The 72,089-nt window shown below is 41.3% G+C and overlaps 1 protein-coding gene across 3 annotated transcripts; it reads right to left on the bottom strand.

Annotated features, from left to right (window-relative positions):
• Positions 1–16,342: 16,342 nt before the first annotated feature.
• MSL3 (MSL complex subunit 3) lies at positions 16,343–41,453 on the bottom strand. Of its 3 annotated transcripts, XM_074146350.1 has the most exons (14): positions 41,319–41,417; positions 39,114–39,196; positions 38,433–38,528; positions 37,766–37,854; positions 37,602–37,617; positions 36,710–36,794; positions 35,771–35,893; positions 35,140–35,300; positions 33,055–33,213; positions 32,323–32,585; positions 31,829–31,938; positions 31,549–31,648; positions 30,984–31,068; positions 16,343–20,890 (listed from the first exon to the last, which is right to left on the bottom strand). In XM_074146350.1, exons 1-14 carry the CDS (start codon positions 41,415–41,417, stop codon positions 20,791–20,793), a joined length of 1,569 nt encoding a protein of 522 aa, XP_074002451.1. In that variant the 3' UTR covers positions 16,343–20,790. The 3 variants fall into 3 exon arrangements, with proteins under 3 accessions (XP_074002451.1, XP_074002440.1, XP_074002458.1); XM_074146339.1 differs by lacking the exon at positions 37,602–37,617 and having other exon boundaries at positions 36,710–36,801; positions 37,754–37,854; positions 41,319–41,453; XM_074146357.1 differs by lacking the exons at positions 30,984–31,068; positions 37,602–37,617 and having other exon boundaries at positions 18,798–20,890; positions 36,710–36,801; positions 37,754–37,854; positions 41,319–41,453.
• Between the last annotated feature and the right edge of the window lie 30,636 nt (positions 41,454–72,089).

Genomic DNA, 72,089 nt, shown 5'->3' on the forward strand with positions numbered 1-72,089 from the left:
GTAGCAATCCAAAGGTAGCCATTCTGCCCAGATTGCGATACACCAGGCAAGCATCACATCCAAAAATTTGTCTCCCCTGATAGCCAGAACACATTCCAAGGATCTTTCAGAAGGATGGAGCATGAAAGCTGTGTGACTAATCTCAATAGCATCTACTGCTGGGGAAGTCATTGGTCCAGAATAATCCACGGTAAACCTTGGCACACGGATGAAGTCACCACAAGGTGCCAACCTCCGCAGCAGTTCTGCTCCACAGCATCCCTCCAAACGGGGGCTTGCAAATTTTGAGGAACATGCTGTTCTTCCCTCCATAAGTCTGCACGCGCCCAGCCTATTTGTGTACTTTTGAAGTGCATATATTTCCTTCTGAAGGCTGTGATTATTAAATGCTGGTGTTTGCTACTATTTTCCTCTCCTGAGGATGGGTTAGAAACAGAAATTAAATTGCTATATTAAGACAGAATCAGGAGAAGGAAGTTACAACAGGTTCCCCAAAAGACAGATGATTCATATATTTCATAAAAATTGTACTATAAGTGTTAGCTATCATTCTCAGATAACATTATTGTTGTAGGCATTGTTGCACGTAAGTACTTCATTTATCTAAATTGAAGCTTTACACTTCTGCTCACTCTGCAGGTCTCAGCCCTGCTATGATGGAGCTACTGTAGCAGTGCATTATAGTGTCAAACCAATTCACGTTTTATATTTTTAACTAAACAAGGTCAAAATAACAAAATGCAGCCAAGGAAGGAACAACTGCTATCATCTGCAGCTACACTTACATAGCAGCTTACTTCCTCTACTTTTTTTGAGCATGGTTCCTGCAGAAGCAGAGAGTGATATTATGGAAGGAGATTGTGATTTTAAGAATGTTTGTTTTCAGATGTCCATGCTGGTATCCTTCACACGGGACTGATGTTCATAAAAAAAAGGTATTCAGCACTTCTGACAAATGGGGCAGAGTTCAGGTCTCTCATTTAGATAGTCTCAAACAAAAGCAAGAAGAACCTCTTCTTGCTTTTGAAAATTTTGTAAATTAATTAAGAAAAAAATTGTTGCATCCTAAAGCAAAATATTTTACTCCATGAAGCGCCATTTTCCTGTTTCCATTAAAATCAAAACACGAAAGGCACTTTTATTGTTTCTAGAAATTAAGAGTTATTAAATAATAGCAATATGAAAGAGATAATATGCTATACTGACAACTTGTAAAGGCTGGAATAAAATATTTGTCTTTTACTAATGCAATTATTTATCACACATCATTAATTTTTTCCTCTACGACTTTTCTGGCCCTAAACGTTCGATGACTTCCCAATTACAGCACATGTTTACACTTGCTCTTCAGGTTTTTGGGGTTATCCTCTCATTGCGATGAGCACACCCTGTCACCCACCTTCCTTGTGAATAGGGTTGATTCTGTCCCACTCTAACGGGTCACTGCCCACAGTAAGAGTGGTGGGAACACTGTCAGCATTTGTGGGAACTTCCTTACCTTCTCAAACCTCTTGTCCCCTTGGTCTGCTCATATAATACTCCTGAAGGTGGTACTTACTTTTTGATAGATGCACATAGTAATGTCAACCTGCTTCAGCCCCAGGGTTGAGTCTGTATCACTACTGAGAGTAAACAAGTAGGAACATGGGGGTCAATCACCTCACAGTTCTGATACCACGCAGGCAAGCTAAAACTAGATCCAGGAATATGTAAACCGAATATATTTTTAGTAAACAACCCTGGGCCCAAAACTACTTGGCAACTGTAAGAAGTCACCTATTTGGTTATTCTCTGAGTAGGAAAGAATCTGCTGGGAGACTGACATGATGCAAGTCATAAAATGTTCATTGTCACAAACCTGAGCTGAATCTGCTGGCAGCCTTTCATATTTAATATTTCCAGCTGTAATTAATGAACCATTTTCCATTGTTCTTGCTTGGGGAAGGCAGTCACTGTAACCAGCATAACCTGCCTGTCCTCCAGAAATGAGCTTGCATTTGATGTTTTGTTTTTTTTTTCCCCCATGGGGGTTTGGAGAATTACATCTCTCTTCCAGCCCTGCTGTATTTCGGTAGTGTAAGACTGAATTTCCTCAACTCCTCCCAAGATCTAAAGGCAAAACTAAGATTCTACAACTGCCAGTATAAGAATTGGCTGGAAATTTTCTACTTTTACATTATCACTTTCAAAATCTACAAGAACAACTGCCGGAGCATTCATATTGCCAAAAGCTCCATTTTCTCCCCCCTGCTGCATTGTCCAACTTCAATTCAAAGCAGTGCTGGTGATCCAGATATAAGAAGATCTGTGAGCAGGGTGCATTAGACCACTGGAGCTGCACTGCCATAATGGAAAAGCAGGAGGTGGCCAGAACCACGTATGCCAACCACAGGCTGGCTGAAGTGAAATAGGTTTGGGCTTTGGTTGGTTGGTTTGGGTTTTTTGCTTAGGATGAAAACAGAAAATTTTTATCAGTCCCTCTAAGTCATAAAACAAACAAACAAAAATAATCCCAAATAAATGCAGAATTGACCAAAATAAAACCTTAATTTCTTGGTTAGTTAAGAATTTAATGGTAGAGCATGGACTCCGGAAACGTGGAAAATAATCAAGCAGAGACTACAAATCAAAACGAAGAGATCCACCCTCACCCCCTAAAAATCAGAAGTAGTATCTTAATTTAGTGGTGAAGTAGCTTTTTAGCTTTTATTTAACAGTTGTGTGTTCTCTGAGGTAGAGGAAATGTAGAAATATAAAGTGGAATGACAACAAGATGCAAAAGGCATAGGGAGTTATGTAAATAAGTCTGAAACAAAGAGCTTCACTTGCCTTCAGACATGTCAGAGTGCATACATTAACTTAATTTCACTTACAAATAAAACTGTCTTTCTTGCAGCTAAATTAAACTGAAGCCAATGCTTCATTTCACTTTCCTTTAAGGCAAGGATGCCAAGACAATATTCCAAGCAGCAAATGTATAAGCCCAGAGATCTCAAGACAGGAGTATTGCTTAGGATTCTCTCTCTCCACAGCACCTTACGAAAAAAGCCACATTTGTGTAGCACTGAGCACTTTTGCAATAGGAGGAAGGGCACTCCCAGACTCTACTTGTAAAGAAAGGGCAAAGTGGGCACCGAATAGCTGCTTTCTCTTTCTCTACGAGTTGTAGTTTTCATTTGTTCTGAGACTTTTCACTGAAGAGGCCAATCAGTTCCCATTTTTCAAATAAACTTTTTCTTGCCTTGAATATCTTGTGCTGAGACTTTCTGAGTTTATCTTTTTGTTCTGTATTTATTATTACTGGAAAGTAGAACTCTGTCATTGCCATTACCACAAAATTGTTCCCACAGCATTCTTTGGAATAAAAAATTATTGGAAAGTTGTTACTTCAGCAATGTGACCCTTTCTGACGCTCCTCTACATTCAGCAGTATTTCAAAAAGCAAACATTTGAAGCCCAAGCCTGCCAGTGCCAGTCTGTTGGTTCTTCTGGCCAGTCTTTTGAAACTCACTCTAATAAGGCAATATTTATGATACTTGATTGCAACTGCAGAGTTCCCCCTGGAGTGTCATTGAAGGAAACACAGACAGTGATTCCTGCCACATTAAAAAAATTACTGACAAAGTTGGACCACTTATCCTTTGCAATCTTTGAACTTGTCTTACATCAAACCAACCAACCAAACTGCAAAAAATCCAGCCCACAAAATTGTGTTTATGTCATTATTTTAGGAACATCTCTGTGGTGGCATTCCAGACAGCTCTACCTTACTTAGCTGAGTTGCTCAATGTATTTGTGATACTGAACAACCATTATAAGCCCCAAATATAGCACTTGATACAAAAACAAAGCTTGGAAAGACTTGAGCTTAGTAAAAAATACCTTTACATTTCCAGAGGTAAAACTACCTCTCTTTCACTTATCTGATACTTCTTGGAGACTTCGTCTTTAGAGTTCAGAACCAGAAATATCAAACTACCATAGCTCAGGATGTTTCAGCAGGACTGGAGTTCATCTAGCAGATAAAACAAAGAGTTTGTCTGAAATTTCTAGACCAAGTGTTTTTGCGAACCTGAGCTTTCAGACACTGACGCAGCATGAAACCTTTTGAAGATTTTCTCTCAATCCCAGCCATCACCCACAGAAAGGGCAAAGCCATCACCGTTTGATGGCATTTTTGCGGTGGGATGAATTATCGTTCCTCAGCCCAGCTGACTCCACGCTTGCTCTCAGTTCTCAGCGGGCATGAGGTAAGAAATGGTAGGTTGTGTTTCAGTGAATGAGGCTTAACAAGAGAAAGTGGAAGACCAATAATTTATGGAGCAGAAAATGGTGGTAATTAACAAGCATGGTAATTATCACCATCTAGCTATTTTGACAGGACATCTGGGACTGCGCTTAATCCAAAAGAGTAAAGCTAAAAGTACACTGTAAAGCCTTCAAGCTGCTGGAACTCCACAATGTAGCTGAAGGAGGACAAACCACATTCTCATCTTACATTTTCTTCTGCAAATGTTTCCATTCTACACACTTTGTAAGAAGTTCTGGCAAGATATTCAGAGTAGGAGATGATTTTTCTGAAAAAAAAAAAAAAGAAAGAAAAAAGAAAAAAGGACCATATGCTTCTACGTCAGGGTGCTTACGGTTGTAACTCTAAAAATATAGACAGCGATTTCATAATATCCAGAAAGCCCTATAACAACATGATCCAGTAGTTACAGTAGTTATGGTAAGATAATAGTGTTGGCATGAATGCATCATTTAAAAACAATGCAATACATCTCTGAAGACTACAGACGAACTCAGATTTACTATAGGTTCACTGCTCACTACCCCCAACTGTGATTTTACAAGCAGCAGCCAATGTATTGAGAAAACATTTTAGAAAGCATGAAATACATTTCAAGTTCCAGTAAAATAATTAGATCCTTCTAAGGTTTGCTTAATTATGCAACACAGTTAACCCCCAAGTCAATTATTTAAAACTTAGGTTAAATATATGAGAAAAGCCTGTCATTTCGTTTGAAATAAGGTATTTTTTCCACAGTAAGCATTTGAATTAATTTTTTTCATATTGGAAAACTCCTATATGTTATGAAATCATGTTGCCCTGCCAAGTTAAGATGCTTTAATTAAATTTAAAGCAGACAGACTTGCTACAATCACCAGAGAAAAACAAAATATGAAAAATGAAGCTGCAATAAAGAAATCTTTCTTGAGTCATTCTATCAAACTGGTGATTTTGGAGTCTATTAACAGCTGTAGGCCCCAAAAGCATGTGAAGTCATTCAGGCTGACAGATCCAGGGGTCCTTTATCACTAGAGGTGAAACTATAATTTCAACAACAGATCTGCCATTATACTGAGAAACTGTACTGCCTACAGCTAGCCAGTGGTCAAACTCCTTCTGTAACATATTATAGAATCGCTATAGAATTATAGTTATTATAGAATTCAGTACATTTCAAAACATAAACCAAAACATTTATGAGAGGTTTTCAGAAATAAGATTCATCGTGCAGCAGCTCGTGCTATGCAGAAGCAAACCGCACGGAGTGCGTACGCAGTCTGTGTTTGTGGCCTGCTAAAACACTGCGATTAACTGGAAGTCTTACAGCAGACATTTTCAGAGAACATACAAAAGGCTGATATTCGTAACGTCTGCCCCAAAAATGCAGGGTGCTGGCTGATGAGAAGGTTTGTCAGGCCATATCCCTCCTACCAGCCCCGCTCCTGTGTGGCTCTCTTGCAGCCCACAGCCCTTCTGTCCCCACCATGGGGAAGGTGGTGAGCATGGCTGTCCTGCAAGCAGCGCAGCGTGGTCCACACAGCACCCAGGAGACATGGATCAAGTCAGGGGTTTTAAGAAGTGGGGGAAAGTATTTGTGCTGGAAAATGGGAGAACTTTCCATCCAACCCTACAGATGTCCCATGGCTATGAAGAGAACATGAAAGAGCAAAATGCAAGCATAGAGAGGTTTGCTGTCCTCACCTCCCTTCTGCTACTGTGTTACCTGAGTAACTTGCTGAGGTCCATGAAGATGATCAGAGGGCTGGAGCATCTCTCCTGTGAAGACAGGCTGAGAGAACTGCTGCTCCAACAGCTGTCTGTAAGTGTGCACAGAAACAAAACATTAAGTACTCAGTAAATATTAGTAAGAAAATCTGTTTATCTAAAGCATTAGCTGAGGGAGTGGGGAGTACAAATCAAAATTTGGGGGTTAAGGTGCTAAATTACTCATTCCCATTAGGGGATGCCAATCCTTTATGATTTTAGGCCAATAATGAATAGAACAGGAATTGTGAACTTGAGCCAGAGGCTCTCCAGACTGAGCCACCAGGTTTGCTTTCCCTACCACAAGCTGCTCTCACTGCCTTGCAGACAACAGTGATTTACATGCAAAGACGTATTCAGTCTTGCAACAAGATTGCTTTCACTATTTGTCAGTTACAACAAAAATAAACCCTTCCTAATTAACTATTCAACCTCATATGGCAGCTACAGTGGCTGCCCACAACCTTAGACATTACCTTGCAAAAACCTCACTCTTACCCAGTGAGGTCTTGGTAAGATGACAATGATGTTAGACCACACACAGCTTCATTTTGCATCCTGCTTTCCTCTGTATTCCCACTAATATATTTTCCAAGTTTCTGACACATACACATGCCTTTGCAGATACATTGGTTTATTGCTCGATTTTTCAGGGATCCATGAAAACAGAAGCACACAAAACTTTGCCAAGATGTCTAAAAAAAAAAAAAAAAAAAAAAAAGATTTCACATTATTCAGTCTGTACAGGAACAAAATTTTATAGAAAAGCAAATAAAAACCCCCAAAACTTCTGAATCACTGCCTCAGTTTTTCCACCACTTTTTTTGATTCAGTCAGTGTTGTCTGCAGAGACTCCAGCGTTTTGCTGAAGCCTTGTCTCTTCCTGTTCCTGCAGCCAAGGTACATCCGTCTTTCTCTGATAATCAAAGAAAGGTTGCTGGTAAAAAAAAAAAAAAAAAAAAAAAAGCTTTTTCCTTTTCTAAGTACTGGTGCTCTTCTTCAGGCAATGTCCTTCACTAGACAGAAATCACTTTGGTCATCTGTTTCTTGGCTACCCACTCATCCAGCAGAGAATTATTTGCTTGTCCTTTACCCAGGAATAACAAACTTGTACAGTTTTGTAGCCCTCTGCTAAATACAACAGCTTTTCCAACCTGCCCTAGGTGTGCCAAATCCAAACAAGGAAGTTATGTCATAGATATGGAAGCAACACCACACACAGGTAGATAAGGATACATTTAGCCATGTACCGACCTACCACATCCCCGATAGATGCAAAAGTCAACAAGTTTCTCAGGCGCACTGATTTTGTTAAAGCTTTTGGTAAAGGGAGAGTCTCTCACCACTCGCAAAACAAAACGCCAGCCAAACCTTATTCTTTTAAAACACAGGCACTGACAATACTGGGAACAACAGATTCAAAACATTTTGCTTGCTTTCCAACAGATTGAAAACAAAATCCTGAAGCCTCTCTGCGGCGAAACAAAATGGTTATGGATACCTCTCCCTGAGGCACAGAGCACGGGAGGCCAAAGACTGCTGTTAAAAAACAATTTCAACTATTTGCCCCCGGTTACAAAATGCGAGGGGTGGTTACATCAGGTTGTCCCTGTCTCCTGATGAAATCAGTGTCCATGGGCTTCTGCAAACACATTTGCATTTTTAGCCTTCTCTTAATCCACAAAAGAACCTTACATGTATCAAGGTTGCATCTTGTCCTTGAATGCTCCTTTTTCTCTAAACTCTCCAGTTTATTTGGCAGTTTATCTGTTGTCTCTGCTTTCTTTGCAGCCTCTTGATACCATCTGTGAATTTGATTGATGTGTAAGTTTTCTTCTGTTATTGTTTCAGGTCATTTAGAAAAGTGAGTATTAGGCTGAACACTAATCCCCAGAGAACTCCACTTTGCTATTTTACCACTCCTAATTGCTTCGGTTTCTGATTGTTCAGCCAGTTTCATATTAAAACCACAATTATCTCTGTGTTTTTTTTAAAGAAATTGTTTAAATTGGATTCCCTTTGTGGAATGCCTCAAATTTTTGCAGATAGTTTTTTTTCTTTTATCTACAAAGAAACAAAGAAAGGAACCAAGTTTGTTGGACTTCTCTTCTACCCATGTGGCCTGCACCATATCTAGTTATACTCATATAGGCCTTCTTACACAAGGATTACTTTTTTACTTACTGTACTGTAAAGGCAGTATACATATCGTGCACTTCTATATATAACATAATTCCATACATACTGCACGGAAGCTGGGATATATAGGACTTGTCCACAGCATAACAGTATTTTGCTTTTGACTCACTATGACAGTTGCTTATGTTTGAAGATACATATGCTCAGGATTTTTACTATCAGAGCAGGACCTGAAATTCCTATTCCTTATCTCCTCTTCTTCCTCCAGGTAAGATGCAAAGAAAACTAGCTCAATATTTGTGTTTCCTTATAAAGGCTTCTTTGATATAAAAGTTCAAAAATTAGAGGTAACTTCTTGTTCTTCCAGGAAAAATATACCGTTTAATGTTTCCAGACAAATATTATAGCATTAATTAATTATAATTAATAAAGAAGTCTAATGCTGGTCACATACATCTGTCTCCTCTAGAATAATACTCTCTTAAAATAGCAGTTTCCACCTTGAAGCAGAGAGCACAGAAAACGCTTGATCTCCACATAACTGGACCCATCTGCTGTTCATATCATCTTGTGCCTTGGCCAGTGTCACCACGAGATGACACTGCAGAAACTGCTCCACTCCCAACCAGTCGATGACCACTGCTAACGGTATTCAGGGCTGGACAGTATGTACATCCCCCTCTCCTCACAGGGAGCCGTACTTAAAATTTTCAGGTTATTTATCAGAGGCAAATGTGCTGACTTGACTTTCCTCTAGCACATTTCAGCAAAGCACAATAAATGTTACAAGATGACTGGAAAAATACCTAACATAACCCTGCATTCAAGGAAATGGTGTTGTCAAACTAGGGGAGAGAAAAGTTTTTTTAAAAATATTTTGACTGATTTGCCTCTTAGGCTTTCATGTCTGCCACTCATAGCTCCATAAGACTTGTCAAATGCATTTTTCTAAGAGGAAGATATGAATTTTTTTCCTGGTTTGCTCTGAGATAAAATCAAGAAGGAGGGAGGGGTCCACAGGAGTCTTCTGTAACCTTTCCATACACTGAATATTTTTCCCTCTGCACTTGGACAGCATAATCAAGAAGTCCTCATTTAGGGTTTGAATCTTTAATCATGGTTTTCCTAATAAAATCCTTTCTGTTTTGATGGACCTCACGTTAGTTCTCCTCGAGTGAACCCCAAACTGATTACTTGACAAGGAGCATTATCTAATTAATTATTTAGAGAAACAACTACCAAATTACACACAGAGATTGAGCAGCATATGGTGAATCAGTTTTAATCCTCTACTCCAGAGCCTAAACCCCAGGTGAGGGACTAGTGTCTTCTTCTGAATATTAATCCAGTTGAGCATGTACTGTCCCAGAAAATGAACTTCTTGTCCTTACGAATTTTTCATCATTTTACCCACAGTGACAGAGAAGCCTACAGCCATCACAGTTTAGAAACCACGTGTTACATGTCCACAAAATCCACTTGTTCACCATATTTCTGAGCGCTTCCTCAGCATTTCTGGACATTATCAGCTCCATAACACTCTCTCCCATCACCACCCCAGCAATGGCACCCTCAGCACTTGTTGCCATGGCACTCACCAAGTGCGCTACTCCTGATGAGGGAGTCTCCCTCGTACCTCCTCAATGCAGGAAACCCCATTTCTTACCATTTTCTTCCATCTGCTCCCAGTACACACGTGCCCTGGATGGACTTAAGGAGACAGAATTGGGGTTTTGAGATTTGTTAGCTCTAATGACTACTCACAAGTCTGTTTGGAAGAGTAACTGAGCACATTAACAGCTAAATTCACTCCAGACACTCTATAGCTTCATCTGATCTCAAATTTAAGTGTTGCTGTATTTTATTTTTTTTTAAACATAGCCATAGGCTAAAATGGCTTCAACATTGTTTAGACAGCAAAAAAAAAAAAAAAGGAGCATTATCAAGAAAATCTAAATCCTGCTTCAAAATGCAGTGTTATGGTTTTCAGCCCAAATGTCCATGCAAATGACAAAAGCAGTGTCAAACAGACTAGAATTTGTGCAGACTCAAACTTAAGCAGAGAAATAAAATATTTAGAAAAATGTATTTTCAGAAATAATCACTTTCATGATGCCCTTGCAGCCATGTTCATCAGAGCTTCACGCATGGCCTGAAAACCAACTTACTGCTAATCCTAAGCAAAGCCACACAATACCCTGTGCTGCATCCAGCCTCTTAAATCCACATGGTGCCCCACAGATCAGCTATCCTCAAACCCTTTCACAGCACTGTTATGGACCACACTCCTACCTCATACACCAGCTCTTCTCCTAAATCCAAACACAGCCTCACGATAAGTCACCTCTGCTAGCCACCACCCTGTAGGCACTTCCCTCCAAACCAGGCAGAGATAGGCACAAGCAGCCTTAGCTGCAGCTACCTAACCCCAAGGTGTCATGGCCTACTTAAATCCCCATAGGTGGCTTCAATCCACGGGTTGGCTTTCTCACTGATGCAATAGGTTAGGTGAGAAGAACGGCAAAACCAAATCAAATCCAATTTGCATCCTCTACTGGTTTTGCCCCACAGGGTCCTGATCAGAAAAGCAGTGTGGGTATTTAAAAACTGTGATTGGTACAGCACTGGAGAATAACACAGTCCTACAACAATAAGGATGCTTGAGCTGGTGTTTATTTCTCCATAGGCAGCATTAGCTTTCTTGGTGCTTTAGCAAGAACTGCTGTGGGGTGTATCATATGGGATCTCTGCCCCAGGATCTGAGAGAGCACAGGTTTCACTGGCTGCACTTGCCAGTATGACACCAGCAACCACAGCCTAAATGTTGCAGGGGAGGCAGGCAAAATCAGTGTCAGTCCTACCTACTCCATGCTTTTTGTTTGCCTGCTTTCAACTGCACATTGTGTACACATTAACCAGTTATTTGCCAGCTCTTTCCCTCCACATTTAACAGTTACTCTTCACATGTTCTCATTTTCTGTGTTGTTTTTTTTTCCCAAGCTTCTTTCCTCTTGTGTCATGGGCTTCTGAATGCTCTTGTAATAATAACTAGGTATAGCAACAGCTAACCTCTGATGGGCTTGGAGCAAGAGTGATTTATATTTACAAAAATCCCTTAAATAAAGGGGAGCAAAACCATTAAATAAAAGCTTTAGAACTCTTCAAATCAGTTTGAATTTATACAGACAGTACAGGGAACCATAGAATGGTTAGAGTTGGAAGGGACCTTAAAGATCATTGAGTTCCAACCCCCCTGCCATGGGCAGGGACACCTCCCACTAGACCAGGTTGCTCAAAGCTCCATCCAGCCTGGCCTTAAACACTTCCAGGGATGGGGCATCCACAACTTCCCTGGGCAACCTGTTCCAGTGTCTCACCACCCTCACAGTAAAGAATTTCTTCCTAATATCTGATCTAAATCTCCCCTCCTCCAATTTAAAACCATTACCTCTTGTCTTGTCACTACACTTCCTGACAAAGAGTCCCTCTCCGGCTCTCCTGTAGGCTCCCTTCAGATATTGGAAGGCTGCTATGAGGTCTCCCCGGAGCCTTCTCTTCTCCAGGCTGAACAACCCCAGCTCTCTCAGCCTGTCTTCATAGGGCAGGTGCTCCAGCCCTCTGATCATCTTTGTGGCCCTCCGCTGGACTCGTTCCAACAGGTCCATGTCCTTCCTGTGTTGAGGACTCCAAAGCCGGACACAGTATTCCAGGTGGGATCTCACGAGCGCAGAGTAGAGGGGTAGAATCACCTCCTGCGACCTGCTGGCCACACTTCTCTTGATGCAGCCCAGGATGCGGTTGGCTTTCTGGGTACTGCTGGCTCATGTTGAGCTTCTTATCCACGAGCACTCCCAAGTCCTTCTCCTCAGGTCTGCTCTCCAGCCATTCTCTGCCCAACCTGTATTTGTGCCACGCCCCAGGTGCAGGACCCTGCACTTGGCCTGGTTGAACTTCATGTGGTTTGCACGAGCCCACCTCTCAAGCCTGTCCAGGTCCCTCTGGATGGTATGCCTTCCCTCCAGCGTGTCGACCAAGCCACCGAGCTTGGTGTCGGCGGCAAACTTGCTGATGGTGCACTTTGTCCCACTGTCCATGTCTCCGACAAAGATGTTGAACAGCACTGGTCCCAGGACCAACCCCTGAGGAACACCACTCGTCACTGGCCACCACTTGGACATTGAGCCGTTGACCACAACACTTTGAGTGTGGCCATCCAGCCAGTTCCTTAGCAACCGAGTGGTCCATCCATTGAACCCATGACTTAAGGAAGGATCACCTTACCTAAATGTATGCACAAGCATCTGTGTCAAGCTCTCGACTCTAGGTTCTCTCTCTAAGCAGCAATGGCATTGTTGCAGCAGCCACTTCAGGGCAAGATCCTGGAAGTATTTCTTCTGTCCAAGGACTACAAAGGAAATTCAGATGTGGGTATCTCAGCTGCCATCCTCTATATTTTTTGGGCTGAATCCTACCCTACCTGCTTGAGCAGTAATAGAAAGAACAAGTTTGGGTTTTCTTTTTTTCTTTACCAGAAGAAACCACAAGTTCAGATTTGTAGTGTGACTTCGACCCACTCAGAAAGCTCACAGTCTGGGCCCAGTATTCCTCAGATAAATTCCTTCAGTATCTCCACGCAGGCTGGTGGCAAGTGTGCCCTCTCTTGTCAAAGCTACAAGGTGTGCAAAAAAGGAATCCAAGAGCTGTATGGGGAAATCAGAACAAGCAAGTGGAAATATTACTCTCCAGCTCAATGAGGAAGAAAATTCTTCCTTCCAGGTCTGTGGCTCTCGCTGCCCTTTCTGTGCAGTGAGACGGTGTTACGAGCAGTGCAGAAGGTGGCCTCGTGCAGCAAGGTCTGTAGAGTGCATGGCGAAACCTCTCAGGTTGAGTAGTTATCAAACCCAGATCTCCCACCTCCTAATCAATCTTTAAAGTAGTGTATCAAAGGGACTTGCCACTGCATGCCCAGTCTGCTGCTCCTCCCAGCTTTCGTTGCAGTGCCTACTCTTGCTGTAACATGGGTTGCACTGCCATTGGCAAGATGCATGCATCCTCCAGCAGATGCAAGTGCAAAGATTGATGCTCAATTTGTACACCCCAAATGGCCCTGCAAACCTGACGTGGGTGCTAAAAGCTCAGTTCAGCTTTTTGATATCTAAATAACTTCACTGGAAAAACTTAGGCCACTACAGCCATACAGATTGCTGTACTGCATTTGGGAAGAGAAAGGATTTGTGGATTGCTCCCTTCGGCTTGTGCAGATTTTGACCTCAGCTTAGATTTTTCTTTAGACACCTACTGTCTTTGACAGAGCTGGGCCTAAGGCACCAGTGACAACTTGTTGTCTCTCTCGTCGCAATCAGTGAGAGACAAATAATTCAACAAGTGGGTCTAACAACATAAACAACATATTAGTCTTGAACATACAGTATAGAAACAGTGGAGTTCTCGTCTTGCTTCCTGTTTTCTTCCGATGCATGATTTCATCAACTTCATCATCATGCACGGGGCAATTCTGTTACTATGGTAAACAATTTCTCTCTCTCACTTTATTAATAGCCATTCCAAACAAGCGGAAAAAAAAAAAAAATCTACAAATTTAGATTTATGCCTTTGGCAAAGGAAGGCTGTTTTGTAGATTAGCAGATATAACCGCCCTACCCGGAAAACCTTGCTATCGGAGGCTTGTGTTATGTTCGCACAGATGTTCACAAATAAATTCAGTCTCTGATTATTTTCAGATTAATAGCATCCTGCTCTATTAGAGCATTGCCAAATTATCATTTTATTGCCAGCCTTGCAAGGTTTTTTGCTTGCTTTCTTTTTCTTTTAAAGCTCCAACTCTAAGAGACATGTGATTAGCCAAAAAACTCAGTTTTCCTTTCTGAAGTCTCGAGCAAGCCTTGTCGCAAGCTTGACTCACGTTACCCTGGGGGACCAAAGAACAGGAGTTAATCTTCACATTTTCTTAATCACTCTCAAGACTTTTAAGGCTCTGACTCACGATTTCTAATGCCTACAGTTGGCAATACTGCATATATATTACATGTGTCACATCATCCATCTGCCAGTAAGCAAAATCTTTATGAAACGTCCAATTAGTTACTACTCACAGTTTCTAATAAATAATTACTTTTTTAAATGCACAAAATCTCTGATGCCAAAGAACTTACATCACTGCAGTAGTCACTCACAGCAACAGAAACTAAGTTCCTCATTAATCTGATTAAAAACAATTAGTAAAATCTACCTCCTACTCAGTCATGCATGTGAAACCTAAACAGAACTACTTTAGATTTCTTAACTCAGCAGCCTACAAAACAGAAGGTTGTAAGCCGTGAAAACTCTTACTAAATATCAACTATGGAAGCATTCGCTGTATGGCTGTCACAAAAATACAAGTGTAAGAGGCAACTTGTGAAGGTTTGTTCCATCTGAGGAGTCTCTCATAGCATGCTTACCAGCCCACCAGCGGAACACCATGAGCACCTTCTGTGTGGGCTGAAGGCTCCTTGTGAAGAGCTGCAGGTTACCTCCATCCTTCCACCGAGACTGACACCTTTGCCGGGTCACCCACATGGCAGCAGACTTGTCATACACCGTATTTCTAAGAAACTTCTGTAAAAAGAAGGGCAGAACGTCTTATGACATGGGATGGTAGCATTTCATATGTTTACATTAAAATTGATAGCAAAATTTGATGTTTTGATTGCTCATGCTGACATTTAATCGATTTTACACCTTAGAGAAAGGCCCTAATTTACAATACATGGCATCAAGTAACCAAGACAAGTCAGAGCACCACATTTAAAGTAGAAAACATAGAAATACATACAGTAGAATTCATTTCAGGCATATTTAAGACTGTACACGCTATTCAATTCACCTGTCTCTCTAATTTTGGTTTCACTTTTGAACCTACAAAAAAAATCCTAATTATATTTAGCACATATTTGATGATTATACTTCAAAATGAATCAGAAACACCTAAATACTTAAGAAAACCATGCAACTTACTGAGTCAGAAATATTCTCCTCCTCTCCATGAATCTCATAAGCATGTTTTTGTAATTTTCTAGACTACTAGAAAAACATAAGCCAGGAAAGAAGAAAGGGAGCAAAGCAAGCAAGTACTTAGGACATATCTTTGTTTCAAGGACTTTAAAGATTAATAATTTAATTATTAGATTAGTAATTATTAATAGCTTATGATTAAAGACTAGAAAAAGTTTAATAAATTGAATACCTACTCAACATTCACAAATATGAGAGGCACAACCAGCACACTACTGCTGTGATGGAAATGTTTGCTGTTCGTTTTGCCAGAAACTAAACACTTTTATCTCTACATTTCTCACTATATGAACACACTTTGTTTTCTGGCATCACACTGAAATATCCCCATGACCATATTGTATGATTCAACGCTTTAATACCCGAGTTGCTTTCCCCAGAACTAAATACAGTATCTGGTATTGGTAAGAGAAAAAGTCGTTCTCAATCAAAACCTTCCACCATTTCCAGCAACAAAACAGCAGAGAAATTACTCCATTCCTTAGCAAATGCTTTTAAAGGTCCATATTAGTGCCGGGATTTATCAATTTGGATGTCACAGGTTTGTTCATTCTCTTTATGATGATGTTATCCATTTCACATGGTGTGAGGGACCACTCTCAACTGACATACAGAGGGAGCAATATGCATTTTTTTTGCCCCCCACCCCTTTTTTTTTTTTTTTTTTGTGACAGATTTCTCCGTTCCATCCTTGAGCACATGTTTATACTTCACTAATTTTATTCAGCTTGCTATAATCCTTAGCCTTAATGCAAAAAAGTCATCTGCCATACGAATTCGAAGGGGAAAATACATAATGCATGCAACAGGGAAGATGCATTGAGTTAGATCTTAGTAAGCGACTACATCTGCCACTCAGTCATGGCTGACAGCATTTTCCCAAGGCAATATATATTCCAAACTTTGGTTTGGGAGTTGGGGGTCAGGGAAGGGAGGGCGGTGGGGGGTGGCATTTAAGTAAACACCACCCAAAATTGAGCCAAAAACCACTGCATCGGTACCTCTGCCTGTAGAGGTATAGTACCTGTATTCACTACTTTCATACAGAAAAATGATGCAGCTATACAAAAAGCTGAAAATCCCTCCAAATTCTTTATTTCATAAGCAAGTGAAAGAATTGACTATGTCAACACATCGATATTGTACTGATTATGGTCAAACACATTACAGAAGTAACACACCACCTAGAACTGTTATTCCAGGGAACCTTATTACACTGGGATGTAAATACATACATCTTGTATGTATGTAAATGTAACTTGACTTGTTAAATTAATAAAATTAAATCAAATCAATTAAATGCAATCACCTCATATCACAAAGCAGATTCTACAGTACAGAGGACAAAAATGTATTTCTTAATGCATTTGGCCCAAGTATGATTACGTTGCCACTATTTGGCATTTTCTCCTTAAATTTGAAGAGTAGAGTTTGTGTTCTCTGAAGTGCTAACATGCTTTCCAGCTCTGTTAGTAGGTCAAGAAGTTAAAAGCCATCAAACGTGCACCAGAAGTTCAGATGTGGCTGTGTGTCCAACGGCTGTCAGCACTGTCCTTTTGTAGAGCGAACTGCCACAACAGAGGCTTGACTTGAGACTCAAGTAAGGAGAATACATGTTGCTTCCTTCTCCCCTGCCCTGAAAAGCTAACGTTTCCCCCCCAGGATACACATTTTTGGGAGACGCACTTAGGACTCCAGAGGGGAAAATATACAATCTTCAAGAAATGAAGGATTTAATATATACATATATATTTTAACTACAATAACAACCTTCCCAATGTATTTCCCAAATGCCTTGATAACAATTTTTACGATGCGAACATGAAAAGCGGTAACAGCTTTTTATTTCCAATCAGCTTTTTATTTCCTCTTTGACTGCAGACATTCCTCTTGGCATAATCCACAGCAAGGTCATCCTGCACTACCGTTTGACAAGTTCCCACTAGACATTTCCGACACAACGGCTGACCACACACCAAATGCCAAGTGAAACCCTAACATCTGCATAAGCTTGCTTTCAGAGAGGGACACGGAACATACTTTAAATTAGTTCTTGGTCACATCTGCCTCCGTCATCTCAGCGGAAGAGGACACGACATGAAAGCCTGAGCTTTTAAACAGGAGCTTGAAATACAGCTGGAAAAACATAGCAACAGAGCAGCAAAATGAAAAGCAACACAGCAGCTCTAGGTAGTGCACATGAAAGGACAGCCTGATTTTTTTCTGAAGCATGATAGGTACAAAGTAGAGCCTACAATGAGGAATAAAACTGAACATTACATTTCTATTCTGTTAATATATTCTTCTTTGGTGATCTTTAGAAGGTATATAAAGCACTTTACATACGGCGTCATACTTCTGTGGCGCAGTGTCAAGTTACTTGGGTACCTTCACACTGATGAAGTCAGAGCAGGCACTGAAATTAGCAGTATTTGTGCAGACTGAGCACCCCGGGAACTTACAGGGCAGCACACTCTGCACGCCACATCAGCAGCAATACCTGCTTCTAACCCCAGGCTGTGACTGCTCTCCTCTGCCTTCTCCCAAGACTGGTCATATTCAAAACCCTACACCACGCTTCACGTTGGAGCGGCCCACTCTTGAAGGCAAGTGCAAGGACTTGCCTTCAGCAGAGAGATCTTCCAGTTTAAGTATGCGCTACAATTACACAGATATAATTTCCCTAAATAGACAAACCAAACCCTGTTAATTCGGAACCAGAGAACATGTGAGTTACGCAAACAGCTACGCCACTGTCAGCTCTTACTGCCCATTAACCTGCTTTCTCAGCTCAGCTCCTCCTCTGCAGGAGACTGTCTCTGAAGTCTGCTGGCAGACTGGCTCCTGTGAGCGCTCCCTAGCCCGCTTCAGTCGGTTTCTCACATTTCTTCAGCGAACCTAAGCCATTTTGACTGAATCGGGTTAGAAAACATTGATACGAGTAGCTCTACTAACAGCGACCAACAAATAACAAATAGCTAAGCGCAGAAACCTCTTTCATCCATTTGGATGGATATGAATCCTATCAAAAATCTGATCACTTGAGAACATTCAAAGAGCTACAGCTTCACACCAGCAGTGTAACTATATTATTAAGATTCCCCTAGCCATGTAAACCCTTAAATATTCCATTCAAAGTGGATTTTGGGGGGGAATCACACTGGTAAGCCTCTACAGATTTTAAGACTAGTAAGAACTACCCTCTTACCCAATCTGGTTCAAGTTCTTGCAATTCTCTTGGCACTGCTTCAGCTTAAAAAAAAAAAAAATAAAAATCAGGCATAAAAATAAGAAAGCAGTAGAAGAGTAGTGACAGTAGGGAAGGGCGATGTCAAAGATGCACACTACTGTAACTGAATATACAAACCTGAACTTCTTAAATTTGAAGAGATACTGTCTGACGAAGTCAAGGCAATTAAAATCGTCAAGAAGCACAAAAGGGTGCTACTTTTGAGAAAAGTTTTTTGGTTTTTGTAAGAGCAAGATAGAGTTTGTAATATACCCAATAGCAGCTTCACAAGAATTTTATGAGAAAAAGTTTATTCATGTAGACTACACTAACTGGACCTTCAGAATTTCCACCCACCCCCCTCACATCTTTTGAGAGTCATCACAACCTATCAATAAGGCAATACCAACAGTATTAATAACCCCTGCAGGCAGAAATTGTTATTTTAATAGTTAAACACAGTCACACAATAAGGCTTAAGCTCTCTTCATAACTTGCCCTGTACTCACAGATACCAACAGTGGAACAAAAACAGATTTGCCATATTATATACATGCTAACGTTCCTGCAATAGAAAGGATTAAGGGTGGAGTTTCAGGCAGCATTCCAAGATTAATCTCGTTAGACAGACAATCAGCAAAATACTCATGACTAACTCTAGAATGAAACATGTTTGCAAAGTGGATTTTGAGCTTCCTAAGAGATTCAAAACTTCTGTAATTTGAGAAAGACTAAAGCCTACAAATGTTTTAGTTTTTTGGTTTGGGGTTTGGTTTTGGTACTACAGAAATGCATTTAAAAAGAGTAGTACTTCTAAATGGCAAATCTTTAGACATAACAATTACCAAATCCACATGCATCCATTCCTAACATTTGTTTAGCAACCATTAAGTTTAACAGACTATAGAAGCTTTTCTAAAAAGCAGAAATTAAATTGCCAAAACCAAGGTAATCTTTATCTTTTCCAGTTCAAAAGCTTTAACACACCAGTACACTCTGGAAAGTGAGTGACAACGAATGCCAACCGTAGATTTCAGATTTCCTTTGGCCTCTTAGACTAAGCTTGCCATTTACATTTGAAAGATGATTCCTTGTAACTACTAGTTTCCGCAAATCTTGGAAGAATATGTTGACTTTTGCATTACAGCTAAGTCTGTCTTGACATAGCAGAAGATTCTAAAGGCCAGGAGTTCTAAGTCATGGATGAGGTTTTGATGACAATCAAGACAAGAACTGTATTTCAATTACTGAATGTATTGTCTGATTTCTAAGAACTCGGTTCTCAGTGAATTCCTATTTCCAGAGCTAAAATGTTTAAAACTGCCTAAAGAGACCTCAAAGACTGTGGAAAAAAACCCGATGATACAGAAAGGGTTCCTGTCCCTGTGTTGTCAATTCTTCCACCTCTCATTATACGCACAAGTAACAATCTTAAAAATTCTAATCAAGGACAAACAAGACATTTTAGACAGTCAAAATCACACATTTACACAGCAGCCACTGTGAACTTTATTAAGAAAATAAGTGTTTGCCAGTTAAACTGCCATCACTTTATTGACTTCTCCGCTTAGTTGTAGAAAAATCAGTTCTTTCATAACGGCTCTGGAGATAATTTATTGCCAGGTAAATGTTGAATCATTGGCAATGTATGCTGTCCTTGGAACTCTGGCAGTCTTACCATGAAAACAGCACACCTTTGCAAAACGCAAAGTAAGCAACACACCTTTCATTCAAGCCACTTGAGACAGATGTCACACTAGCCAAACAGCAAAACCACCTTTACATTAAACAATCTTTTCTGTCATGACAGTTCCACAAAATGAACTGCAATTTGTGAGGGAAAAAAATCCGTAAGATACCAGTTACTCATTCTCTTCATGTAACTGTGTAGTCAAGTCTTATTTCTCAGGCTGGAGAGGTTGAGCTAAAATTAAATACAGCATGATGATCTATCTTCATGAAAATGTCCTGTTGCTAATGCATCTGCTTTTGCCTCCTCTCCTCTTTAATAGTCCTATGCAGTCCTATGCATTAGAAGTCAGAACAAGGCTTCTTCGTTCATCTGGAGTCAGAGTTATAGTTAGTCCTCTAAGCAACTCACAACGCAGTCTATACACATCTCTGAAAAGAAGTTCTCCATTTCTAAGTAATCCAACCATCACCGAAGACATTTCCCTATTTTTTCAACTCCAGAAGTTGTTTTAATTTCTTTTTCATCTTCATCTTGTAGCCATGTGGCAAAATAGCATTGTCATGTGCTACGTATAGTAGAATTTAATCTTTATTAAAAGCTTCAGTAGATTGCTCGAGGATTTTTGGTACTGTAGTAGGCTTCACATGCAGCTACATAAGCAGATTCTGGAAAGAAATCATCATGGTATTCTGCTAAAAACCTGAGAAGAAAGCATACACAAAAAAACAGAACATGAAACATTTAAGAGAAAAACTATTTTCAAATTCATTTTTAAGCTCAGCAGATCCACAGCCTGGAAATTAAGAAATATTACCCTTTGAAATTTGGCATACAAAAGGCTTGCCCTATTTTTACAAGTTTTACATAGTGAGAAATAGCCTTCCCCTATCATTCTGAAATCCAAATAGCATTAAAAAAATTTACTCAAGCTCAATAAAAAAAAATCCAAAAGTTGAAGCTACACTCAGAAAAGAATGCAAACTATCATAGAAGGAAAAAAAAAAAGTGAAGAGATCTTTATGCGACTTCTGTCAGTCACCTGCTCAGCATTCCATTTCCATTTATGTCAAAACCAGGATTTTCAGTTATTACAATGTCAGTATCTTACACAAATGTCGAGTAACCATTAAGACAAACTGTATCTTTTAAGGTAAGTAAAGCTATGATTCGTTCTTTTATGTGCCTGTGCACTTAAGAGTCTCTGCTCCTTGTGAGTATCTGATTTAATATGGTTCTCAAAAGCAAATACATATCTTTTGTGAATCCAGTACCCTAATTTCAGATTTCTCCAAGCTGCTCCTCAGATATTATTCAAACAGCAAAGAACCCAGTATTTTATCATGTCTTCCTGCTCTGCCAACATACAACTCTTTCTTTGGTTTAGGACTGAAAATAAAAATAAATGGTGCTGCTACTAATACCAGTGATAAACAGCTAAAATTACTATAAGCTCTCTGCTCTTTCGTTTGTATACGAAGATATCGGGTATGCAAACGGAGGCAAAAGTGCAAAATGGTTCTTAAACCCTTCAGTACACGATCAAGCTGTACTTCAGAAAAAAACATAGACATTCAAAAATACCTTGATATTAAAGATCAGCATCAATAAACATGGTAAAATGTTTATTTCAGTTAGAGCAGGAAGCAACAGAAACAACAGGAAACAATGTCATTTGCAGAATTCGGTTTCTCTTAGGAACCACTGGCTAGGGAGATGACCTCACTATTGGAAGCTAGAAATACCACTTTTGTGTAACCAATACTCTGGGCAAATTAAAAAAAAAAAAAAAAAAAAAAAAAAAACACAAAAACCAAAAAACGTACAGATCAATGCAATTAAAACCACAGTGCTTCTCCAACCTCACTAATAGCTACGCTGCCTTTACTAGGCATGTCCTTTGATCTTAAGGAAGCCAAAGCATCAAAGGATACTGACAAGATTCTCTACATAAGGCAATCTGAATTTAATCAGGAATAGATTAATTGCTGAGAGCTCATATAGAAAGGTTACAGCACAAAAATGCAGGTAAATGAAGGTTGATTTTTCCCCACACACAATCCTTGTACTTAAACATGGGCATCAAACAAGTGCTGAACTGGAGGAATAACTGGTTAAATCCTACTGATTCTAGGAAAAGTAGTGATAAATACAAGTGTTTTTAGAAGAAAACAATCCTTCAATGTGTCACCATTTATTTAGAAGGCACTTTGTCTTGCTTATTTCATAGGAGTTCTGTAATTAACAGTATGGAGGGACCTCGGGTGGTTTCTGATGTAAAAGTTTCAGGTTTAAGACATGCGAGTGAAGAGGCTGGACAACCAATACACTTTCAGCGGATCACATGGCCGCTTGTTTTTGTTTTTAAACATTACCTAAGGAATTGTTCAGCAAAGGCTCCATTACATGACCGGTAACAGTGTCTAACCAAGCACATAATTTCTGGCAATATTCAGCTGGGGCAGGTACTGCCAAAAGGGAGAAAGATCTCTCATATTTAAACCAAGGATCCAACTGGCTCTGCCACAAACTGACACAACATAAGCTATCATAATAAATGTGCAAGAGCTAAGTAAATTTTAAGTTCCAGAGAGTCTTCATTCACACAATCCTAAGTGCATTAAATACTTCAGCATACTTTATAAGTATTTGTACTCTGCTACTTTCTCATTGGGCCCAACAGCAGCTTCCAATTTTATTAAACAGCACAGAGAAAAAAAAAAAAAATTACATAATTAATGTTGAGAGATAATTAAAAAAACAAACTACTGTGAAAACTATTTTGCTAAATCAAAAAAATTGGGTTTAATACAACAGCATGTTACAGCTGCATTATATCGATTTCCTAGTCACAGAAATAAAGGCATTTAAATAAATGAAATAAAAACACCAGTGAAATATTTTGCCCTGAAAGAACAAAATGCAATGAACTACTACACAGTGAATCCAAATTAGCTAAACTTTGGCAAAAGAATGAGCCAGAAAAAAATATTTTAATTCTTTTCTTGAACAAAAAAAAAAAAAAAAAAACCACACACACACACAAAACCACACACCAGCAGGGCAAGTCTAAATTCAAGCCACTAATATTTGATTAATATGCTGTTTGAACGACAGGACTTAGTGATTTACTAGCGCTTGTCATTAAAACCGTTCACCACCTACACTTTTCTAGGCTTACCAGGCCATAAATTGCTCTAATACTTTATGAAATCCTTTTTTAACATGAGGGAGAGCTACCCCGTAGAAAATAATCCAAAGACACACAAAAACAATTCACATAACCAGATCCTCCTAATCTTCACTGAAACATGTCATTTGTTTGCACTACACACACCCCTTACTCTAGGCAAACCACTACAAAAGAGTACTGAAACTTAGAACTTAGAAGTTCCTAAAATACCTGAGGAGTCCACTGCTATGACTTATGACTATAGTTAGCTACAAATCACTTTCTAGGATATGTGGGGTTGGTATGAAGTGAGTGGGATGAGGCCTAAAACTTACCAGACTTGAGTAACGTTTAACATACTTCGATTGCACAAGATTAAGATGAGCCACAAGTAAAATTTAATATATAATTCTTCATTAACATACGTTAATGACTTCAACAGATAAACTGTGAGTACAAATTACAGGGGCCGATCAAGTTCTCAGTGTCACTGACTAACATTCTGTTAAACACAGCACTAAGTGCCAGATCATATGAGGCAGTATGTTTTAAAAGAACATCAAAAAACCAAAAGGAACCTGTAGAGGACATCGGGTAGCTGACAGTTCCAAGAATTTTAAGGACAAGTAATGGGAAACAGCTTCATTTTCTCTTACAAATTTCCTCACTTTTGCTTAACATCATCAGTCGTAAATGCCAGTTTGGTGCAACCTGAAGTGACAGCTGGTAAAGACGAGAAATTTTAGCTGAAATGCTTGTGGCACAACTAAAACCCAAAGAAAAAAAAGAAAGCTGGCAGAATGCGTACAGTCAAATGTACATGTCTCTGTTCTTAATGTAACAGTTGTGAAAAGCAACATGCTCCAGAGCTAGCAGATACAAATTACTTTCTGCAGAGAAGTGGGAGGAAACAGGCAAAATAACACAAGGTCAGCTTCTGTCCCAATCCCTCATATATCTGTTTACAAAGAGCAGTTGCCTTTCTGAAGCTGCTTTCTATTCAAGCTACATCATAGTGCAGAAAGCTGGCACAGAAATATTAGGAGTCTCATAAGACTCTTAGCTACTGGATATTTCACTAATGCTTTGCTCTTGGAAAAGCTAAAATAGCACAAAGATCAATTTCACTGGCACCTGCAAGTGATGAGCCAAGATTTAAAAACAGAGGGAGCCGTACTTAGCAAGTAGAGCCAATGTTCTGCTATAGATCAGAAAGCACTTTGCTATTTAGCTATTCAGAAATTGTTCCATTACTTTTAACTTGCAAATCTGATAAAGTCAGCGCACTCTTGCCTTTTTAATTTTTATAATTTTTATGGAGTTCATATGCATACACCTACACAGTGAAACTGCTCACAAGTACACGAGTTCTGAGAAGCACAGTCAACACAAACATCCTGATGTAAGACTGTACACTTTTTTCTCATTATGAGCATCCACAAAAAGAATACTTATGCTTTACACTCCTCCTCAGAACACAGAGGCAACAGGGCACAACGCAATTATTTCCCTCTCTACCACAGGTTCCCACAAAAGCAACACTTCAGAAGGAACAAGGGGGGATGGAGACAAGAGAAAGAGACACATGGGCAACCTAGCTTGAAGAATTCCCATGTTCTCATCTTCAAGTGTAGCAGTCCATAAGCTTACCTCAGGTGACTCCAAACAATTACCTCACAAATATACTACCATCTGGCTGAGAGTTACGCAGGCAGATCTACCAAAAAGAGGCACAGAACTATCGTTATCCACATTAAAAGGCCACTTGACATATATATGTCAGGAACATTTCTCCACTGAGTCACTGAATTAGTATGAGTTTTAAGAGAATCATCTAGTAGCAAAAGTGTCCTTGTCTTGGCAGCGTCAACACAACGTGTTACCTGAACAGTTTCTGCACGAAGAAAAAGACTCTTTTAAATGTCAGCTACCATCACATGAAAAAACTCAGGGATGGCCTGAAAACTGTGAAAACTATGAAGAAGCGAAAACCTTAATAATTTAAATACGGATAACCTTAGCCATAAAGGTATAAGAATATAGTTAAAATGAAAAGTTCCAAGGAAGATGACATCTTACTTTTGCTACAACTCTTGAGTTCTAGAAGGTAAGCAGATGCTTTGATGAGATCAGAGGCCTGGGCTAGATACTGTTTGAAAGGCAACTGTAAGCAAATTCCTTTAGATAGATCATTAAAGAGCATGATGGGTCCTAACTCTATGAGTCACTCATCAAAAGAAATGTCATTTGCAGATTAAGAAACTGCCTCTTCTCCAAGACTGCTACTACTCAAATGCAGGATTTGAAAGCTAAAAGGCTAAGTTTCACACAAAAGCATGTGCCATCACCTGCTCCCCACATGCTCCAGTTGATAGACATGTCTTCATCTGGAAGGTTGTTCAGGGCAAAAGCTCACCAACACAAAGTTCATCATAACCCCAAAATCAGTGAACAGAACAAGTGAAGTGAAAAGTTTCAGATGGTTATTCTGATATCCAGTGCCTCAAGAACCATGCCAATGGAACCAACAGACTTGTTTTGTTGACTGGACTCTTGTCCCTCATCCACATTCAGAAACCAAGATCATATTTCTTGGCCTTTAAAGGGCAACTGCAGAGGACTCTGAAGGTGCCAAGCTGCCAACATAACATTTCAGGTCATCAGGCTGAGGGAGTGAAAAGTGGTAACTTCTACTAGACCTTTTTTGAAAACAGCCCTACAAGAGCTCAATACAGGAGTCCTTTGTTGGTCTTGAGGATGAAGACCCGTTTTTGGCAAGGCCAGCAAAGATCCAAGAATCAATTCCTAGAGCTGCCTTCTAAAAAAACTACCGTTAACACTTAGTATTTTGGACAACCTCTCACTTTCGATGCATGATCCAAACCTCTGTTATTATGGTTAGGAATACGCTCATCATTCAAATACCAAATCTTCAGGTGCCAAAGTAAGCAAAAGGAAGAGAAGCAATCCACATGGTGCTGTTTCAGGACGCGCTTTTGGCATGGAAATCAAACCTTAGCCAAGATCGATAAGCACACACAGCAGATTCTGCAGACCAACCAAACAACAAAAGCCTACTGAAAATAAGAACCTGTGCAATACCAGGTACACATTGACTAAGAAGCTTTCGACATAAAGGTGCCAAAAGTTTGAGAGGACCCAAAATGGCAGCTACCTTTCTACCCATTCAATGAATACAGTGAAACCCAAACACAATGGTAATGATGCCCTAAAATAAGGCATATACATTCATTGCGCAAGTAGAATTCCTTCATTTGGAAGTGTTTCAAAACTTTTTAAAAGGTCCTTTACCCTTTTTGTGCCTCTAAACCCACACCCGTCCATTGACACTCAGAACCTTGGTTTTCTCACATTTAGGCTCCAATTCTGTAAAGTTTTCTAGTACATTATAATTGCTATGCTGCATAGATACTTTTTGTCAAGTAACCAGTTAATCTCAAAATTGAGAGAAAAATAGAAAAGCCCTAATCAATATACAAAAACAGTAGCAGAATTGTATTATTTGTGATCTCTCAAAATGCAATTTTTAATCAGTTACCATCTTACAACTTAATAAAGTCATAATGAGCAGGTACTCTGTCACAAGCAACTTCACCTAAATAAAGATGTTTTCTATTCCATTCACCATGTGCAATGCTTAATTTTTTCATTCTTGGAAAACCACTAATAACCTCTCATTAACTACACATTAGCACAGACTAGTGGTCATAATTCACCACTGCAATTACATATAATAAATTTACTACACTCCAAGAATGTTGTGTTTTCAAAACCAGAGATCTATTTCTTAAGGTTACTTTAAACAACTTGTCATCTTTCTATATTCACGTTTTATTATCACAGCCCTCTAATTTGTTCACATTTTGATTTGGCTTTCCCATAAAATACTCAACAGTGTTAAAATACTTTTCTACCCATGGAGCAGAGTGGCACAATAGATACAAACAGGTTGTAAAACATGAAGAAAAAATGAGATCTAAAATGAAAGAGACACCTTACAGGATATACTGAGCGTGAAATATCAGTGGGTTCTTAACAAAACCAAAGTCTTTGACCATTAAGAAGGTAGCTTTCCATAACCTGAAATAACCTGAAAGACTACATACTGGCCTCATCTGGGAAAGCGTATCAGAAGCACTGTTAGAAATATTTCATCACTTATTCTTCTCTATCTCATGAAAGTCAAAATACCTATGGCTTTCTGAAGTGCTTTACTATTTTGTTTTGCCTTTTTTTTTTCCTAAAATGCAAATGATATTGACCAAAAATACCTCAGTGAAGACAGTCTTGCTATTCTAAAACCAGACACGTTATATTCTCCTAATTTTTAAGTATCTCCTATTGGTCAACAGTCCTGAGAAGTGACCTCTCTGATGCCAAAACAGTTTTCCACGTCAAGGTTCTGTTCAAATCAATGGAAACCACAAAACAAAAACTGTCACTTTCTTGTCTATCGTTTCTCATCACTTAAGCAGCCTCCGGAGGCATGCTGGGAACCTCACAATACAGAGACGTCGTGAAATACAGCACATACAGCATTTTATTAAAAATACAGCTGAAATAATGGATTTTGTTAAAAGGCAATACTTATTCTATCTCAAAAACTATTAACAGGCAGGAAGATTTAATCAGGGGTCCTTTGCTAGTAAGATTACCAGTTAGTAGGCATCAGTTACTGTGATAGCTTCCACTGCTTGCTCCTGAAGACTGAACTTAAACTGTAAGTGACATCCAGTGAACCCAACAGGTGACTGCATCACTAACGTCCATTTCAGACTGTTATTCTTCTGCAAGTACGATGAATTATTTCAGAGCTAAGTAATCTGAAGACTAAGAGTTTTGTATTTAATTTGAGAAACTAATTTTCTTTCCTTCTGCCAATTCTATAATTGAGAAATCAACTTTCATGTTCTCCATGAAGAATTTTCATTATGCACACTTGTAGAAAGCTGCTCTAAGCACAAAGGGTACAGCTTCTACTTAATATTAAACTAAAAAAAAAGAAGTGTTTCATACATTCCTTAAAAATATATGTTGTCTAGGAAACTGAGATCTATCTTGTCTAGCAGCAATCTGAGGGCACGACTGGAAAATATTACCCATGTAACATCTCAAAGTGAATTTAATGCATCTATCAAGTACTGAGTCAACTCAATAAAACAAGCTTCTAGACAAAGTGTTATATTAAATAAGTCTCAGTTTCTCAGCCCACATGAGATTAATAGTACAAATGTTAAATGAAATTGTAAATTTTATCCATAAAAACATAATACAAAATTAAATCAGTATCTATGCTAGAACTAAATCAGTTCTGTATCACATAAAAGTTTTATTTAAAAGTACATAAGCTACTTATGCTAGGACTACTCTACCTAGAATTCAAAGAAGATTCAGCAACAGTTTTATTAATGCGAAAAGACAGCTTCAATCCCTTGTCTGCTATTAGCAAAATAAAGAAACGAAGAGTACTTCAGCTTGTTACTCAAGAGCAATTCATTAAAAGAAATTAGGCAGTCTTAAGTAAATTGGCTGCTACCATTTAATGCACACAGACTGCGTAGGACAGTTCCTACCTTTCAAAAGGTAAGCCAGGACAGAACTGAGAAAATATTTTTAATAAGCATCCATTAATCCTTTCGTTCCCAAAAAGGAAAAGACAGAATGTGAAAACTGAAGAACTAGTACAAGATGTTACCTCAGCCTCAAGTTTTCTCTTGTGATGAGAAACAGATAATGCAGAAGTATTTCTGTGATAAAAATCAAGTCCGAACAAGTTCCTAGGAAAAGTAATTGTTTGACCACTTTCAATGACATAGGGGACAAAGAAAGAAATACCCAAATGAAAGATGTCCTTATGTTATCTATTTGAATATACACTATTGGTTTCTATGTTACCTATATGAATACACAGCAAAACATATATGACACTGGCTTAGAAAGCTCTTGGAAAAACCACATAGCCCTCGAATACTTTGTTGTACCAGATATACGATATCCACAATATGCTTGCCTTGGGAAACTTGTTTGGATTTAGTTGTAGTCTGGTCTTGAGTACTGAATGCCCCCAGTACCAGAGCACACTTCTGGTTAAGTGTTTTCCAAAAGGAATCCAGCTTGTGTGCTCTGAACACTCCGCAATCAACACAAAGCATGGTAAGTGGGAACTACCAAGAGATTTGCTTCAAAAGCACAGTTCTATCTGACCTAAAAATGCTGATGTGGAAACACCCTCTGCCTTTTTTTTTTATTTCTATTTATAGATGACTACACATTTCAACAAGATGGTCAGATGTAAGAATAAGACACATATGGATGCTATCACTAGAACTTTCCATTTCATCACCTCCCTACTTGTATGGGGGTGGGGGACCCGTTTCCTCCTCCTCTCTGTTCCACTCCACCACAGCTCATCCATAGAATGGGTATGAAGAAACTGTTTTTAAGGTGCTAAAGAGTAGACACTTGCTCTGACCAACACAGAAAGATATCAACAGGCAGAGGTCTGATAAAAACTGATTTGATCCACAGTGAGTTAAGCATCCTAAATAATATTCACTCCAAGCAAAAATAGGTTTCCAATAATAAGAACTAATAGTGTCCTGTTTAACATGAAAGATATTTTGAATACTAATAAGGATCTGACAAAAATAGAGATATAAAAAGGAATCAGTAAAACTTAAAAATTAAATGCTTCAAGAGAAAAAATTGGATTGTATGAACTTTGACATTTGAGACAGCTTTTATTTTCAATAAACAACTAGAGTAAAACCATTTTAAAGCTTTCATCTCCCTGACCTCTAACAGGACTTTTGATATGCTAGTGCCACATTATGTTACTTTTCAGTGTGTGGCTACTTAAGAGTCTGATCAAAATTAAGTTAGGAGTTCCACATTTGCCATTTGTAATACTTTCTTCTCCTTTAAGTTTTCCTTGGGAAATTTATTTTCCACTCTATTGATGCTGCATAATACAGTGCCACACTAGATATCTAACTACCACTACAATGTCATGCAAAGACATTAACTAATCAACAAAGCTGATCACGGTGCAGGTATGACCATACTGACTCCAGTCGTAGAGTCAGCATGGTCACAAAGTCTGGGTTCCTTTACAAGCTACTGCATGGCATAACTGAGAAATCTTTCAATTAGGGAAGACTTTAAAAAAAACCCTACCACAATTAAAAACACGTTCTAAACTATAAGTTTCTCCCCCTGTTAATATTGATGCAACATCAAAATTCTCAGGTTATGCTCTCAAAAATAACAATGCAGATTTTGTATTTCTTCATAAAACATGTTTCTAAACCAAAGTCAGACTTGTCATTCTATACATACTAGCAAATATACTTTTATAGTTCTCTAGCATTGTGTTTATCAAAACTTTAAATAGGGAGTTCAGGTTCCCTTCAATATGAATTACAGAAACAAAAATCATATATTAATCTTTATTCAATTTGATATTATTAAAATCTTATATTAATTTAATCATATTCTTGTAGTTATAGAAAATTAACATCTTATTTTAAAAACCCTCTGTCATTCCAGTATGCTTAGATCTATGCAACAACACAAACGGCGCTGTGGTACATTGTCACATTACCTCAGAAACATTTCAAAGTGTTTTACTAAAGCCTTTAGGTTTTTGTCAGGAAAGCACATCTTCCCCAGTATTTCTGGTAGCTTTACTGTAAATAAAACAAATAATGTTTACACCTTTTCTTTAAAAACAACTTCTAATTACTTTTATCCACTATACAGAAAAGAAGAATATAAAAATTTCTTCTACCTGCAGACTCTAAATTTCTTTGCAAGTTACTCAGTGATCTTTCAAAACCTTACTAAAAAGAAACATGCTGAGAAAGTAAATGCTGCTTGGTTTAATGATGTTTGACAGCATATTGGAAGTAATGCTTGCTTACTTTGAGGTAAGAGATAAGCAAGTTTATGAACAGCCTAAGAGTTTTAAATATATTAAAATGAACTCTTTGCCAAGAATAAAACTAAATGTGATAAAGCAAACAGCAAATCACATCAATATGGTCACTGGAAAAAAAAACCAAACCAAAACACAAAACCAAACAACAACAAAAAAAAAAGCAAAAAACCCACACAGCCACAGAAAACAAAGCAATTTTGATTCAGCACAGAGTTTTACATCAGTTTACCAAACATCCGTAGCAAATGTTGAGATCCATAGATATATGAGGGAGGTGGTGGTTGATCACTTGGTGGATAATTCTCTGGCATCAATTTCCAGGATAAAACCTAAACATAAGACAAGAAAATGTTAGTTATGAAATCTTTATTGGAGCATAAATAATTTAGTCTCTGCAGAACTTCAAAACCAAAGATAAAATTAGTAATACAAACAAAACATAGCCCTACTCGGAGACCAACGAAATCTTTAATCATTGAGTCTAGTACAGTAGCATAAAAATCTGTTACCTCATTCAATTCATTGTTTCTTCTACCTTCAAAGCCAGTAAAAACCGCACTGCCCTCTTTGCTGGGAGTCAAAGTTATAGGTGAAGATGATCCACTATGGACAGGGGTTTCTTCAAAAGGGAAGGAAAAACAAAATAAAAGAAATCAGAAATAAATTTTATTATCTGTTTTATGGAACTATAAGCCATTAAACATAACCAAGGCCTGCCGCTATAACATTTAAAGTCTTAAACACTAGAATTCAACAAATGCTGTCCTAAAGTAGGCTCACAGAAAAGCAGCTCCTTGAATTCTGTTGAGAACTACAGTACCAAAGTACCAAGAATATTGCTTTGTATTTCTCCCTTTGGTTTAAGTTTCAGAGATAAATATTTGATACAAAAAGTAATGAATTCCCACTTCAATCATTCAGTTCACAATCCACATAAGATTAAAAAAAAAGAACAAGACTTAAAAATCTTATTTAGAGCAATAATTTGAAGAGCAAAACGTACTTTTTTCCAGGTGCAAGAAGAGCTTTGGCATAGAAGCTGGGGTCTCAAGATGCCGCCGTTTAGGTTGCGGGGAAGCACTGCTTTCCGATAACCTGTCGCAGTTAGAGCTATGGCGTGTAGAACGCCTCAGCGACTGCAGAATTTCAGGTTCAGCTTTTCGTCTTTTTGGGGTGGCTGGCTCCCCTGTTGTAGGCTGGCTGTCAGTTGATTGAGGCGTTGGTGGATTCAACAGAGGAGGACTTGGGGAAAGCTCCTCCTGATTCCTAGGAAATAAAGGCAGCTTTACAGAAGCTAAGAGATCAAGGCTCTTCCCCCAAAAAGAGATCCTTCTAGTTTCACAGATCTTGTTAAATAATTATTCAAATTAGACAGTCTCCTCCCAATAGCTATCAAAGTGACAAGGCCTTCTTTTAAATACTATTCTCTGGAAGCATAATTATTTTCAAATTTAAAGGCTAATGAACACAAATTTACATTTCAATGTAAATTTCTTTCCCCCACAAAGTTGCAGCATAACTCTACACCAGTCAATACAAAACCCTTTAGAAGTTAAGCAGATGCCTGAATTCAGATTCTGAATTTCTAAGCAATTTACAGAAAAGTTCAACAGTTTATCAAGACAATTTGTAAGTCAAATTCTGTGAGAAATCATCCTGTTCTGAACATATAACTACATTCTATTGCATTTTCCTCAGGACATAAGCAGTATTAGACTCCATAAACCCAACCTACCTGTTAGTATTTGTTGAGTTTTCTTTGATGGGAAGAAAGAATTTTGATGAAGTCACCTTCTTAAATTGAGCTTGTTCATAAGGATAGAGCAAAATTAATGGAAGTGTGAAGTCAAAGGTTATTCTTAGCCCATCCACCATCTCTTTACATAGCTCAACACTAGAAAAAAAAAAGGGGATTAGGAATTTTAAAGCTGCATGTCAAAAATTTTCAGCATAGTTTTCAATTCCCTTTTAATAGAGATCATTAACGTCTTAAATACAATATGCTGATTTCATCACTAACTAATGATGAGTGACTAAAAGTATACTTAAAACAACAGTGACTGCTGTTGGTAGCTTCAAACAAATATTAAGCAGACTTTTAAAATTTGTAAGGTCAAACAAAATCATACAATTATTCTGTTGTACTATTTACTGGATTAATAAAATCTACTTTACAGTAATAAACCTAGGTAGTTTTTCATGTAATCATTTTGTTTTTCCAAGTTTACTAGGCTCAAAAAAGAGGCACCTTCTAGAATAACTAAGTACTCAATAGAATGAATCTCTGTCTAAAAGGCATACGCAGAACTTGACCTATAGCTACTAAATTGCAATTAAGGCAGTGCTTAAGAGATATCCAAGGAACCAACAAAACCAGATACATTTACATTGGAGATCAGTTTCCAATGGCCTGCTCCAGGTAACCATAGCACTACATTTAGAGGCTACTAGGAATTTGCGTTTTGGGCTTGCATAAAGGACTCACGGTGCTACCTGGTGAGCAGATGAGATGTTACAAACAGAACCAAGAACACTGAATTCAGTCCATCTCCAGCACCTCTCACCTCTATGAAAGTATTCATCTCTCATGTCTCACATACATATATATATTTATGGTAACAGTAATTTGATTCTGCCTCAATGAGCCACGTTAGAAACTCCATACCTCCTATTACCATTCCATACCACCTGCTGAAACTACTGTCTTTTTTTTTTTTAAAACACTATATATAAACTGGGTCAGGAGGCCATCATATACAAAAACTCTATCACATCTGAGAAGGCCAGTAAACTTCTGTATTAAGAGCAGTAAGGGCAATACAATGAAGTTGTCAGCTGAATCTTTCCTACTTAATGGATCACTGAAATTATACACGTTTTCCTTATTAAAGCACCTTCTTTATTGAAGAATTCACTTAAATATAGACCTTTAAAAATCATAACATGCATGCAACTTTCTGTTCATATTTCTGATGTCTCATCTAAATTCCTTTCTGGGAGATTATATTACATAGACACTCACTTAGACCAAAACATTGCAAGGAATAGCATAATTATGCACCATTGAAATAGAACATGTTAAAAATCAAAATTTCTCTTTGATAAAATACAAGATTTCACCCCAGTGTAGACTTAGATAAAAAAGCAGTCTCATCTAATATTGAGAATCTTTAACATCAAAGGGAAAAAAAAAACCAAACTAAGAAACCACCACATGGCAACTGCAGGGTTAACACACTGCATTTGTAACATGGTACAAGAATATAAAGCTCAGCTGACAAAACAGTAACTAAGACACAACCAATTTTAATAAACAGGATTGGTGTTACTACACAAATTGTGTCCCTACGTATTGACTCTAGTATTTAAGATATGTCAATTAAAATAAAAAATTAAAAAAATCACCTGCACTTGGAGTTCTCTATAAGTGTTTGTATAAAATTTTTATCCTTTATAAAATTTGAACCTGTTCAGTTTTATTTAAGCAGGAAATCCTCATATCATATACTCTCGCAGGGCTCAAAAAATTCTTCAGATAGACAACAGCAACACATTCTTCCAAAACGGGTCACAATATTCACATGAACTTACATCATAAAAGGGGATATTGATGTTTTTGCATAATGACTTTTCAGATTATAGGGACTCTCTCACTGATAAACAAATTGTCAGTGTTACTGTACTATGGGTATCTGTTAAATATTTTAAGCCCATAAATACAGCACAGTATAAGCTTACAGAAGTGAACAGCCTTGAAAGAGAACATGGAATGCAAGGTCATTCTTCTTGTGACAATAGCGCTGGACTAACAGTTACTTACTTCTTCTCTGGTGGCACATAATGAAGATTCATATTAGCATGTGGAGTCATCTGATGGTGCCGAGATCTTTCATTGGCTGAAAAAGCGGCATTAATAGCAAAATGTTTCACATATGACTCCAGGATGGTTATTATATTTGTCTGACAAGGAAGCTTCACTAGCTGAAAAAGAAACAACCCATTCACGTTTTACAAAAACAATTAGTAAGTATATCAAGCTTAAACAGGAGCTTGTAATGTACTGACTAGTTTAATAAATCTCTATTGCATGAAGTCATTTCAGGAGTGATTAATATGAGCCCTTAAACCGCCTTTTTGATCAATCCTTTATAAATATCTGGAGAAACAAAGATACGGTCAGGTTAACAAACTTACTATGTTTTCAGCTTTATAAAACAATCTGCATTCTAAAACACAATTGGGTACTGAAATGTTACATTCTTAAATATAATGACAACTCGCTGGTTTAAGCTATAGAGAAGTCTGCTCCCTACACTCTCTTTCCTCTTCCTTACACTAAGCTCACCTTTGCAATAAAGTTCAAAAAACCAGGAGTTGTTACACACAAGAACTACTTTTGAAGCCCTCCTCACCCCTGCATGCACACTCATTTCTTAGCTTGTATTTCATACCCGCTTTCTTCTATTAATATAGTAACAGTCTTCCTCAAGCTTCTTTTTCAAGACTTCAGGAATTTCTATATTTATTGCTCTATCTTCCATGTCCCTTTTTGTGTGAGTGTCTTGTTCTTCTTTCTACAACAGACCAGTCCAAGAAATAATACATTGGTTATGCTTATGAATATTAGTGAAAAAGAACCTCAGTAGTCAGGATACAATACAAGAATCAAGTTTTGTCACGCAAAAATAAATATTTACTATACTTTTCATATTTTAAGTAGATGGTAGCCTTACTGTAAGCAATTTAACAATACTGCTTTGAAGTTATCTACAAATCCATTTTTAAAGAATTTTTTAATTTAGCATTCACTTAAGTATTTAACACCACAGAATGATCAGAAATTTGTTAGGTTTTACTGCTTCAGATCACCCACACCATAGTAGTTAGATTCTATAGACTTTCAGAACAACTATTTATGCTGTAGTTTATTTTTGATAATGTAGAAAACATAGATGTTGGGGTTTTTTTAAGTCAGTCTTCTATATTTTAATTTAAGACCAGAGCTGACATGTCTGTTTCACAGTAAAATACAAATTCAGAAAGATCCTGCTGCTACTAGGATTTGTCCAACCTGCATAGACCAGTAAAATTTTACAGCACCCACAAATCTGGATAATCTAGTTCGCTGTTTTCTCCACATAAGCCTTATGTGCAGAAAGACTGGAAAAGTAACAAATGCGTTATTTTCAGATTAATATCAAAGAATTCTACATGAATATAACATCTTCTGTAATTTTCAAAAACTCAACCACAGTAAGCACCAGGAGTAAGAAAATTATGCTTTTAATTCCAGCTAAATAACCAGCTGTGGCTTGTATTTCATCTATTTCAATTTTTCCAGAATTTCAAATACAGATGTTAAAATTCTAACAAGGAGCACATGAATATACCATTTCTGTCCTCTCTTCTATGTCACTTTCTTCACTTTTTATTTCTTCATCTGTTCCTTCATCACTGTCATCAGAAGAAGAACTACTTATAGCTGTGTAAAAAAGAGATTTCACGTATTTATCTCACCTTATTACATTGCAGAAGTTAAGACAAACAATTTCAGGCCTCAAAGCAAAAAAAAAAAAAAAACACACCCACAACAACAAACAAAAAAAACCCCACCCCACCAAATCAAAACACATCCCCCCAACAAAAAAACACCAAAGCCACAATTAGCTTATTACATTTAATGAGAATGAATAATTCTAACTGAATTAAATACACAAGGATTATTTCCAGCACACTATAAACATTTTAAATACGTACAGCAAGACGTTTACAGGAAGTGTTCTACTCTAGTGAGAAACATTCACTTTTAAAAGCTCCCTGTATTTCTGAACACTCCAATTTTTATTGGACTTGAGTTCTGAACAGGTCTGGATCCGTACAGTGACAGCTGCCAGAGCATCAGTTAAGTGCCAGCCAGTGTTCCTGCTGGTTTTCAAGCTACAAAGAAAAATGCTATGAAATGGAAGAGCTGGCCTGGGAGTGCAATTAGCCAGTCAGCTGACAAGAAACAGACCTTTGTGTCAGGTAGACTGGGGAAAAGAAAGTCTTATTGCCTCCTGAAACATGTAGAAACACTAGCGGGGAAAGTGTCTTGTTTCCAACACCAAACAAAGGAAACTGAGGTCTTATTGCATCTAGTAATACTACATTAAATAAAGCAGCCTTAAGCACTGAAATCACTGATAACAATAGTTGAGTGGAACTGACACAAGGAAAAGCCCCTAGAACACATAAAGAAAGGAGACAACTTAATAGATGCTTAGCATGAAACATAGCGTTCACACCTCTGCCTCTGCATCTGACTGCCTCCATGTATTTCAGATAGGACTGTGATACTCCTGTGTCATCCTAATAGCAAGTTACAGAATGCACTGTACCCCTTGCTCGAAGTTAAACGCATCACACCAGTTATCAAAGAATGAAAACAAGCTCACAGTTGTCGGTACTATCATCATTTTCTTCAGCAGGAAGGCTTTTTAATACAGAGTCAACACCAGGCAACCTGCAACGTCTCTTCTTTCTTCCCTTTCTTCTCCTACAAAACAAAACAGTTCACTGAAATTTGGCTAACATTATTTAATTTGTTTATCCTAGCTAATCACATTACATGCAAATGCACAGGAAACGTATGATTGAGGGTTTTTTTCATTAATTTATGTTGAAATCATTTGGACAATGTTTATTTGAGAGGGGTTACCTTAATGTCTGTACATTAGCTCATATTCATGTTTTCAAGCAGATCCTCAAGCCATGACAAATCAATATTAGATTATTACCTTTGACTGAAAAATACTTCATGTTTTCCTAGGTTATTTTTCAACCACATTTCTTTGGGAACATGTAGATCCAATACACAGGCATTTCGCAGCAACACTTAAGAATAACATAGTTATTAAATGTTAGTCATTCAGAGTGTTGCTTAATAACAATATGTCAGCATTGACCTTAGTGTGAGAAGAGTAGCTCTCTAGAATGCACGGACTATAATGAGTAGGTATCTATTATCTACAGCGTGAGCTTAGAGGCCAAGTTCACTTGTAGACGCCTGGATACATCTGTTTGAATCTGAAAATTAATTTCTCAATTCATTTTGAGACCAAAAGAATTTCTTACATGCGAGCCACAGCCTTCCGTGCCAATTTACGCTGTAATCTGCGGTTTTCGTCTGTATCACGAAGAACATGATCTTCAGCTGCCCATCTATCCCAGCTAAGGACAAGTCAAAAGAAAATTATTAACGGCTGTTAATATATGCCGCTCATGACTACTAATTAAATAATATACATTGAATCAAAAAGCACTCTTCCAATATCATTCAGAAGCAATATCTGTATCACAAGGTTTGCATCCTTTTGTATTCTCACAGCTTCAACTCTTGTGTTGCTACCTAAAATTTCTCAAACCTTGACTTAACATATGATAGCGTTTGTAACACTGACACATGCTATAGATCACAGTGAGAGACTGCACTCATGCACTGGCCTTGATAACCAAGCAAACCAGGATTAGATTTAAAAAAGTGTAAACCCCTTTTATTAATGGAAACCTAAGCACCACAAGTACATGGCAAAGACAGATATCCCATAAAGTTTAAACTCCTGGCTATCAAACTGATCCACTGAAATTTATGGATACAGACCAATGGATCAACATGAGCAAGTGTATTAAAGGCATTCACAAAACCAAAAATATTAATGCAAACATCAGAATCCTTTGATATTCTGTGCAATGTTTTTCTTTGCAGAATAAAATAAAAGAAATGGAAGAACTGAAACCATGTAAACACGTTCTCACCTTCTGTTCCAACCGTTAAAATGGATCAGATATTCTGGAATCTTTCTGCCTTTCTCATCTTTTCCAACAACAATATCAACAATCTGAAACAAATTTTGAATAGCATGTATTAAAAAGCTTGAGAGAAAGTAATTTTTCCAGTATTTAGGAAATCTATGCAAAAAGAAAAAAAAAGTATTTATTTACAGAAATTAAGTATACCTATAATTTTGCCAATGAATATTAATATGAGCAGAAGATATGCATTATACTAAACGGTCAGAAAAGCTAGGGTTTTTGTTGAGCACTTTTTAAGTTGGGGACTGCTAACCATCTTTGTCCTGTCCTCAAACATCCCATGCTTTCAAGACAGACAAAAGGAGATGTAAAACAATGCAGTATCACAATACGGATATACAGATACACATTTGGGCTATTAACATTTTCTCCTGTGTGCTCTCTTCATGCCCTCAAAGCAGGAGACAACAGAGGTCTATATATATAAACCATAGAAACGCTGCTTTCTTGAACAACACTGAATCTTAGTCACAAAACATTAAAAGGCCTTGTGAATATTTGAGCATTTGTTTGCTTCCTCTCTTTCACCCATGGAAAATGGGCCAGTCTGAAATGGCCTGCACGTCAAAAGACATTTCAGGTGGATCATTAAGAGCAGCATCACGACTAGTAATAACAAAGGAATCATTCTGCCTGCACTTGAATGGCTCTCGATAGACCATATATCTCCAGATGCACCCAATAGTTAGGCTACAGTAATGTTTTCAGTGAATTTCACTGAATTTTTAGAGTTGGAAGGGACCATAGAGATCATCTAGTCCAACTCCCCTGCTGAAGCAGGAACCTGGGGGAGTCCGGAACCTGGGTGGAGTCCAGAATTTAAGAACTATCGATGGAATCGAGGAGAGTTATGCTGGAGCTTGGGGATTTTGAAAGTAAAGCAGAAAAGGCACTATTACTTTTTGCACTCAGGTTACCTCTAGTTTTTTAATTTAAGCTGTTGGGGTGGTCAGAACATAGGAATACACGTACAAACAAAAGAGTAGCTCAAAATATTACAGGAAGGTGGAGTTCCTGATCAAAGATGTTCAAAAAACACTGATTTACACAACTAGCAAATTTGCAGCAAAAAGCATGAATTTGGTCAGGAACCCAGTTGCAATAAACCCCTTTCACCCCTCTCTGTAACAAAACAAAACAAAAAACCACAACTGTTTGCAAGTTAGGTATAGGTGACTCAGCACTGAGAAATTATTCCGTGTCCCACTGATACCCCGAAACAATATTATATTTACATAAAGCTCTACAATCACTATCACCATTCTTAAGGCCACGCCTGAGTGAGTCAGGTACCTCAGGCAACACTCAGGGACCACCACTCACTGCTTGCTATCTCATTTCTGCATACTCTCCTGTACCATCTCCTGTACCATTTAAACCCTTCTGAAAGGCAGGAGGGAGCGCAGTGCGGGCAGGAGAGCAGGGAGGGGGGGAAACATCAAGCTACGCTACGAAAATGCAGGGATGAAAATAAGATTTCAGAATTACTTGGCAGGTGTTCAGCCGACAACGGAAGGCGGGAAACCGAGTCCGACACTTCCAGAGCCCCGCGGCGGCTCCGTTCTCTACCTGACGCGAGAGCAAGGCCCCGACGGCCAGAGCTCCGTCGCCTCTTTGTCACCCGGGCAGCGGGATGCCTCCGCCCCGCCGGGGGGGGGAAGGCCCGGAGGTTCGTACACTGCTCCTACGCGCACCTCCCGCCCCCGGAGCGGCGGGGCCGCTGTGTGTGTGGGGAAGAGAGCCAAGCTCCGCCGGCGGGCCGGACTGAAACGCCCAAAGGACGATGACGGCAGCACAAGGGCGGGGAGAGGAGAGGCCCGGCGAGGACGGGCACCGCCTCGCTTTGTCTCCCAGCCCCGTGACGGCGGCGCGGCACCCCCTCCCCGGGCCGCCCTCCGTTTCCCGCAACAAGTGCTGCTGCCGCTGGAGCCGCCTCTCCCCGGCTCCTCCTCGGCTGGGCCGACAGCCGCTTCCCCCTTCACCTCCCGCCCGGGGGCGCGCGCGCAACCCCCAGCGGCGAGCGTTAACGGCAGCAACGGCGGCGGGCCGGGCCGCGCGCCGGCCCCGCCCCTCCCGGTGCGCCTCGGAGTTCGGGGGGGGGGGGGGAGGAGGGATTGGGGAAGGGCAGGGTCGCGCGCGGCGCGTCACCTTGGCATCATAGAGGACTTTGGCCTTGGTGGGGTCGGGCTCGAAGCAGAGAACTCTCTCCCCCCGGTGGAACTTAAATTTCATTCCCCGCGAGGTCATTTGCTCATCATGGCGCAAAGGAGAGAAACCCCGCCCCCCTCCGCCGGGGGAGGGGCCGCGCCCGGCCCCGCCCCGCCAGGCCCCGCCCCCGGCAGCGGCGGCGGCCGCCGGCTCCTCAAGCACCGGCGGCGGGAGGGGTGGCAGAGGGGAAGGCGTCCTTCAGGGCAGGATGGGCGGCCGCCGGCCCCGGGGCTGGGGCAGCCGGGGCGGGGTGGGGCGAGAGCTCTTGGCCCCGGTAAGTCGCCCGGTTTTGCCGCCCGTGCTGGCGGTGCCCACCGGCCCGCGCCCGCCCTCGGAGCAGCGTACGGAAGCGGTTAAGAGCAGCCCGGCAGCCCTTCTCTCCGTTACTGCTAACCCTGAGCATCACCGCAGGGTTCCCACTCGTTATCATGTTCCTCGTGTTCTCCACTCGGCAGAGAACCACCCTCCCGAGATGGCCATTTATACATTGTAACCTCCCTCCAGGTTTATTTTCCTCTATTGTTCTGTCAGCCTTCCTGCTAGGAAAAAAAAACAACAATAGAAATAAATAGGGTGTTGGACTAGAAACTCAATCTAGAAACTCAATTACCTAGAGTTTGCTTTATCTATCTTTCAATTTCAATATCGTCGAGTCTCAAACGAGATGCAAATAGTGGAAATAAATAATCAAAATCAATTCACGTTTTTTCTTGGCTGTGTACTTTTATGTTTGGAAGGGATGGGGGTTCAGCCAGGGGAACACTGCACCTTCCCACACAATGTCACTGGACGCTCCCTCCGGCCGTTAACAGTTTTGATGCCAGTTCTGCATTTCTGATTTACACGAGGCCATGACAGAGCCAAGGAGGCCTGGGCTTAGCCAGCCTTGTAGGAAGACCAGTTAATTTGTGACTATTTAGGATTTTGGAAGTTGCTTTTCTGTAAAAGCTGTTCAGGAGGTCGATGACTCTACGCGAAAACAGGCAAGTGTTCAACTGAGCACACGCTAGTCTGTATCTAATGGGAAGAGAAGTTCAGATCCTCCTTTCCTCCGGCCTCTGAGGCTGACACCAAAGCTGGAAACTGGCAGGAACGCCATGGGAAAGAACAAGAGGGTGCTAGTGTTATTGCCAGGTTTCTGAAGGGAAAAGGTGATAGGGGACGACCAGAAAACAAGATTCTGAGAAGATGACTGCTCCCCGGGATAGGATGGAGCAAGTACTCCGCTTCCTTTGATTCAAAACTTATGTGGGGGTGGTGGGAAAAACCTGTGAACTTGCTGCTAAGCTCTCACAGGGTGGAGTGAGAGAAGCCAACTGATGGAAGAGGAGTGTGAGAAAATTTAGGAAGTGTTCCTGGAATTGTTCAGAGCTCGCTGCTGCTTAAGTGAGGTTAAGAAACAGGCTCCAAAAATGTATGGATACAATGTCAATTGCAGAAAGTGTTGCTAAAGTTCCCCTTTTTTTTAAAGAAAAGGGAAATGGTGCTGGACACTTGCAGAACAAAGCTGCTTCCAAGGGACTACCATGCTTTAAAAAAATGATTTAAAAAAAAAAAAAAAAAGCAGGGGAAGGAGATCAACAAACTTGTGCCTGTGTCCCTGTCTCCAAGCTGGTGTTAAGAGTATTCACACAAGAGGCATCTCCCACCATTTCTGCACAGCCTTATGTTTCTGCGCTGCCCCCTTTCCCTTCCTCCCCTCTGGTCTCCACTCCCAGACTCTGCTTCTCCTTCATCTCAGCCTCTCCTAGTTCACCCCAGCCCACTTTGATGGCTCCCACCCAAGCTACTCCTCAAGCCTTTTGACTCAAATTTCTTCTCACTTAGGTTTCCTAACAGATATATAAGCAGCTCTCTGCCATAGCCTGTCCAGGTCCAGTTGTCGCCTTGTCTCCCCTCTCCTTGCTCCTACACTCGGGTATGTGTATGTGTGCATCTGCCCTTATCTCCCTGAGCCACCTTGCTGTAGATGATCCTTGCCAGATCTCCCAACAAGCCTCCTGCTCCAGCAGGATTTTTAAAAACCTGTGTGGGCTGCGCTTAACTAAGACCCACTCAGAGGGAGCCCCGCGAGCAAAAAGGCTGGCATGTTTATGAAAAACCGGCCCTGTGATAGTGTTACCCAGGCAATGCCTAGGTCTACTAGATTAAATGCAGAGCATGGATTTTTGAAAGGCAGTGAGTTCTCCATAGCAAGGATTGCCAAATGGCTGTGCAATACAACAACAACCAAACAAAAAAAAGGTGGCAATGACCACTTGAAAAATGGTGGAAGTGGTGGCTATGTGCATCTATGTCGATACTGCCTGCGATGAATTGTACCTGCCATGTATAGCACATAAGCTAAAGGTCCAGTGCCAGATATACCAGATTTAGCAAAGCTTGAAATAGAGTTCCTTGTTCATATCCAGCAAGTCTGCTACAAGAAGGAATGAAAGGCAGCAGGGCTCTCTCCGGCGCAGTGGCTTTGGGTTCAATGTCCCCAGTGCTGCAGAGCAGGGTGAGGGGCTGGGAGACACCAGCAGCAGGGCTTGTTCCAGCATCGCTGAACCAAGAAATGAGCTGACCCGATGCATATTTTTAAGAGATTCCCAGGATGTTACATCGCTTCCAGGAAAAAAAAAAAAAAAAAAGTGGTTTTGCAGCTCCTCTGGGACATGGAGCAGCCCGGGAGAGGAGACCCTTGCGGAGAAAGGGAAGCCCGAGAGGAGACCCCATCCTGCTGCCAAGCCCCTGCCACCAAAGTGCGCCTCACCAGATCATGAGGGCTAAGGGTTTCTCGAAGAAGTATTTCAACCGCCTGCCTTACTGCAGGCTCAAGAAGCACACTGCAGAGAGCCTCACGGCCGCGCGGGTTTTATTCAAACGACGCGACTACCAGCCTCCGCTGAGGGAAAAAGGCCGCCCCGGCATCTGCCGCACAAGATGGCGGCGGGAGGCGCAAGGCATGCTGGGGGCTGTAGTCTGGCAGCGTGGAGTCGCCGGGCCTGCGGCCGCTCCCTCGCCCCGCGGGGAAGAGGTGGCAGGTTCTCGCAGAGGGGAGTATTTGGGGCGTTTTCCTGCCTCCTCCCTTTCTGCCCAGCGGTTTGGGGATGACCGAGTCTTAAGCTGGCCGAGGAAGAGGGGTGCCCGACCCGTGTGGAGGGGCGGTGGGAGGCGGGACTGCGGGCAGTCCCGGCAGGCTCTGGGCTCTCGCTGTGGTTGGGCCTGTGGGGAGGCAGCGCTGGTCCTTTCGGTTTGCTGAGCAAACGGGCTAGTGGCAGCCTACAAACTGATCTGTGAAGAGCTTTCACCACCACAGTCATAGAATCATTGACTGGGAGGACTGGCTGACACTCCAGAGGACTGTGCTGCCATCTGGCATGACCTGGACAGGTTGGAGAGCTGGGCAGAGAAGAACCTAATGAGGTTCAACAAGGGCAAGTGTAGGGTCCTGCACCTGGGAAGGAAGAATGCCAGGCACCAATATAGGTTAGGGATGGACCTGCTGGAGAGCACTTCTGAGGAAAAGGATCTGGGGGTCCTGGTGGATAGTAAACTTTCCATTAGCCAGCAATGTGCCCTTGTTGCCAAGAGGGCCAATGGGATCCTGGGCTGCATAGGGAAGAGTGTGGCCAGTAGGTCGAGGGAGGTCATTCTCCCCCTCTACTCTGCACTGGTGAGGACACAACTGGAATACTGCATCCAGTTCTGGGCTGCCCAGTTCAAGAGAGACAGGGAACTACTGGAGGGAGTCCAGCGTAGGGCAATAAAGATGATTGAGGGGTTGGAGCATCTCCCTTATGAGGAAAGGCTGAGAGAGCTGGGACTCTTTAGCCTGGAGAAGAGAAGGCTGAGGGGAGACCTTATTAATGCTTGTAAGTAAAGGGTGGTTTGAGGGAGGATGGAGCCAGACTCTTTTCAGTGGTTCCCAGTGACAGGACGAGGGGCAACGGGCACAAGTTGGAACATAGGAAGTTCCATTCAAATATGAGGAAAAACTTCTTTACAGTGAGGGTGACAGAGCCCTGGAACAGGCTGCCCAGGGAGGTTGTGGATTCCTCTTCTCCGGAGATTTTCAAGACCCGTCTGGATGCAGTCCTGAGTAATGTGCTATAGGCAATCCTGCTTTAGCAGGGGAGTTGGACTTGATGATCTCTAGAAGGTCCTTTCCAACTCCAACAATTCCGTGATTCCATGACTCAAAGAGTTGGAAGGGACCTTAGACCCTAAAGATATCTGGTTCCAACCCCCTGCCATGGACAGGGACACCTGCCACTAGAGCAGGTTGCTCAAAGCCCCATCCAGCCTGGCCTTGAACACTTCCAGAGATGGGGCATCCACAACTTCTCTGGGCAACCTGTTCCAGTGTTTCATCACCCTCACAGGGAAAAATTTTAGAAATTCATACAATGTAGGTAACAATTTTACCCCCATGTCTCCTGTTAGTACGCATCTAGTTACACCAATAACTTCCCATTTTCCACACCTTCAAGTAAAAAAAAAGTGGCAGCACCTTGAAATACATCTTAAACATGTAGAGACATTTGTAGTGTGAAAACCACACATTGATTTTCAATCAGTCAGTATTAAAAGACGAAAATAGTCAAAACAAGTTTGTTCAGGTTGCCACTAAAGAGCTTTCAAAGTGCTGCTGTTCAAGTTGGCTGTTAAGGACGTAGTGAAGGTCTTGTACATCTAGAGCACAAATAGCAAAAGTGCATTTCCAGAAGCAACAGTAGACAGACATGCGCACACATTGCTTATAGTTAATAGTAAATTATGCAGTAATTATAGGTTGGTCTAAATCATATTAATCTGTAGGATGTAGCTGTATCTCTAAGAAAACGATAAAGGTGCTTCTCACAGACTAGCAAGTCACCAGCCAGACTACACATATTTGCAAGACACACATTGGCTCAGGGGTTCACTATCTGTTTCATCAATCCTTTCTTTTTGTCTGGAGAAGAGAGTACTACATAAGACATGAGTGAGCTCTATCAATGTGATTACATCTCAAATAAAGAAGGCTGGAGGGACCATCTCCAACAAATTGCTGGCTGAAAGGATGCCATGTTTGAGATGTTGTATTTAATAAATAAACAGCTTTGCCTCCAAGAAAGATCAGTTCTATCAACAGCTTCTCCTAAAGTGAACAAACTGCATTATCCTCAATACTGGCCAACTACTTGGATTAAAAAGAAGCAAGACATTAAGCAGAAGTCTGTTATATAACAGGATATGGATGCTTTTTATTGTTGAACTTGTAATATCCTAAAGACATACCCAGTCTGTTTGACAAGACGTAATATGCGTAGCTGTGTTAGTTGTTATTGTTTGAATCTTCCCTTTTTTTCATTACTTTGCCTGGGATCGGTGTTAGAATGGCAGGTGTGTAGTTACCTGGGTCGTCTTAGTTGGTCCAGTACTTAGCCCCCACACATTGAATGGGAAGGCACATCAGTTGAGGATAGTAAGAAGAAAGTGGTGCTTGAATGAACTCCACCATCCACAGTATTAGTACACTTCTTATAAATGCTGGTGAAACTTCAGCTCATTTATACTTAAGCAATCAATATTTTTTTATCCCTGCAATGAATTGTTCTTTAAAATTCCTCCTTCGTTCTTTCAGGGTGGAAACCGCAAGCAAAAATTTTTAAGCATTCTGAGGATATTTTTGCTTCAGGAGGCTCCCATTGCATTGCTCAGATTGGAATCCCATAAAATTGTGTAACTTTCTTTCTAAACCTCTGTTTGACAGCCATCACCTGCACAGGTTCTCATGTATGCTTTGCTTGTTAGAAAACGAAATGGTTTGACTTGAAGTCGATCAGGGGAAGAAAATACATTATTTTTGACAGCGTGACATTCTTCCTTTTCACCCACTCAATTTTTCACAAGTAATTATAACCACTAGTTTTAGTATTAGCATCATGGAAATTTTTCCATTAATATTACAAGGCACTCAGAGGAAGCAGAGGACATGTACAGTGAGCGGAGGAGGCAGTTAAAATCAAAGCACAGCTCACAAGAAATAGACCCTTTGAGAATATTTCACTGCATAAAAATCTTGCTGGATTGTGATGCACAGAGAAAACAATGTCTGTATATTTAATGAAGTAATAGCCCAGTTGTCCTCTCCCTGAAGTTAATAAAAATTAACTTGAACACCAACATAATGCTATCCTTGATTCTTTGAGGTAATCCTCAAAAAGCTCAAATGGTAAATGTTTAATAGGGGAACACCCTTCTCCAGTATCTCTAAACTATATAAACTAATTGCTTCATTTTATTAAGGCAAACCTTTCAAATCTCCTAAAGTTAATCCCCAGTGTTTATACTCCTTTCAGCTGTTTACATTGGCTTCATAAACCTTCAACCTAAGCAGAGAAAAAGAAGTAAGGATTCTTTCCATGAAACAGCTCCAGAGGGAAATCCAGATATCACTTAAATGAAGTGTACTTCCTGCTTCAATATAATTAAATTGTAAGATCTTAAAAACAAAAACAAAAATAAAATCCCCACCCTAATTTACTGTAAAGCTACAGACATCTCCAGCAAAAAAAAAAAATGGCTTTGCTTCCATATGCTGCAGATGGGGGGATTATCATTACCTGTGAAGTCCAATCCTCGTGATGTTCTTGTTTGGGTATCTGTTTCAAACTGAGAAGTTTCAGCCAAAGCAATTGTCACGTCCATGGACAAAGCTAACATTTGTTCTGCTCAAGGCAAAAAAAATAAAATCTTTGCTGGTTCTAAGGCCTTTAAAGATTTCAGCAGGATGGTGGCCTTAGTGTCGCAAGTGTACCTTCTGCCATCCCTATGAAGGTAAAACCAGATTCTTGCAACTGGGCTGTTAAGTAAATAAAACAAGTGAAGGACTGCTCTCTGGCCAAGTGCCAAGACCTGGCCACATCCACTTTACAAAGCAATTGCTTCCTTTCCACGGACCTAAGGCACAACTATTATGTCTATTTGTGCTTTTTTTTGTGGGCTGTTTCTTTTACGTTCCTGCAGAAAAAAAAAAAAAAAAAAGAAAGAAAAAGAAAAAAATGGTTATTGGAGTGATGTTTTCATAGTATGAAGCTGAGAACACGTACGCCGTGCCCTAGGGAGTCTGGGGGTGGTGAAAAAATATAATGCTGGGCCAGGGAAGGGGAAAGGAGGGAGGCTGGTGTGGCGTTTGCCTGGTGTGTGCTCCCTGATGGAATGGACAGCCCATGCACCATCTCCTCATCTGGACACTGTCTGGGAGAGCGCTAGATGACAAGAGCCAAACCTTTTCCAGGACACATGCTTGCAGTTAAGCATAATGGGCAATTAGCAGTCCAGTGCTTAAGGTCATTTCCAGGCCCTGTTTTTTCTAGCGCTGTAGACATAGCTTTAGAGTCCTTTGGGCAAAAACCATTACACTGCACGTGATCAGTAGAGATGTCTTTAATTTTAGAAGATCTCAGGCCAGGGTTCCCTAAAGCAGCTTCAGAAGTTTCTGCTGCTGGCTGTTTTCTCTCCCACCACTGTCAGCTGTCCTGGCACAGCTGTGTATGCAGCAAGGAGGCTGATCTGAAGATGGTTTGAAACCTTACAGCTGCAGCAAAATTGAGCTAAAGCTTGGGCTGAAATTCAAACAGTATACAGTGACAAATACTCTTTAAAAAAAAAAAAAAGACTTAAATAACTCCAGGTGGACATCCCAATTACAGTTGACTTCAGTAACGTTCTTGTAAAATGATAATAATACTTTAAGCTAGCAGGGAACAAAAGCAAAAACTTTCAAACCTTTCTGGTTTAAATGGACCATGAAGCAATCGTGGAGTATGAAACAGTACTGGCATCAAGGCATGAAGCCTGCAGGCGTCCAGGCAGCAGGTTGTACAATCCTTGGACCTTCAGTTTTATTTGCAGTTTTATCTTCAGATATGCCCTTTGGTGGCCCAAGACTCTTAGGAGACTCTGAGCACACTTACTCTAAGAGCAGCTTGACCACGGCAGCAGAGTGGAGTTAATGAAGCTGCAGAAGTATTTGAGGAAGAAAGAAAAAAGGTTTCAATATTCATAATCACAAGTAGTTCAGTGGGTGTTCATTGAGGCTTTACAAATGCTCAACCCCATCTGCATAGAATAAATATAAGGAAAATATACGAAATGTTGCTGTTTTCCTACATAGTCCGTCATTATTTTATGTTGCTAGAGAGGTCAAAAGACTTCAGGGGAAGAAGTAGAAATAAGGTATAAGGTATCAGAAATACTGATACCACATATCATGGAAATGAATTGTCTGTAGTAGAAAACACACTCTGGGCATTAGGGTTGTGCATACTTTTCTTGGGAAAGAAATGGCTCTGTTGGAATGTAAACCTCCCTTATTCCTGGCCTTCGCACTGCGGCATCGTAAATAATGCAGTAAGCTGCTGCCCTGGGGTCAGGAGCTTGGAAAGGAAAAAGAAAATAAGAGACCCTATGGCTGCCTTGGTGTCCAGAGAAGTGCTGAGCGAGGCAGGGTGTAGGAGGGCGCGTGCAATTCCAGTGGGGAGGGGGCAACTCCCATCGCTGCAGGAGACCTTGGTGGATGATGGTTGTGTGGCTGAGCAGAAGCAGCTTGTGCCAGAGGGAGCAGAGGGCACCCCATGCCCCCAAACTGGGGGCAGGAGCAGCCATTTTCTGGTTACGTGGGGCACACGTCCCCAGGCTGTTGGAGCAGGTTGCCCAGGGTATGAGGAGCACAGCCTTAGAAGTCAGCCTTTTACATTCTGCAGTGCCCACAGCATGCAAGAGTGGTTTCTTGGTTTCCTCTTTGTAGAGCCACTCCCTGGGTATTGGTGCTTGCAGGGAGGCAGTCCCTTGATGTTGGCTGCAGAAAAGTCACCAAGTTTAGGCAGCTGCAGAGACTGAGGTGAAATCCTTGCCTTTTGAAGGGGACCTCGGGATGCCCACATGGCTCTTGTTTTCCTCTTTAATATGAGCTCTGCAACTCTGCTCTTCTCCACCCCCGTTTCCTATTTTAACATTTTTGACTCTTTGCTCTCTTTAATTGTATCCTTTTTTGTCCCCCACAACCATTTGGTTTTCCTCAGGTCTTTTTCCCACCCATCTCCCATTTTTGTGGGGTGGGGAGAGATGACATTTTGTTTTATAAAGAAATGGGTTGGTAACTCTCCCTGGCATGGAAGATCAGTGGCAAAATTTGCATCTGCTTTTTCACCTAAGCTTCTTTTTCATTCCCATTCAGCTTTCCAAACAAGAAGCTTGAGAGCACCTCCCTGAGGTGCTCCCTGAGGCTTTGCCTGAGGTTTTTGCACCTTCCTGAGCACTATTATGCTCAGGAAAGACTTGTGACAAAAAAAAAATCCATGTAAGCAACTTCCACCTTGCCTGTGCCACAGCTTCTGGTCTCCCCTTGCAGCCTTCAGCTCCTCACACCTCCCACTCACTTGGATGGCAAATGCAGGTTCCCATCAATGTTCTTTGGATGTAGGGGGTTTTCCATGACTCAGAAAGGGGAGGGTGAGCACATGCACGTGGTCAAGATTTTTCCTCATGTAGCTGCAAGAGTATAAATTGGCAGTTCATTACAGTAAATGATGGCTGGTACAAAAATCTGACCCTGTGCATTTGTTCAAAGAGTCAGAAAAGTTGATGTGAAGTATGGGTAAGCAAATTGCACCTTCTCCTCTTGATCTATGAAATTACCTTTCACAAAGAAAGGCATGTCCTCATGCTGCTGAACATACTGCATGCCTTCAGTTGATACACTGATACAGAAAAGTCTTTCTTTTCATATGCCCATTCTTTTGCTAAGCTCTGTTTTTCATGGTCATCTTATTCCAAAGTATAAAGAAGGGGAGAGAGTTTTAAAAGAAATACCTAAGATAACAAGGTACAATATGATCTTTTATTCTGTAAGGTCACTCAGTCAACACCTTCTGTTCCTCCCTTTGCTTCTATACCTGTATGTTGAACGAGTCAGACAAAGAAAAGTTTCAGAAGTCAAGGTGCAGAGTGTCACTGAAGTATGATTTAGCATTCTTGAAAGGGTTAGCTGTTTCTAGTACAACAGGATCTGGACTATGCAATTTGTGGAACATCAATGTGAAAAAGTTACCAAGGTAACCTTTGGAAGACACAAATAACAGTGCCTTCTGTAATGAAGATGTATTTCCATGGAACATTCTTGACAGTTTTTCATCAGACGTGACAAGAGCACTTCTGAATTATTTCTAAATGAACTGGCATGGCAAAATCCATATCGAGAAAATTGTTTCTTAACTTAATCTACTTTTATTATTTTCATTAAAGAAATAATGGTGGAAGTAAAGGCTGATTTTAAAGTTTTAAATTCACATTTTCACATGTTTATAGTTTGTCCAGTATTTGACATTTTTCATGCTTTATTTGACCTTGACCCATATGCTTTTAAGTGACTTTTTTTTTTTTTATCATTCACAAAAGTCTTTTAGGCATCTCCTGAGTTATTTAGACCCTGAACATAAATTTCTGTAGTTAAAACATTTTGGGGTTCTGTATTTTCTTTTCTCAGTTGCTTGGATAACCCCAAAATAGCTTTAGCTTGAAACTTGGAGTGTAGTTACTTTGGAACAGAATGTCATTTTTCAGAGCGCTCAGCAAGAAAATTCTCTCTGAAACGGTGAAGCCCTCCACGCTCTTCCCGATGTGATGTGTATTTGCAAAGGAGTCCTTTAGTTTGGAGTGGCAGCCCTGGCTTCATGGGAAATAACCGTGAGTGGCCTTTGCTATCCTCAGAGTGAGGATCTGAGTAATGGCTTTTGGAAAAATAAGTGTAGGACGGGGTGCAGTTCTGGGAGCAGTTATGTGTCTTCCCACATTTTCTTCCTCTCTTCCCAAGCTGAGACAAATTATTGTGGACAGACAATATCCCTGGATACAACTATAAAGTGAAGGATATTTGGCATGAGGTAGGGGTCAGAGGTGGGCTTATGAGTTGAGGACTAAGAGTGGTGAGCCGCAGATGGTGTGGGAAAGAATTTGTGGAGTCAAATCAATCTCTGTGAATTATGCCTTTGCAGTATGAAACCCCACCCTCTCAGTCCTCCCTTTGCTTCCAGGCTCTGAGCAACTTGGAAACCAGTTCAGAAGTATAGTGTACATGTTCCCCATCTCTTCTGCCCACTCAGTCCATCCTAATTAAGTTATGAGGAAGGCTACACAAACCAGTCTGAAAACAGGAGTGGAAAAACAAAGCTTATGTTTTCCCCACTCTCTCATTGCCAGAGACTTGATCCCATTTCTTAGAATACCACCCAATGTTCAATTCATTAAGTAGTCCACAATGAGCATCTCTTAATATTGTTTCAGTGTGTGTAACTACTAGTGTGAAAAAAAGACCAAGTGATGAGGAATGACTGGCAAAACGTGGGGAGGACGTGGCAAACTGGGGAGGTCCCAGCCGACTGGCGCCTAGCAAATGTGACACCCATCCACAAGAAGGGTCGGAAGGATGATCCAGGGAACTACAGGCCTGTCAGTCTGACCTCGGTGCCTGGGAAGGTGATGGAACAGATCATCCTGAGTGCCATTATGCAACACATGAAGGATGCCCAGGTGATCAGGCCCAGCCAGCATGGGTTCACAAGGGGCAGGTCCTGCTTGACAAACCTGATCTCCTTCTATGACAAAGTGACTTGCTTGGTGGATGAAGGAAAGGCTGTGGATGTTATCTACCTAGACTTTAGCAAGGCCTTTGATACAGTGTCCCACAGTATCCTGCTGGAGAAACTGGATGCTCATGGCTTAGATGGGTATACTCTCCGCTGGGTTAAAAACTGGCTGGAGGGCCGGGCCCAGAGAGTGGTGGTGAATGGAATGAAGTCCAGTTGGCGACCGGTCACGAGTGGTGTCCCACAGGGCTCGGTACTGGGGCCGGTTCTCTTCAACATCTTTATCAATGATCTGGACGAGGGGATCGAAAGCACCCTCAGCAAATTTGCAGACGACACCAAGCTGGGTGGCAGTGTTGATCTGCTGGAGGGTAGAGAGGCTTTGCAGAGGGATCTAGACAGGCTGGATCGATGGGCTGAGACCAACGGGATGAGGTTCAATAAGGCCAAGTGCCGGGTCCTGCACTTGGGTCACAGCAACCCCAGGCAGCGCTACAGGCTTGGGGAAGAATGGCTGGAGAGCTGCCTGGCAGAAAAGGACCTGGGGGTGTTGGTCGACAGCAGGCTGAACATGAGCCAGCAGTGTGCCCAGGTGGCCAAAAAGGCCAACAGCATCCTGGCCTGTATCAAGAACAGTGTAGTGAGTAGGACCCGAGAGGTGATCGTCCCCCTGTACTCGGCACTGGTGAGACCCCACCTCGAGTACTGCGTCCAGCTTTGGGCCCCCTACCACAGGAAAGACATTGAGGTGCTGGAGCAGGTCCAGAGAAGGGCAACGAAGCTGGTGAGGGGTCTGGAGCACAAGTCTTACGAAGAGAGGCTGAGGGAGCTGGGGTTGTTCAGTCTGGGGAAGAGGAGACTGAGGGGAGACCTTATTGCTCTCTACAAGTACCTGAAAGGAGGCTGTAGAGAGGCGGGGGTCGGTCTCTTCTCCCAAGTTACAGATGATAGGACAAGAGGCAATGGCCTCAAGTTGCGCCAGGGGAAGTTCAGGTTAGATATTAGGAAATATTTCTTTACTGAAAGGGTTGTCAGGCATTGGAATGGGCTGCCCAGGGAGGTGGTTGAGGCACCATCCCTGGAGGTATTCAAGAGAGGAGTTGACATAGTGCTTGGGAATATGGATTAGTGTTGGGTGGTGTGGTGGTGTGTGTGTGGGTTGCGTGTGTGGTGGTTTTTGTTTTTGTTTTTTTGTGTTGTGTTTGTTTGTTTTGTTTTGTTTTTTTTTTTTTTTTTTTTTTTTTTCATTGGTTGGACTAGATGATCTTAAAAGGTCCCTTCCAACCTCTGTGATTCTGTGATTCTGTGATTCTGTGACTGTACAGGCTGGTGGCTGGGTCCTTCCTCCAGGAGGTTGGAGCTGGATCTACCCTTGCTCCAGTCAGTGTTTAATTATTCATGGAGACTGAAGAGTGTCAAGAGGAAAACCTGTCATTCTAGCCTAGTCTAGCAGCTGGTGACCCCAGCAGTTCCTCAAATCTGGGAAGGTGGGTTCAGATTTCGAAGGCAGAGAAACTACCATAGCCCTGGTCTACCCCGCCTTAAGTGGGTTCCTTCAGTGAACTGGGGGTAACAACTCTCTTCCTCTGATAATTCTGTGATCCTCCCCCCTCCCCCCCCAATCAAACCTATCTAATAACCTAATATTTAAATTAATTTCAGTACAACCAAAGTTAATTTCCCAGTTAATGGGATTTTTTTGCTTTCTTTTCTTTTGTTCAGTTTTAGATACAAGCTTTATTATTAAAAATCTAATAATATAAATGTTCCCACTGTGTTCTATTAGTAAAATTCAGGGGATTGTATATGCTAAATTAAAGCAATTACTTCCTCTTGTCTATTACTCAGGCTGCTGTCACCGGCACATAGAGAATTAAAAGTGTATTTTCATATTCTTTCAAGCCTTGAGTAATTCCTTTCTCAACATATTTTGTGCTAAATGAGCATGTCTTTGTTCTTTCTTGTTTCTTCTGCCCTCTAGTATTAGTCAGTGTGCCCTGGGCTAACCAGCCTTTTGCAGGGAAGAATGGTTCAGGTAAAGAATGCAGAATGCAGTTTCTTTATTTTACCATTTGCAAATACAACTAAACAGAGGTAACACACCCTGAAAAGAGAAAGCAGGAAAGCTTCTCAGGCGGTGGACTCGCCTGTAGTCTTTGGTTGTTTTGCTGGAGGCTGAAAATTCAGCAGACCACAAAATTAGCCCATGTTTGAAATTCTGTTTTTTTTCAAAATTAAGCACAAGCTAAATTCAGTTCCTATTCAGCAAAGAGTATCAACACATACTGAAATATTGGTCTATCATCTGCTTCAGTGTCTGGCTTAAACTGTGCCTAAATCTTTAATGTTAAGACAAATTTATCTTTTAGAAAAAGAAAGCTTCTTAGCTGTCCTTCCTGTAATTATATTTGTATGCATAATTTGGACAAATTTAGGGACAAGCTGGAAGATGGGAAATGTATATGCCCTTGTTAATCTAGATTTACGGGAACATTTTGATATGGGTCCATTTAAAGGACTGGTTAGACTAAAGGCAGCAGGGAATCCTCCTTGAACCATGGGAAAGAATAAAACACTTGGCTACAGGACAAAACAAAATACAGAGGGGAAAAAAAGTATTATAAGGAGAAAGAGAAAGCACTGAATGATTTTCCTGTAAAGCCTAATGTTATTACCTGTCTTTTTAATAATGATTATATCTTGAGAAAGGAAAGTGAGCAACACTCATTAAACTTGAATTGGTCTAGAGCCCCTTGTTCTTGCAGGCACATGAATGGGCCAGTATAAACTGACATTCAGTCAATCAGACCTGTGATGTTTTGAGGCAACAACACTTTAAATCATGTTTTTATCTGCAAGCAATGCTTTTGCATTTGACTTCAAAATGCTGCGGATACCTAAACGCCCAAGTCAGCAAAATGGGTTGCCATCATCTGCTTGAAAAATAAGTGAGCTGATAAGATACAGTAAAAGTACTCAAGAAATGACTGCCTGGAGTTGTACTACTGACTGATGGGTGGTAATGATTAAATGCTTAATTCATCTTTAGCAAAAGCAAGATCTTTTCCACTTGTTCTTTTCCATAAGCTCAGAGCTCCTCACACCATCCCCCAGGGGATGCCCTTCTGACTAGCAAACAACCAGATGCGGTGCCATGTTCTGCTGACAGCATGCATCCACTGACAGCATGCAGTGTGGCTGCTGTAGAAATAAAGGGACCTGGCATTTAAGGGAGGCCAAAACAAAAGCTGAGGAAAATAATGGTAGCCCTGGGACCACCAGTGTGACAACACTGAAGGCAGCTGCTTTATCACGTCCAAATTTGGGAGGTGAACATCAACCCTGAGTACTCTATGGTTTCTCCAGGGAGCCCCTGGGGCTCTTCGGGGTGGGAGAACAGAAATGAGGATGATGCTCAGACTGTAAGGGACAGGGTGGTGATGGTGATGTGGAAGGCTCTCGGTATTCTGCTGCTTTCAGCCACAGGCATCTCAAGATGCCTGGGGTCAGAACAAACAGCCATACTAACATACATAACATAACTAACATACTAACAAAGAACACAGCTTGACAGGTCTTTTGCTCATTTTTGTCTGCTTGGGTTTTTTTTTGTTTGTGATTAGAGTAAAAGAAGTCACCAGGAATTAAAGGACAAGTTAATGTCCTAATTAAGTCAATCACAAGGAGTTTACCCCTTCAACAATGCTATATTTTATAGATGCCTTACTAATTAAGGGGAGAATGGAGAAATACAGTGTAAAGTCAGTAGCTGCTTTGGGGAGCTCAAGGCCAGGATGAAAGCTGTCAAAAACAGTGGACCCAAGTCTGGGAAAAATGTGAAAATCTGCTTTGATGATGATCTTCTTGACAGCCTTCTAGAAAAAAGGAATAAATGAGATACCTTGCAGCCAACTATCAAGTGTATAAGGTGTGTTATGCTTATTTTCCTTGCATGTGCCAGTTAAGAATGACTAAAGGGGTCCAGCAAGCCAGAGGCTTTCAAGCGCCCAGAGGGGTAGAGGTCCTAACCCCTGGTCTGGGTCTGCTTTGCCCAGTCCAGAGGCCCAGGGGGGCTGCAGGATTCTCCTTCATCAAGCATCAAACAAGGGCTGCCTTGGGAGTTTGTGACAAAACCTGCAAATCCAGGAGAGCTGGTGTTGGATGGAATCTCCTTGCTGGGCAGTGGGGACTGAGATGAGTCTCGGGGATCTTCTTAGATTGTGAGTAACATAGGAGGAGAGCTGAAAAAGGCTGAATAATCTATGAAATGGATCGTTTCCAGCAGCCTAGAAGATTGTGCTTTCCAGTACTGACTTTGGAAAGACAGGATGTTGGGATTATAGGGATGCTAGCTGGAGTAAGTGGCCCGTTCCCATCCCCATATTAATACGGTATTTGGCATCCAGAGGATGACATTTTGCACTTAGATTCCTGTGTAAACTAAATCACTTTACATGACACTGTTGTTTTTATATTTCTACTTAATTTATTTATTGAAGTCAGTTGTTTATATCGGACTACTCATGCAATGTCCAAACTTCTTTGGATCATGTATACTAAGCTGGTAAGCAGAATAGCCTTGGCTACTGAAAGTGGCATAGATTTATACCTCATACATTTCTGAGAATACCAAGGACTAGAAAAAAGTTTCTGAAAAATTTTTAAAGTACCTTTTGAAAAGAAGATATGTGAAAACTGACTTACACCTTTAGAGCATAATATAGACAGATAATCATATGTAAGAAACATATGGTCTATACATAGAGCATGAACTTCAAAATGAAGGCTGAAGGACATTTAACTGATTGAATTCCAGAAAAAACTAGCAGATGAGAAAAGACATAGTTATTTAAAGCAGAAATGAGCACAATGAGGACAAATACTATTAGACTCTGACTATATTTCAGTGAGTAAACAAATGCTGTCCTTACTCCACAGTGACATAACATGTCATTCCAATGCTAAACACAGTCCAAAGTAAGGAAAATGCTTCATCCGGTCGTTTTGTGGTCATCTCATGCATTTTGATGATACATCGAAGTCAAATCTAAGTGTGGGTAAGAAAAAAAAAAAGAAAACACAGCCTATTTACAATTTAAAAGAGACTATGGTTTGCTATAGTTTACTTCCAAGGAGGCACTGAAGCCCATTCATCTCCTAACAGGCAAGCTGAGGGTACTTCAGTCTCAGCAGCCTGATGGGGATGCTGTCGCTGACTGTGGGCACTTGTGGCTCTGCCCAGCATTCCCGGTAAGAGGCCACCACCAAGCCCACTCCTTGTGCCAGGAAACAGGACCTGATGGATAACCATGGCTTTAACAGACTTTTCCGAGACTTCTCTGCAGCACTGTTTATTTTTTTTCTTGTACAGTAGTTACTTTTCCTCATTACAGTTCTGTGTGTACTGTTAACATGGATGCAGTAACGTGTTTGAAAATGTATTCACTCCAGCTTGGCATTGCTTTGCCATGGCCTGGGTGCCATGAGTTAAGTGATGTTCTGCCCTCAGCTGGGTTCATACAGATGATTTCATGGCAAATGCACAGCACTAAACTGATTACCTGCTTACATTTTATTTGTTAAATATTTACTGCCAACAGCTTACAGCCTCTCTGGAGACAGATGATTACATTTTCCACCCTGTTATGAAAATAATTCTTCTCTCTTCTTCAGGATGCCTTTTCTGCCTAAGCAAATCTAAATATCTGATTTTTTGTGAGACTTGCTCTGGTTAAATCACTGCCATATATCTCCTTTTGTAGTGGTCTCAAATGAGTTTGGCAAGATAATAAAACTTTCTGTAACACACTGATTAGTTCTCTTAATTAACAGGGCTGAATACAACCAAAAATATAGTTTCCAAAATACTCACCTTCCACCCAGCATGGTTCTGTGTTGCTTCAGATGTCATTCAAGAATGGCTGTAATATTCCCAGCAACTCTGATTGTCTCTTTGCTGATGATGTTATTATAAATAGGACAGCATTCTTCAAACGGGTGATTTCTGGTGCAAATGATTTGCAAAGGTGGCCTTGACTTTTGTGGAGGCACATTCAAAACATTCTTCCTGAAATTTAGCTGTTTCTAGTAAAGAGCCAAGAGCGCTTATATTTTAACAACGGGAAAAAATGTCATTTCATTCTTCTAGGATGTGCCCTTTTCATATTTTCAGGCAAGAAGTGCACCTCTGGTGTTGCTGAGAAGCTCTAGACCTCGTGGTACATGAGCCTCTTGAGAAACCTTGCTGCAGAGATTGCGCAAACGAGTTATAGCACCAGTATTTGGATCCTACCACACAAAAAACTTCATCTTGCTTAATAGTTCCAGCTGAGGGCGGGAAGATATCCTTCCAGCCTGAAATGATTTCTTGGGTATAAGCTAAGCACTGCCAGGTTTATAGCCAAACTGAAATGTGTGAGCTATGGATTAATGCCCCTTTTGTGCAACTTCTCAGCTAATTACTTCATTCTGAGCAGACAAGGAGTTCCCCTGACCAGGTGTGTGTTTTCAGAGGAGACTTCAGCTGCATGACTGTGTTTGTAAGATCGAAACTTTGTATGAAACAGCTTGTTTTATTAGGTGCTTAGGCTGTGGTTTGACAAGATGAATTAGGCTGTCTTGTACCATATCTAACAGGCACGGATTGCAAAGTGCTAGACAAACTCACTCCGCTGGTTCATACTGGTTCAAAAAATGTAGGTAGGAGGTATGTATGTAGGTAGGTCCTGGAGCCTTGCATAGTCTGTCTGAATTGTTATTATATAAGGTGTATGTAAGGTATTATATAAAGGATTATAACACCTTCTTTTGGCTGAGGTATTGTTTGTCCTCCTGCAGCTGGCACAAAATGGACATACATGACATATTTGGAACTCTGATTCAGCATACTGCAGAGGCGTTCACATCTGATATCATCAAATTTGTGCTGCCAGGTGACCCAATAGCACAGCTTCTGTATCCATTACCATGACTTATGTCATTTTTACAGGACAACCTAACGCAAAAATCAGCAAAACTCCTTCTGAAGTCAGAGGGCTTTGGATCAAGTCAGTCTTTAATTTGCTTTGCTCTCCCCAGGTTGAAACAGACTGGGTAACTTCACTGGTTTTAAAAGAATGCTTCATTTCTTAAGAGAACACCTTTGACGTACTCTCATGCAGTAAAATGTTGTAAAAGTGACTTTCCCACAAATAAGGAGCAGTACATTAGCCTTTAAGAAAAAGCATTTTATATTTAACAGCACCACATCTTAACTAATTTTTAAACTGATGTATCTATGGTATTCTTTTGAAAGAAATCTTCAGTGGAGTTACTGGTTTGTTCATGTATTATTAGCCCTGGGGAGAACAGGGAAGGAACGTGTGATGTGATGTGATGTGTTACCTGTCATGAGATCAGCCCCTGGCTGGAAGATGACCTCAGCCTAGGGCAGATAGCTGAGACATCTAACAGCGGTATCTGCTTAAGCTACAAAAATTAGAGGTCGTTTTGGATTTCTGAGGCTTCAAAGGTGGGAGTGTTTTGGTCTGGTTTTAGTTTTCGCCTGGCTTAATTACAGTGCTCCGTTATCACACTCTGCTGCTGGTTTCTTTTTCCTAGTAGCACATCTGAATGCACTCCTAATTCTCTTGACAATGGTCCCGTTCCCAAAGCCATACCCCTCATAAGGCTTGTGACTGAAGGAGAAAAATAAAAGCCACTCACAAAGCTGCATCTCAGACCTTTTCAGACCTGTAGTTTGATTCCTGAGGTACATTTCTCTCTGTTGTCTTTCAAAAGGTGTGCACCTGCCAGGCCGAGTGGGGCCAGCCTTATCAAGATGGTCATGGAGGCCAGGAGGTTTCACATCACAGGTGAAACCACATTACCTCATCTTTCCAGATAATCATTCACCTGCTTGCACACGTGCTTCTGGCTACAGACTCACCGCATAAGACATGCTGAAGTCTCAAAAAAAAGGGCTGTAGGTTGCTGTGGGAATAGTTAACATCAGAAAAACTGATGGCAGCTGTCTGCAGCATTTCATACGGGTTCAGCAGGCTCAGCTTCTCTGGGACTTGATGCAGCCCCAGCACTCTGCATCAGTAGATTGTGAGATTACAGAGGGGATTCGTTGTTGTTTTGGTTGGTTTTTTTTTTTTTCTTTCTGTCCTATCTCTGCTCCTGTAATGAGGCTTCAGTATATACTGGGAATCCTACGTGCTAGAGCATACAGTGGCAACTAAGCAGGAACCACCATCACTGTGATGACAGCAGGCTGAAGGGAGACCTTACTGCTCTCTACAACTACCTGAAAGGAGTTTGTAGCAAGGTGGGGGTCGGTCTCTTCTCACAAGTAACAAGTGATAGGATAAGAGGAAATGGCCTCAAGTTGCTCCAGGGAAGGTTTAGGATGGATATTAGGAAAAATTTCTTCACTGAAAGGGTTGTCAAGCATTGGAACAGGCTGCCCAGGGAAGTGGTGGAGTCGTCATCCCTGGAGGTATTTAAAAGACGTGTAGATGTAGTGCTAAGGGACATGGTTTAGTGGTAACTTGGCGGTGCTAGGTTAACAGTTGAACTTGATTATCTTAAAGGTCTCTTCCAACCAAAACGATTTCTATGATTCTGTGTCAGTCAAGTTAAGTTGAAGGTATTTTTTTTCTCTCAGCACAGTCTCTGCTAAAATAGCACAGAACTACTTGGAGTTCAGCATTTGCTCAAGCCTATCTTAGGCAGTGGTTTTATTACACTGTGCACGCTGAACATGAATTTTTGTGGGGATCGGTAGTGTGCGGGAGCAGACTCGAGAGCAGCAACAACATTGCCCATTTCTCTTGGGGAGAGAGGCCGCAGCTCATTGACTTTTAGGCACGTGAAACAAAAAGGCCTGCTCGCGGAGGAAGGGGAATTACAGCTTGCCTAACAGAAGTTACAACGATTGAGCAAAAGCAGTGGGTTCAAACAAGAGTTTATAGTTTCATTTCTTGAGCACGGGAGCCAGAGACCCGAGGGCTGGAAAGTGGAAGGGGAAAAATTAAGCAGGTTTAGGTAATATTACAGGCACTTTTTCAGGGACACACTGAAAAAATGAGATTATTGAATGATGGCAGTACCAAGTAACAAAAAAATCGACTGCAAAATTGAGTATCATTTGCTTCATCTGTCCTCCTTACTCCCACGGTGTATCGCCTTGAGTTTGAGATTTCTATGAGGCCAAGAGTATTTCTACCTTTTCTTTGCTGATTAGAGCCATGGAGTGCCTTAAAGATCTGTTTATTTATTTATTTATTGCAAAAACAACATCCTGTTTTTAACCAGGTCCCAAGCTGCTGAGTTAGGGGTGTCAGTGGGTGAGAAGGAAAAGAAAACCGCAGCAGAAGCGGGAAAGAGTCTCCTAGTTTGATTTTGGAGAGAGACTCTGGAGCGCAGCAGAGGTGGGTGGCAGGGATGCCGGGACGGGGACGTGGGGGGAGCATGAGGACCAACCGAGAGCGAGAGGTGCACTCATGGCACTCAAAGGTGTGGTGAGGAAAGAGCAGGTGGTAGGACATGCAGAGCCTCAGTCGAGGGGAGGATGCTGCTATAGGGAGAGGGGGCGTAGAGGGGCTGTAGTGTACAACATGAGGAGACAGTCATAGGAAACTGGGTGCACAGTCATAGGAAACTGGGTGAAGGCCCCAGCCATCAGGCAAGGGGAAGAAAGTTCACAGGGGTGTTTTTAATCTGACTCACAATTAAAAGAATTTTTAGAAACTAAAGCAAGGATAAACAACAGAGGAGGAAAGAAACAAACAGTGTAGGGCCTATGTGTAAAGAATAGAAAGCTTAGAAGAAATTTTAGAAGAGGCATGCTTCAGATTTAATAAATAATCCTGCATTGTAGGCCTGTATTCACAAGGAGCAAATGGTGTCCTTGAAAGGCGCCTTCTCAAATGATGTCTCTTCCTTATCAGTAAGAAATAGGGCTAGGTCTAGTAACCGCCTCCAACTTTCTCTAAAAATGTTTTGGTTAATCTGAAAAAAAAAAAACAACGTGTTTTTTTTTTTTTTTAAGAAGAACAAAGAGCTCAAACAGACTGAATGTGCTTTCTCTTTTAATCTTTTGATTTGTTTAAGGAGCTCAAAAATGAGCCTGACACTCAGCCAGAGCAGTTGCAGGTACTTTGCAAGCTACAAAAGTTCACCCCTCCCCAGGGCACGCTAAAACGTGTCTCTTTGCATGGGGCAGAGTAGGAGCTCGCACAGAGTTACTGACCGGCGCTGCACCGAACCTCCCTGACACGGCTTGGAAATGTGCCTTATTTGCATTGCTTGGCTAAGGGTTCCTTCAGCACAGAATCACAGAATCACAGAATCACAGAATCTTAGTGGTTGGAAAGGACCTTTGAGATCATCGAGTCCAACCACATTAAAAAAAAAAAAACAAAAAAAACACAACACACAAAATCAACCAAACAACAAATCCCCCCCCCCCAAAAAAAAAAAAAAAAAAAAAAAAGCACCCACAAACTAAACCCCACACCCACAACCTCACACACAACACCCCACCACAAACCAACAATCCCGGGCAACTAGAGCATGCCCTGAAGAGCCACGTCTACACGTTTCTTAAATACCTCCAGGGATGGTGACTCCACCACCTCCCTGGGCAGGCTGTTCCAGTGCTTGACCACTCTCTCAGTAAAGTAATTCTTCCTAATATCTAATCTAAACCTCCCTTGCCGCAGCTTCATACCATTTCCTCTGGTCCTGTCGTTATTCCCTTGGGAGAAGAGGCCAACACCCGCCTCTCTACAGTTTCCTTTCAGGTAGTTGTAGAGGGCAATGAGGTCTCCCCTCAGCCTCCTCTTCTCCAAACTAAACATGCCCAGTTCCCTCAGCCTCTCCTCATAGGACTTGTTCTCCAGATCCCTCACCAGCTTGGTGGCTCTCCTCTGGACACGCTCCAGCACTTCAATGTCTTTCCTGTGGTGAGGGGCCCAAAACTGAACACAGTACTCGAGGTGAGGCCTCACCAGGGCCGAGTACAGAGGCACGATGACTTCCCTACTTCTGCTGGCCACGCTATTCCTGATATAAGCCAGGATACCGTTGGCCTTCTTGGCTGCCTGGGCACACTGCTGGCTCATGTTAAGCCGGCTGTCCACTAACACTCCCAGGTCCTTTTCTGCCGGGCAGCTTTCCAGCCACTCAGCCCCAAGCCTGTAGCGTTGCTTGGGGTTGTTGTGGCCGAAATGCAGAACCCGGCACTTGGCCTTATTAAACCTCATCCCATTGGCCTTGGCCCATTGATCCAACCTGTCCAGGTCCCTCTGTAGAGCCTTCCGACCTTCAAGCAGATCAACACTCCCACCTAACTTGGTGTCATCCGCAAACTTACTGAGGGTGCATTCAATCCCCTTGTCTAGATCATCAATGAAGATATTGAACAAGACTGGCCCCAAAACTGAGCCCTGAGGGACACCACTGATGACCGGCCGCCAACCAGATTTTGCTCCATTAATCACAACTCGCTGGGCACGGCCATCCAGCCAGTTTTTTATCCAGCGGAGGGTACACTTGTCTATGCCATGATTCTCCAGTTTCTCCAGGAGAATGCCATGAGGGACGGTGTCGAAGGCCTTACCAAAGTCCAGGTAGACAACATCCACAGCCTTCCCCTCATCGAGAAAGCGGGTCACATGGTCATAGAAAGAGATCAAGTTGGTCAGGCAGGACCTCCCTTTCATAAAGCCATGCTGGCTGGCCCTGATCCCTTGGCTGCCCTGTACTTGCCTTGAGAGCTCACTCAGGATGATCCTCTCCATGATCTTTCCCGGTACCGAGGTCAGGCTGACAGGCCTGTAGTTTCCAGGATCCTCCTTCCGGCCCTTCTTGTAGATGGGCGTCACATTGGCCACCCTCCAGTCATCTGGCACCTCTCCTGTTGACCAGGATTGTTGATAAATAATGGAGAGAGGCTTGGTGAGCTCTCCTGCCAGCTCCCTGAGAACCTTTGGGTGAATGCCATCCGGCCCCATAGACTTATGCGTGTCCAGGTGCATAAGCAATTCATTAACTACTTCCTCCTGGATTACAGGGGAGTTGTTCTGTTCTCCATTCTTATCTTCCAGCCCAAGAAGCTGAACACCCTGGGGGTAGCTGGTCTGACTATTAAAGACAGAGGTAAAGAAGGCATTCAGTATCTCAGCCTTCTCCTCGTCCTTGGTTGCAAGGTTTCCCCCCGCATCCAGTAAGGGATGGACATTCTCTGTCACTCTCTTTTTGTTGATGTATTTATAGAAACTTTTTTTGTTGTCCCTTATATTAATTGCCAGGTTGAGTTCCAGCTGGGCTTTTGCCTTCCTGATTTTTTCTCTGTATGACCTAACACAATCTCTGTACTCCTCCTGACTTGCCTGTCCCCTCTTCCAAAGGTGGTAAACCTTCCTTTTTTCCTTAAGTCCCATCAAGAGCTCTTTGTTCATCCAGGCTGGCCATTTTCCCCGCCCTTTAATTTTGCGCCTCATGGGGACAGCCTGCTCCTGGGCCTTTAGGATTTCCCTCTTGAAGAGCGTCCAGCCTTCCTGGGCTCCTTTGTCTCTCAGGACTACCCCCCACAGAGAATGGGGAGAACATCCCACAGAGAATGACAAAGGAGCTTCTTGCCCATGGGCTGCTGCCAGGCTGATCCCAAGGACTGCTCTGAACTACCCTGCTTTGCAGTAGGGCCCCGTATGCCAACGACAGGCATATTTCAGCGATGCACTAACCACCACCTCTTGCCTTCAGCAGGCACGTCTCTGGCGCTGGCAGGAGGCCAGGTGAGCACCGTATATATAGGGCCAGCTTTGCTGACTCACATTAGCCATACATCCTCCCTGCACGGGTGAAATCCTCAGCTGACCTGTGAACGATGCAAAGGAGGATGGATCCATCCCTCATGCTCTAACTCAGAACTCCTCAGCCTAGTTTTTGTGGTGTTACGTTTAGACAGATCAGTTATTGGTGAGCTGCAGGATGGGTATATGTGGTTAAAACGAAATGGCAGAGCCTCCACGTTTGTAAGTTTTCAACTTGAAAGCAAAATGAGTATCTAAATGTAATGGGAAGAAAAAAATATTAGAATTAACAATATATCAAATTAAAGATATATCAAATTAAACATTTCAATATATTGTCCATTGGTGGCCAGGACTCATTACAGTATTCCCGTTTACACTGGAAACACAAACATTAGCTGGATGCGAGCATGCAGGCAGTTGATGGAAAAAATGGATGGACTCTGTGTGCTCTTTCTCTTGATTTAAGATATCAAACTACTGCACATGCATGTGAAGAAATACACTTCAATTCTACTTTCTACTTTGGGCAGCTACTAACTCACCATTTCCATTCTAAATGTTTAATTATTTTGTTTATCTCTTCCCATCTTTTTCCCAGGACACATAGCTGTCCTCAGAATGAATTCTGCCCCTTAAAGCTCCGCAGTGGGTTAGAACTCATGTCTCCAGCCAGAAGGACAATCTGTGTAATAATTTCTGAGTTATCAAAACATGCCATCTACTAAAAGTTGATAAAAATCAAAGTAGTCATTCGTTATTTGCTCTGTAGTCTGCTGGGAGATCTAAAAGCAATAAATGAAAAGACTGTCGGTGCCTTAGGAGGGTAATGAGAACTTTCATTGCCCAGGAAAGAAAAGTTTATATTGAAGCTTAGTGGATACCCATCCTGTGCATGTGAAGATGCATCCTGTTTTAAAACATGGCAAATATTTTTCTGAGCTTGGGAAGTTTTCCTGGGATACAAGAATGATGTGCTCCAAGAGAGCAATCAAAAGACACTGTGTCTTGCCAACTGTTCGTGATCTGGTTTTCTGTCCTCGCTTCACTTACTTACCTAGGTTGGTCCAACAAGAGGTGCCTTGAATTTCCGTGATAAGCTCTGTGGTGCACTGGTGAGGTAGCAGCTGCCCCCCCCCCAGCATTTCAGACAGGGGCTGCTATTGCAGTTTGTGGATGCAGCACATCCACAGCTACAGGTGCAGAACCCGAGGTGGCAGACTCCCTGACAGAAGATTCCCTCTCTGCTTGAGAGCTGGGAAAAGTCTGACAGCTCCAAGAGACATTTCTGAATTGCAAATGTGGCTTTTGAATAAAGTAGACACATGCAGCCATTTATTTATTTATCTTAGACCATTGACATTCATTTAAGACTTGAACATTAAATTAACTTTATATTTACATATACGTGGTTTTTATGTATTTATACAAACTTAGCTTTATATTTTGGGGGAAAGAGGAGTAAAGGTAGCCAGGTACAATGCTTTGGCCTCCCGTACAGCAGCTGACAGCGTTAAACTTAGTCACATGCAGGTCCAGTCATTGCCATGGCTCGGACTGATGTGACTTGGATCCAGTGCTCTCATATGCTTAGCCTGCTTTGCGAGTAAAGCCCCGGTTCTGTAGATCACACTACAGAGGTGGACATCTTGCCTTGGCCAAAAGCGACAGATGAGCAGCAGTTCACCTCCTTCATGTTTCTGTCTCGCTGAGGGCACGGTTCATAGTGACCAGTTTAACACCGCACAGGGACTGGGACTCACCAGACCTATGTCACCAGGATGCTGCCACAGCTCTGCGGTACCTAATGCCTGGATCAGCTGGGCTGGCTCAGTAGTGACTGCTGCCCTAGTGGGGTAGCCTAGGGGGCTGCCCTATAGAGACAGTGAAGCTGCAGGGATTTGCCATGCCAATGCCACAGTCAGACACACCTGCCATGGGTTCAGCTTCCCCTCCTTGGCTTCTTGTCTGCACCACTGGGGATTTTTCAGGTGTTTCTTCTTGTATCGGTATTGGGAAGGCTTAGTATTACTCTGCTTGCAAGTCTGGATGAGAGAGATTCAGTGGAGCATTACGGAGGCACAATACAGCCCAGCTACACCAAATGCCTCTCAAGGGGCAGAGTGTTGTGATTGCGGGATGGCTGGTACAAATTATGTCTTGGAAAGAGCCAGGACAGTGTCCGAAGGAAAAATCCAACCATCTGGAATCATTTGTATGAGAGCCTGTCATTCTAAATCCCTAAGCTCTAGATCCTATAGTCTGCACACACCCCAAAATATGATTAACATTGATAGGGGAAATGGCTGCATCAAACAATCCTGAAATGAGAGCTTATTTGTCTTAAATACAGATTAAATTCAAAGCTTAAAGTGGCAAACAAGTTTTTTAATTGCTTCTTTCAGCTGTGGTTTTGTAAGAAGTACAAAATAACTGCACAAGCATTGGTTAATTTAGAAAAGTCTGCTCTGAAGGGAGATTTTGCAAAATGTTAGGAATAATAAAACAGAGCCATTTTAACATTGTGCCAGAAAAACTCCAAGTTAATAAAAAAGGTCTGGCTCCAAGACAGACCACCAAAATAAAAACTAAAGATAGCGCTACAAATATAGTCCCAGAAATTGGTTCACATCAATTTGGTTATCCTCTAAGTAAAAAAAATTAAGAATGATTTAAAATTTCTGATTTAATAATGCTTTGAAAAATCCCACTTGTATTGCTGGCCATCTTCATTAATGTAAATGCCAAGACTCATTTTTTTTTGTTGGCGCACGCATACCTTTAATGCAGTAACAAGTTGCATGACAAGACAATTATAATGTACTTCCAAGGCTTTGCAGTAAAGTGAGAGAAATTTCTGTGCAAATTCCTAGATTAATCCATTTTCCTTTCATGGAGTACAAAGGAACAAAAAATCTTAAAATACTTGAGATGGTTATTCAGTACTTTTTCTGTTTTATAAAAATTGCTGGTTTCTGGAAAAAAACAACTTTTCTGATGCTGCGGCTTGTTAAAATAATATCTGCAGCAATGTAAACACTTGATTGGAAATACTTTTATAAATAAATGTAGTAATGTACACAGGTGTGATGCTGAACATAAGGGGCCCAGCTGCTGAGAAAAATTGGAGTAATTTTTATATAGCTGCAGTAGGAGCAGCTTTAAACAAAATGGGTTGAGATACATTTTTTTGGCATAATGCTCAATCTAAGGTCAGGTGTCTAAGCTTTGTTTTAGAAACACAAGAAGCAGAAGCTTGTGCTGTAAAGAACAGCACGGTGTCTCAGAGGACAAGAGACCTAACAGGAACAAAATAAACTGGAGGACACGGAAATTGAGCTTCTCTTACCCTCTACCTAGCAGAGGTATTTAGAGATGTTGAAAGCACCTTCATCCAGAAGAAATCAGAAGGAATACTGGGTATTTGAAAATTATACAGGCCGAATAGTCCACCTTTAAAGGGGAAATGCTGAGAAATTGCAGAGGGCCCTGGCAAACTGTCGGACTACCCAGAACAACAGTAGGTAGAACCCAGCATACATGGAAGCAAAGTAGCACACACGGAAGATAAATCGGGAGTCTATCTTGGAGGGCTCTAAACAGTTTCTACTCAGGGCATTGCTGCTGGGAACTCTTAGTCAAACAAACAAAAAAACCAAAACAAAGAAAAAAGTAATGCCAGGACAAAGACTGGAGTAGAAACTGTGGTAGGAAACATGACAGTGAAGAAATATTCATATGCCACACAACAGTTTGACCTGTACAATGCATCTTTATCATTTCTGACCCGTCTCTCAGTATTGACTGTCTTTAGCATGACACGTAGCAAAGTCTGACACTTTGCTATTTCCCTACCACTTGAAAAAGGCTTCCAGTAAAGAGTATTTCCCGTAGTTTACTGTTGTCCATGTTTTCTCCAGTCTCCTGTAGCTCTGTAGTCACAACTTCCAGTGCTTACACACAAATTTGTAAAACTCAGCTTTTCTAGGCATCAAGTAAATTCTCGCTTCTGCCATCGGCTCCCGGAGCAAGACAAGCTCAGGCGATCACGATGCAGCCCTGGCACAGCCCCCCTTAACTTTCCATATTGTTCCCACCAGCCCTCGGCCGCAGTTCACCCCACCTCTCTACCAGCAGCACTAACAACCATTCCAGCACCACAGCCCAGGCATGGTGGGGAACGGGGACGGTGAATTGACCCTTTCCTCCTGCCAAAGCCTCAGCGGCAGGCATGGCAGAGAGGCAAGGAGGAAAAGCAGGGAAGCTATAGCTAGCCCCAAACTTCATGCCTTTTCTGGAGTCCTGTGTAAGTACTAGGATGTGGTGCAAGTGCATTTCCTACTTTCCCCAAATCCTTGAAATGGACATCATAGGTGAAGGTAACTATGAAGACAACTCTCCCGTCCTTACCTTAGTTATCTCAAAGGGCTCATTCTCCTTCACTGGCCCACCAGGCTACTGCTAGCTCTTTAACTCTGGTCCTGCCTGTTTTCCAAGGGTGCAGCAACACAGAGGGGAGGGTCAGGTAAATGGCAGGCTCTACATGTGGTTTCCTAAATAACTCTAGCCTTCCCCATGACATCTGAAATTGCTCTCCTTTTCACAATGGCATTTCTCCCATAGGCAGGGGGAACCAAATCAGGAGAACAGGTAGTTTGCTTGTTGTTCATGAAGTAATTAATCAATAATGCCACTGGAAACCTGTGGCAGAACTTCACAGACAGTAAAACAGCAACAGAGAAGTTAAATCTAATTGACAGTAGTTTTGAGCAGAGCAAACTAACAGGCAAAGCTGTCTAGAGCTAACAACGTTTCAAAGCTTTTAGGTTCTTGCTTGACCAGGCCCAGCGTTGTAACACTGTTTTTAAAACGCTCACTACATCAAACAGGCACACATGCTCAAGGCAACATCCTCATCTCAAGAAAGTCACTTCTGCATGTTGAAAAAAAAGTAAAATATGTTTTACTTTCTTGTGGCTTGCCAGGTTAAGCCACAGAGTCGGCCATCTCACCAGAACATGTTTTGTCAAATAATTTTCTCCTATTACTAAAGCCAAATCACCCCATGCCCTTCCCGCTGCAATGATACACAGGGCCTGCTGTTACACCCTGCTAGGCAACACAAGCTACAGCCAGGAGCAGGCTTGCCTTTTCTGGTCCTCCACCACTGTGAGATAAGAACTAAGCTATAACCAACATTTTGTGGACTTAGGAAAGCTTAGTAGAATTCATTGCACTTTTCTTACGCTCATGAGGAAACATCTCTACCTGTTTCCAGTGGTTCCCCCTTGCAGCAACAAGGTATCAAGACTGAAGCTGCAGGAACACCAGAAAAACACAAAAAATAGGAGTTTCATTTCCATGGTCTGCAGAAACTGGTCATTCAGAGGCTGTGGGCTGGAGAGATGGTGAGAAGCAGGAAGGTACCGTGGATCTTGGAGTCCAGCAGTTCCGTTGCTGGGAACCAGCGGGGAACCAGGTGACCCCAAGGTCTCATTCTCAGCTTCTCCACTTCGGGAAGCACTCCATTAACAGCTTCCTCATAGAAGAGGCAGGTAAAGGATATGCTTATCCATTCCTCTCCCTTCTGATGGGGAACAACTGAGATTACTTATACTTCTGTGCAATACAGGGCCACAAGCAACTTGTGCTGCTCTCAACAGTGCTGTTAAGTGTTGTGACATGCTAAAAGTTTATTTTCAGTATTTTAAGCACTGACAAAAAAAAAAGCCTCATTGTTTTTAAATGCTTGCTAACAGAAACACAAAACATTTTAAGTAATCTTAAAACGCTAGTAAAATGTATTGTTCTCTACTTTATTTGTACTGAAAGATTCAGTTTTATTCCTTTTCATTTGCATGCAATCAAAATGTTTAAGAGAATGCATGTTTTGGGAAATGGTCCATACAGGATACCACCCACACTCCTCTCAAAAAGTATTTGTAACTGTAGTTTATATGTTGTTATTATTTGTTGCACATTCCAGTTATACAATGAAAGTACTTTTTGTGCTTTTTTTTTTTTTTTTAATGCATGCTAAGGCACAAGAAGAGTGTCTTTAAGCTCCTTCCTTGAGCTGCACAGCTCCAGTTCCATGAAGTGACCTCATGCTTGGCGGGTCAGCATCACCAGCAGCCTGGCCAGTTTCACCTGCTGGCCAGGGCTCCTTTTTCTGCTCATATAGGTGCTGACAACACACCTACAGCAGTAACGACACGCACGTTTACTTTTCCGTACTCAGCCTCACTGAGATTCTCTGCCCATAGCTTTTCTGCTGGCCAATGCCACATTAA

Source organism: Numenius arquata, chromosome 1, assembly GCF_964106895.1.
Source record: "Numenius arquata chromosome 1, bNumArq3.hap1.1, whole genome shotgun sequence".
Lineage (NCBI taxonomy): Eukaryota > Metazoa > Chordata > Aves > Charadriiformes > Scolopacidae > Numenius > Numenius arquata.

Excerpts from the sequence above, each read along its gene's own strand:
- MSL3 (XM_074146339.1), bottom strand. The coding sequence starts at position 41,417 with ATGACCTCGCGGGGAATGAAATTTAAGTTCCACCGGGGGGAGAGAGTT. Across the intron at positions 36,802-37,753 it reads TGATGATAGTACCGACAACT|CTATAAGTAGTTCTTCTTCT; the intron begins GTGAGCTTGTTT and ends TTTTTTACACAG. Across the intron at positions 33,214-35,139 it reads TATGTGCCACCAGAGAAGAA|TGTTGAGCTATGTAAAGAGA; the intron begins GTAAGTAACTGT and ends TTTTTTTTCTAG.